Here is a 72,089-nt window from a genome sequence, read left to right as displayed (position 1 = left end):
GACATTGGTGTGAAAGGTTACGGGTTATTCGACAAGGTCATACGCAAGGTCTTCACTAGCCGTGACGTCAGATTCGATGAAAGCTCCTTATTTTGTAAGAATGATCAAAAGGAGCAAGAGAAACCAAGAAGGGTGATCGTAGACGTCCAGATTGATACAGATGATACGCAGGCAGAGACAGATGTAAAAACAGAGGTACAGGATCAGGTGGAGCAGCCACCTGTGAGAAGGAATCCACCGCGTGATTGCAGGTTACCGGCAAAATATAGGGATGACTCTAATATTGCATATGCCTTCATTATAAATAAGGGGGACCCGTCTACTATTTAGAAGGCGGCCATGGATGATGAGATGGACTCATTGCATAAAAATCACACATGGGAGCTAATGGAGCTTCCTGTGGGCCGAAAAGTGATTGGATGCAAGTGGTTATTTAAGAGGAAACATGATAGATACAAAGCAAGGTTGGTAGCGAAGGGTTATGCTTAGAGAGAAGGGATCGACTTCACAGAGATATTCATACCGGTGGTTAGGCAGGTATCTATCAAATTCGTGTTGGCGCTAGTTGCCTAATACAATCTCGAGCTGGAACAGATGGATGTGAAAACTGCATTCCTGCATGGGGAATTGGAAGATCAGATCTACATGAAGCAATCAGAGGGCTACGAAGTTAAAAGAGCAGAGAAAAATGTTTGCAGGTTAATGAGGTCGTTGTACGACCTGAAACAGTCGCCTAGGTAGTGGTATAAAAAATTTGATTCTTTCATGGTGAGTCAAAAATTTACTCGGAGTGAATACGATCACTGTGTTTATTACAAGACACTGAGTGATGAAAAATTTATCATTCTAGTACTGTATGTTGATGATATGTTGATCGCCTGTCATGATATGTCTGAAATCAACGTACTGAAAACTTAGTTATTAGGGACATTCGAGATGAAAGATTCGGGGGCTGCAAAAAGGGTTCTCGGCATAGATATTCATAGAGACAGGAGGAAGAGCAAGCTTTAGTTATCACAAGCTTTGAAAAGGTATTGATCAAGTATGAGATGGATCAAGTAAAGCCGGTGAGCGTTCCCCACGCGGCTTACTTCAAGCTTTCCTCAGAACAATTTTCTAAATCCAATAAGGAAAAGCAAGTTATGTCTCATGTGCCTTATTCGAATGCGGTTGGCAGTTTAATGTATGTCATGGTCTGTACAAGACAGAATATTTCACAAGCAGTCAGTGTTGTGAGCAGATACATGTCAAACCCCGGTAAGCAATATTGGAAAGCAGTGAAATGGCTACTTTGATACATTCAAGGTACGAAAGACTACGTCTTAACTTTTGAAAAGACAGGAACAAAGTTGGTAGGGTATGTAGATTTTGACTGCACAGGTAGTATAAATTCCAGGAAGTCTACTTCAGGATACTCGTTTGTACTAGCGGGTGGAGCAACAATTAGTTGGATTCAAAGCTTCAGTTCGTGGTGGCTCTTTCTACAATCGAAGCAGAATATATAGCAATGATGGAAGCGTTTAAAGAGGGTGTTTGGCTCAGAGGCATGATAAATTAGTTGGAACTTCAGCAGGAGGTCATGCCGGTTAACTATCATAGCGAGAGTGTTATCAATTTGGCTAAAAATTCTGTTTATTACTCACGTACTAAACACATTGATGTTCGTCACCACTTTATCAGATAGGTGCTTGAGGAAGGAGGCGTCACACTGGAAAATATTCACACCATCGTGAATCCAGTAGACATGCTCACCAAGGTTGTTCCTGCAGAGAAATTTAAGTTCTGTGCAACTTCTCTAAGCTTGGCGATGGCGTAAAAGAATGACGGAGTATGCACGAGAAGCGTTGATTAAAGCTATGATGCAATGAAAAGATAAGGGAAGAGGTCAAGGAGCTACACGGTTCAAGATTGAAGACTTGGTGGAGATTGTTGTTAAAATTCTTAAATCTGACTTTGGGTTACTCGACCAGTCGTGGGTCAGCCACGACCGGTCGTGGGAGCCGCTCGACTCAAAGTCCAGCGACTTGGGATTTTTGGTGTCCGGGTTGCTCGACCGGTCGTGGGGTTGTCTCGACCGGTCATAGGGGTTCTACGACCAGTCGTAGCCTCGTCTCGACTAGTCATAGTTACGCAGATTCTTTTCCGAATCTAATGCGGGTTACAGAAATTTGAGTCAGTCTTTCGCAAGGTGCGAAAGGAAATTGCCTAAACTATAAATAGGGATCCCTAGGGCTTTTCTAGGTATGATGAGAAATAATTTTAAAGATTTCTAAAGGGGTCCTAGGGTTATCAAAGGGTGTAGAAAGGGTGAGATTCGAGGTTGTTCGAATTGGGTAAGTCCTCTCTCGTGTAATTTTCTCTTCATAGTAGATTTCTGTCGCTTTGTGCCGTAGTTTTTTCCTGCAAGAGTTTTCTATGTTAAAACTTGGTGTTCTTCTGTGATTGCTTGTTACTATTGAATTGCTATCCTAGTTCTAGATCTGTGTACCGCACACCAACTATGTAGCTAGTATATTGACGTCAGTAAGTTCCGTGGGTCCCATCACGAGGTATGTGTTATATCTGGCGAGCTCATCTTAATGCTTGAGCCAAAAAATGCAAAAGGAAGTGGGGGATTGAATGTCTACCATTGAAATCCTTTTGGGGGTTACAGCACTTTCGAATCAATATGAAATTTATTTTTCCTCTTCATTCATGTATTTGTGACCCTATTAACAGATTGGATGGAAAATAACCGTTATGGTGGGCCTTACATATTTTGGTGCTATTTTTGGTGTGGTCCATTTAACCTTTGGATATGATTTATTTTTTGTCTAATGCTCTAAAATGATCTCAAAAAATGGATGAACAGTGTGGATATAATAAATACATCAATGTGGGGCCCATGTAACTTTGATCTCCTTTGAACCACAACTCGGATCTGAGCGTATGCGCTCGTCTTCGCACTACACGCATCTACACCAGATACATAGCAGGGTCTGTGGTACACCCGCCAATCCGCTTCACCAATTGCAACCCTCTTATTTTTCCTATCAAATTTGACTGATAGACCTTTTTTTCATCTCTCTAGTTGAGACTTGAGAGTCACCAGTAGAATGGTCAGATCCTCTTGGCCGTATTCATAGCTAGTATTAGATGGTCGGCATTTATTTAAATTTGCGAATTAGCACCAGAATTTCATTGGAACAGTGATGGGTTATCCCGACTTAAATACTAGTAAAGGCGGTCCATTAATTTAATTTGATTATAAATCCGTACGACATGTTTACCAAAGGAAAATAGCTGCAGGGATGCGGATTGAATACTAACAGGTTATGTAGCAAGAGTCACTACTAAAGTGACGGTCATGTGAGCCCACCATGATGTATGTGTTGTATCCACACCATACATTTGGAGAGACCATTCCAGGGCATGGTTCAAAGAATGAGGTAGGCTGGTGTGGATCCTACCACAGAAAACGGTGGGGAGAGTGATGCCCCCCATTGAAGCGTTCCAAAAGTCGACCATGATGCTTATTTGAAATTTAAATTGTTCATGTGTTAACGTGGACATGGAAAAACGGAAACCTTCCAAAAGTCGACCGTCATGTGCTAATAATCGAGAACTTTTGTGGCCCTTATAACTTTTTAATGGTGAGTGTCACTCTCCCTAATATTTCCTGTGGTGCAATTCTCTCTAGCATTGAATCTAACTCATTATTTGTATCATGTCCTACTAAGATCTCTCCAAATGGATGGACGGTGTGGATACAAAACATACATCATGATGGGGCCCACATAACTTGGTGACGTCACTTCAGTACTCAACCTGTCCGTAGCTAATCCGCCTCCGTAGCGGCAGTGCCCATCTTTCAACCCATTGGTCCGTGATGCTTTGTCCTGGAATATCCTTGCCTTGAGATCGCTGTCTTCTTCGACGCGGTGGAATCCCTGAACGTGTCGGCTAACGTGATGCATGTTCCTTACATCCAAGCCGTCTATCCGTTTTGAAAATTCATTTTATGGCCTGATCTAAAAAATAAGAAGATCCGAACCTCAGGCGGATCAAAATACAGGAAACGGTGGTAATCGACCATTAAAAACCTCTCGTGGGCCATAAAAGTTTTGGATCAAGCTGATATTTGGGTGGTCTCTTCATCTAGGCCGTCTCCGTGATCTTATCAACAGGTTGGATGGAAAATAAACATTCCGGTCGCCCCCATGAAGTTTTTAACGATGGGGATTCAATCAGGACTTTTTCCTGTGGTATGGTCCACCTAATATTTGGATCTGCTTTATTTTTCATTTATAGAAACATCGACTAAAATGAGCTGTCAAAATGGATGGACGGTATGGATGTAAGGCACATGCATCAAAGTGGGCCCCACAGTTAAGGATCCACCAACCTGGGTGTGGATCCAGGGATTTCTCATCGTTATTAGCGTAATCTTTTACCCAGGTGGTTGAGATCTCCTTGCGTCATCTTCTGCCGTTGATCCATCATTTATCCGATGAAGAAGGAATGATATATCCACATTTAACAGGCCCGATCGGATGTTTAGATTCACTCGTGAGGAAGATTCTCAGGGTATCTTCCATTCAACTTCGGGCAGAAGATACGAATGATTTCTACGACCAACCGAAGGTCCCCACAAACACAGCTCGTTGGGCCCAGTAACTCATCCATCCAGCATTATGTTCGCACTCCTACGTCAACACGTCTCCTTTCCTCGCATTTAATTGGTCCTCTGTCCCACCAGATATTCAGCTCACGTAAGGACGTCATCCAAAAATCAGAGGCCGATCCACAATGAAGAAGACAATAGGAACCCAACACCATTAAAACCTGCTTGGGACCACTGAAGTTTCGGATCAGTTTATATTTTAATTTTTCCTTCGTCCTGAATGTCCTGAACTTATAAACATTACAGTGGGACCCAAAAAGATTCTAATAGTAAGCACCTACATCCATATCGTGTGGCCCACTTGATTTTATCTCGAACTCGTAATCTAATATGGCCTAGCATATTTAATGGAATAAAGTGGATTTCATAAAAATATCATGGCAGGCTTTACATCAGCTCTTTGGGGCCTGCCATGATTTTTGTGTTATATGTACATTGTCTGTTGGTTGCGCAACTCAAGACGTGATATAAAAAATCAGCGGATCCATTCATCTGCTCATAACTACCCTAGACATGCAAAGGCCCAAAAATCAATTTCCTTCACTCATCATGGGTGCCACACTGCCACGTGCATGAGAAAATTAGATGGTAGAATAAAAAAGGCAGGCGATGATCTGCATTAACTGTACATATATGGAACAGCTGATGAATGAAACTTATTTGGGCCAGGTTACATTAAAATGGCTCCTCGCTGGTAAGCGTCTTCAGATCTCCACACGTGCAGCTCTAAGGCTCAGAGATTCATACATTTCAGGTTAGAGTGCGGATCCTCTGCCTCCGGGAGGGACGCGGATTTCCTGCGAAAGCCTTTTGCAGGAAGTTCCTGCGCAAGGATGCTGGGTGGGGCCCACTGAAATGTTTTTGACAAATCCAATCCGTCCATCCGTTTTTCGAGATCATTTAAGGACTTGAGATAAAAAATTAGATGTATATAGAACTAAAATGGGACACACGAGAGGAAACAGTGATCATTCAGTGAGCACCGTTGAAGCATTTTTATGCCCAAAAAATTATTGTATCAGTCTATATTTTTGGTTTTTCACTTAATACCATTGACAATGACCTTATAAACGGTTTAGATAACATATAAACATCAAGGTGGAGACTGGGAAGATTTCAACGGTGGAAATTTCTTTCCCCAATTTTCCCTCTCGTGTGATCCACTTGAGTTTTTTATCCGCCTCATTTTTTGTCACACCCCCTAAAATAAGATCTCAAAACGGATGGACGGAATGGATTTCTAACATACATTGTAGTGGGCCCCACCCAGCATCCTTGCGCAGGAACTTCCTGCGAAAGGCTTTCGCAGGAAATCCGCGTCCCTCCGGGAGGTAGGAACTCCCTGCCTCCAGTGTTTTCATTGGTCAACGTCACTATAAGTGCCACGTCATCAATTTTTTAAATATATTAAAAAAAAGTACATTTAATAAGAAGTATAACGGAGAAGCGGTTTGCGTGCTGGGTAAATCAGTATGGTAAGCGCACTGAGTAAAGTCTGTGGAGCCCACCGTCATTCGTGCATTGTATCAACTCCATCCATCTCTTTTATCATCTAATTTTAGGGTTTTACAACAAAAAGTAATCAAATACAAAGATCAACTGGACCACAACACCTGAAATAGTGTGAATTGAATTCTACCGTTGAAAAGTTGTTGGGGGCCCACAGAAGTTTTATATCAAGATGATATTTGTTTTTTCCCATTCATCCATGTCTTTGTGATCTTATGAACAGTTTGGATGAAAAATAAACATCATTGAGGGCTTAGAAACATTTCAATGGTGAAAATCAATACTTCCACTGTTTCCTTTGGTATGGTCTACTTGAGCTTTTAATGTACTTCAGTTTTGGACTCAACCCCTAAAATGATCTAAAAAAAATGGATGGACGGCGTGGATAAACCACATGAATTCATAATGGGCCCAATAGAGTTTACTCAGTACGATAAGACTCGGTACGCAATCTGATTTCATGTGTCTAACGGGGACGCAGATTTCCTGCCAAAGCCTTTTGCAGTAAGATCCTGCGCAAGGATTCCGGATGGGCCCACTGCGACGTTTGTGATTAATCCTGCGCAAGATCAAAACTCTCTGCAAAGGAAATTGAGTTGGGTGGATGTCTGAGTAGAATGCTGCTTTGGAAACTTAGTGTAAAATTCCATGTCATTGATACTATAGTTCAAAAATTCAAAATACTTCCACTCAACTTAGGTGATTTGATTCATGAGAATTGAATTGACTCAACCAAATTTTACCCAGATTCACAGAAACTTGATGGCACACATGAACGGTTCAGATTTTAGGCCCACATCACGTGTGATGAGTTCCGAAAAAGTTCTCACAAGTTCTCCTTGTAACTGGTGCGCAGGTGAGCATTCCTCTGTGTGTGTGTGTGTGTGTGTGTGTGTGTGTAATCTTAAATATATTACTAAAAAAAAAAGGTCAAGAAATATTGATTCGAGTTGTCCAGGAACTCATTCGAGTTTCCAAGTTGACTCAATTCAACTAGTTTTCAAGTCAAGTTTTCCTATTTTTAAACTACATTGATAAAGAGAATTAAGTCATGGGTTGATAATGAAAATAAGACTGGACTCAATGTTCAACTAGGTTGGATCAACTTGAAGACTCGACTGACTCATTACCTAACTTGACTTGGTATTTAATAATTAAATAAAAAATATTTAGTCCTTGTTTGGTTGCCATTTAAAAATAAGTTCAACTGATTTTAGTTAATTTTTCTACTGCAACATCGTCACTTTGTCTACTGTACCCCATCACTTTGTGCTACAACCTCGTCACTTTGTCTACTGTACCCCATCATTTTGTGCTACAACCTCGTCACTTAGTACAAAGTGACGTGGTTCAGTAGACAAAGTGACAGGGTTGCAGTACAAAGTGACGGGGTTCAGTAGACAAAGTGACGAGATTGTAGTACAAAGTGATGAGGTTCACTAAATAAAGTGACGAGGTTGCAACACAAAGTGACAGGGTTCAATAGATAAAGTGACGGGGTTGCAGTACAAATTGATGGGGTTCAGTAGACAAAGTGACGAGGTTTGAATTGGATTCAGTCGTAATAAATGGTAGGCGTAACTCTCTCCACTATTTTCTATGATGGAGTCTACTCAAGTTTTGAATCTGATTCATTCTTTGGCTCATGCCCTATAATGATCTCTCCAAATGGATGGACGGTTGGATACAAAACATACATCATAGGGACCCATATAAATAGGTGACATCACTTCAATGATGAGTCTCACTGCTCAATGTAGCACTGAATCCTAAATGGAAATGAAAGCGGATTGGCTACTCCCCCCACCACCAGCCCGGTGGTGGTGGTGGTGGTCAGTACTATGTGGACCCCACCATGATGTATGTGTTTCATCCATTCCATTAATCTATTTTTACATATAATTTTAGGGGTTGATCTCAAAAATGAGAGGGATATAAATCTCATATGGACCACACCACAAGAAAACAATGGTGATTGGATATCCATCATTAAAGTCCTCTTAAGGCCCACCGTACTGTTTATTTGACATCCAATCTGTTGGTTTGGTCATAAAGACCCAGATGAACGGAAAAAACAAAGATCAACTTGATCCAAAACTTTTATGGCCCCCAAAAAGTTTTTAATGGTCAACATTCATTCAACACTGTTTTATGTAATGTGGTCCACTTGAGACTGGGTTATACCTCATTTTTGGTCTCAGACCATAAAATGATCTAGAAAAATAAATGGACAGCATGGGTGAAACACATACATCATGGTGGGCCCACATAGTATCATGTGGCAGGGGAGTTGCCAGTTCGTTTCCAATGAAACCGTGGATGCGGATTCACCGGGGAAAGCCTTTTGCATGAAGTTCCAGCGCTGGGATGTATGGTGGGGTCCACCATGATGTTTATAAGAATTCCAATCCATTCATCCATTTTTAGAGCTCATTTTAAGACATGTAACCAAAAATTAGGATGATCAAAAACTCAGCTGGGCCATACAAGATGAAACAGTGGAGAAAGAAATTCCTACGGTTGAAACCTTCCTAGGCATCTTGATGTTTATATGCCATCCAAACTGCTTATAAGATCATTTTTACTAGGATGAAGTGAAAACACCAAAATATTAGACCGATGCAAAACTTTGGTGGCCATATAAATATTTCAACGGTGGACACTAAATCCCCATTGTTTCCTCTCGTGTGGCCCATTTGAGTTTTGTATACACCTTAGTTTTGGTATTATGTCCTAAAATGATATCTAAAAATGGATGAACAGGTTGGATTTATCACAAATGTTGCAATGGGCCCATTCGAAATCCTTGCACAGATTGTAACGCCCTGAAAATTGGAGGTCGAGCAAAGCTCAACTCCCGAGTTCCAACGCATTACTTATGCAACATAGATTATGATGATTATTATGAGTGCATTCAAACATGAGTGAGATTATACTAAAATAGCATATCATACTCCAGGGATAACTAAATTAAGCAAGCGGAAGACTGTGATAGATATATAAAGTATCTATGTGGTTTTAAATCTCCTGAGTATGAATATGTAACAGGGCTGAATATATACATGTTTTGTGTCAAATTATACAAAATACCAAAATGTAAATGTCCAACTAATCTGTAAACCCCTGTAATCCCGTCAAATAGCACGAGGTCTACGTAGACCCGCATGAGAGCTGAACGTTGGAGAATTCTTCCTCCTCATCCATGAAGTCCATTTCAGCTGCATAGACTCCGTCATTACTTGCATATAAACTAAGGTCTGGGTGGCGTTTTAAAACACCATCCCAAGTGGGAATGAGTAGCTAATTCAGTAGAACTATAAAGCAAAGGTTAACATGTTATCAATTCAGTCAAGCAGTACAACAATCATGTCCTAAGTACTCTTGTTAATGCAAGAATGAAATGCGATAATGATGTATGGCCTCGCCTACACTCCCTGTGTGACATCATCTCACGATCGCGGCATGTAATACTCCTGCTGTGCTCAACTCCAATGCCAAAAGCACATGCAATGCGGTGCATATGCGTGATTAGTTAAGTTCTTAGTTAAGCATATTCATACAGCAGGTTTGGGAAGCTAAGGTACCTCCCTTTATATCATTTACCCAAACAATGATCCATCTAGGGTCGTCAATCCTAGTTAATCACATACGATGACAGTTCTAAGTCGCTATAGAGAGGCTCGTCACCGTCAACGTAGGCCTAGTTATACTCAAGGTCACTACAGAAAGGCTCGTCACCTTACCGTAGTCCTAGTGTATACTCGAAGTCACTCCACCAACGCCCTACTAACTGACAGTTTATTTTCGAAGGCTCGTCACCAACCTGACTGGGGACCACAACCAAGTTGCGCCAGTGTAGGCCGACAGCTCGAATATATTATCTCATACCACCGTATTCGGCTCACGAGTTTGTGTTACTCACTGGTCATTACGGGGAGGCTCGTCGCCCTAGCATAAGCCGACAACTCGACCACGGTGTCCCATACCACCATGCCCAGCTCATGAGTCTTAGCAGATTGAGATACAAATGTTAGATGGGCTTTTCACTGGTAAGTTTGGTACCTTAGGTTCAAGCAGTAGCGTCCATACATAGTGAACATACATTGGGCCAATTGGGTTACTTAACAAGCTCGACTAGTATAAGCGTACGTTGACTTAGTCAACATGGAGCGCGTAAGCACTCCGTGTAGCCTAACCACTGTCGACAATCAATGTACGACTCGGATTCGTCGAACGTATCCAGTGTGATAAAACTAGTTCGGCCACTTAAAAGGGAACCATTACCAATTGCCTGGACTAGGTGGTAGTCCCAAACATACTCAATTGCAGTACATAAACACATGTGATTATCACAATAGCATTTGACAACCAATTTAAATAAGATAATCATTTGAGCATTTTATCAAAACACATAGAACATGTTATCATACATAGGCATGTTGTACATGAATCATATAGTGATGATTTACAATACATGAAGGAAAATTATTCATATGACTAAGGACTTAGAAGTCCTGTCTTAATACACTTAATAAATACAATCCACAACCAAAAACTCATTTAGGCATTTTTACAAACACTTAGACTACACATTTCCAAATATGTAGACTAGGCTTGTTACGACATGAATTGCGACAATTCATTTCACGACAATTGTTATAAAGTATATAACATACAAGTATCTAAGATTAGAAAACATATTAAATACAAATCAAAAATTTTCATTCATTCAATCATTTCAACAAACACAGAATGCATTTGCATTCACATAGTTCACACACATATATAACTCATATAATACATCGTAACTAAGGTCATATGGTAGTAATCAAGTCAGACATAAATCATTCCTAACATTGAAAGCCTTGAAAACCATAACCTAAGCGTTTATAGTCCGCACCTTTCATCGATAAACCCGTACCGAGCTTAATTTGAACACTACGTCTTTTTCTACGGCACAACGGCTACCTGAATCATGAAATAGGTTAGCTATTTCGCTGATCTACCTATTTGGATACCTAAAACAGATTAGGGTTAAGATTTCTTACACATAAATGGATTCGGATTCGTCGATGTAGCGACACGGGAGAAGGGATTCAGCCCGTGGAGTCGCAGGAACAAATTCCGGCATCTATCCCTCACTCTCTCTCACTTCTCCTCACATTTTTGTCCTCTTCTCTCTCTCTTCTCTCTCCTAGGGTTTGGAAAAATTCGTATGGGAGAGAGAGATGGGTTTAGGCCCTTATATAGGCCCAGAATTGATGGCAATGGCCCCAGGGCCATGGTATACTTAAGTTATAGTCAAAAGGCATCTGTTTCGAGCCAACGGAGCTCATCTAGAGGTCCTTTACCTACACACGGTCAGGGGCAAGTTTCCTGATATCGGATCTAGGTCAAGTTAAGATTTCGGTCCGATCGGATCAGCGGATCGATCGTGGGGGACCAGTTTCAGTTTAACGGCTATCGTCGCTCGATCAGGGCCACAAGTACACTGACCTGTGTTGGAAATTTTTCCTGATCCGAGGGTGAAGTTGGGTTAGAATCTGATGGTCTGAAACCTTAAATTTGGCCTGCAAGCGAATGACTTAAATCACTTAAGTTTAAGTTGATTTTCTAAAGATATTCGTGTTTCTCACACACTTCACTCCAGGCTCAAGTTATGCGTTTTGAGATACTATTTGGACTTGATTTTCAAGATAGTTGTCAAGCCCAATAAGGCGGTCATAACCGTATAGTTTCGTGGTCGTCGAACTCTCGATGCGTGATCCAGGTCCGATACAGATTTCCAATGTGCTCCCGTGAGCAACTAGGTTTTGAGATTACCCATAGGTTTTTAAGTAATATTGGGTTAGTAATTTTAATGGTTTTGGGTCTTCTATTTTGTATAGAAAGTGGTTCAAGTTAATTCTACTGATTCTTCAGTTTAGTACTTAACTAAATTATGCCCTAATTACGACAGAATATGGTCTTAGGGCAATTCTACGCCCCTTTCTGGCACTTTTAGTTAGTATATTATTTTAATTATTTTTTAACAGTTCCTCATCAAGTTTGCTTCATCTCTACTAAATTTTATTAGATTTCGTATTTGTAGAAAAATTCTAAAAATTCTAGAAGCAGTAGCTGTCCAAACTAATGATTTTCAGATAGTTGTCACAACAATCTATATTTAACTATATTAAAATTTTTATTATATTTTTTACTTATTTTTATATAAAATTAGACTTATCAAGCTTCAATCTAACTTTTGAATCACCTAAATCGAAGTTATAACGAGGGAGATATGACTTTTCAAAGTTAGATGAAAAAAATTATAAAAAACGGCAGGAAACGGCCCCCTCGGCATGCTCGGCCCGCTGGACGGCTAGGCCTCACCGTCACGGCGATGCCATTGCCGACTCACTGTCCTGTCTGGTTGTAGTTTCACCACCTGATATTTGAAACGTATGTATTTTGCAAACTGGAATGAGTTATTTGACGTGCAATATATGATTTTGGGGTAAGAGAAGCTGATCTATCCAAATAGCCTAGTTATTTCATGAGATTCCAAAAGGTTCATGGTCAAAAATCTATTTTATTTATTTATTCACTATTTATAATAAATTTTAATTTCATTATTGTTCTTTATCATTTAAACTTTAGGATTACTGTCTAATATGAAAGTACTTAGAAAAATTTGAAGAATAGAGTGGTGAAAGGTGAGATTTTGAAGGAAATGGGTTAAAAAGGGAATTTGAGACTTTGGGATTGGGTTCTGAGAAGTTAATAAGGTGTCAAGATCAACCCATTGCTTAAGGACGCCTAACTCTAAGTTAACAAAAATCCAGGGTGTTACAAGGATCTTACTGCAAAAGGCTTTAGCAGGAAATCCGTGTCCCCATTAGACACATGAAATCGGATTGCGTACCGAGTCTTATCGTACTGAGTAAACTCTATTGGGCCCACTGTGAATTCATGTGGTTTATCCATGCCGTCCATCCATTTTTTCAGATCATTTTAAGGGTTGAGCCCAAAACCGAAGCACATCAAAAGCTCAAGTAGACCATACCAAAGGAAACAGTGGAAGTATTGATTTTCACCATTAAAACGTTTCTAAGCCCCCAATGATGTTTATTTTTCATCCAAACTGTTCATAAGATCACAAAGACATGGATGAATGGAAGAAAAAATATCATCTTGATATAAAACTTCTATGGGCCCTCAACAATTTTTCAACGGTAGAATTCAATTCACACTGTTTGAGGTGGTGTGGTCCACTTGATCCTTTGATATGATTAATTTTTGTTGTAAAACCCTAAAATTAGATGATAAAAGAGATGGATGGAGTTGATACAATGCATGAATGACAGTGGGCTCCACAGACTTTACTCAGTACGTTTACCATATTGATTTACTTAGCACGCAAACCGCTTCCGTTTAACGTCTCCGTTATACTTCTTATTAAATGTACTTTTTTTAATATATTTAAAAAATCTGATGACGTGGCACTTATAGTGACGTTGAACAATGAAAACGCTAGAGTGGAGTTGGGCATCGGTCCTGATCGGATCGGATCAGGTATAACTGGATCAGATCCGAATTTTCAATGGTTAGACCTGAACTCGATCCGATCCAAGACCAAATCTGGGTCACCTGATTCGGACAGACCCGATGCTTGGTTGACCTTACCCGAACCTAGTCCGCCTCGGTCAAGAAAATCGAGACGGATCGGATTAGATACGATTCGAACAGTATGAATTGAATCAAATTATTTCATATGGTGTGGTCTAAGTTAAGCTTTAATATATCTCCTTTTTGTGCCCAATGACTAAAATAATATTTTAAAATAGATAAACGGCTTAGATGAAATATATACATCAAGGTGGGCCCCACATGGCTCTAAAAGAACTTTCAGTCTCTGTGTATACATTTTTATTTAACTTTTAAAGTTTACTTGCTCTTCACGAAACTATTTACTTGCTTTTCACGCAAGCACGGCCTGTGCAAGGTGAATTCGAATTGTGTATCCACGTTAGCGAGTTCTATGGATCTAATCAGGGGGTAGTTGTTATATCCAAACCGTTCATCCATTTGGCAAGCTCATCTTAAGGCTTGAGACGAAAAATAAGACAAATCAACTATCAAGTGGACCACACGAATGGTTTAACAGTGAAAATCATTCTTTGCTGATATTTGTGGTGTGGTCCAGATGATCTTTGGATATTATTCATTTTTTGAATAATGCGTTATAATGATCTATAAAAATATATGAACGATGTAGATATAATAAATACATCACTGTGGGGGCCATATAACTTTGATCTCCTTTGAACCGTTCGTACAACTCGGAGCTCGAGGAGCGCCTGGAGTACGAGGATGCCAGGAAATCGGATTGCGTACTGAGTTACTCAGTACGCTCTTATTGTACTAAGTAAACTCAGTTGGGCCCACCACGAATGCATGTGGTTTATCCACGCCATCCATCGTTTTTCCATATCATTTTATGAGTTCATCCCAAAATTTATGCATATAGAAAGCTCAAGTGAACCATACCACTGGAAAAAGTGAAAATATTGATTTCAACCGTTGAAAATTTTCGAAGGCCCCCTGTTCACTCCCCAAGTATAGGGTTGTGATGTAGTAATAAACTCGGTAAGACCGAGGTCGAATCCACAAGGACTGATACCTGTACGTTATCTGAAACCAAGTAGAACTAGAACTAGACTAAGATGTGATCTAAACCAAATAGAATTTAAAGAGTAATTGTGGAATAATTATCTAATCACTTAAGGAATTCAGAGGAAAGAAACTAGGGATTCAGAGGATCCACTTGTAGGGATCAGGGAGATCTTATGCCTGCATTAAGATTCATGGAAATCAAGCTGAACCTACTTGATTTAGTCTTCATGTGATGAAAGGAATATGAATCAGAATGGATTCTATCATCAAACCATGCCCAGGAGACAGAGCAAACAACAGAATTAAACCAATTACCAACCAATCAGATGATTGTGAAGGTTAGGAAGGATACCGCCATCCAGCTATACCCAGGAGACGATGGCGAACAACAGGGCTTCCTGACGTCACAATCAAAATACGGAAAAGGAAATACTCAAAGCCATTGCAAACCCATTGCAATGTCAGTCACAACAGGCCATTAAAGACTACAAATATTCTCATAATTAAATCAAATTTTAATTCAGTCTAAATAAAAGGCATAATAACAGTCTCCCATCACGCTACAGGCTTCACCTCTTAGCCCTAGCTAAGAGGTTTAGCCAGACATGAATGACTTGAACTCAAAGCAAATAAAAAGAAAAAGAAAACGAAAAATATAAGAAAATTAAGAAAAACTTCTTATCTTTTCTCTCTCATCTTTTCTCTCTCTCTCGTTTTCAACAGAAAGTCAAGCTCCCTGTCTTCTCCTTGTGCAGCCGTCCAAGCCCAACTCCTCCTGTCCCTCCAAAACTCTACAGCAGCACTCTCTTCACAGCTCAGCAGCCCTGCTCCGTTTTCCTCTCCCGTTCAAGCCATTGCTGCTCCTGTCCCTCTTTTGCTTATAAAGTCTGCTAGTAGTAGTGGAGAGGCCTGGCTGGAGTCGGATTGTATGCTCCGCACCCCTCTGAAACTCCTTGCGCAAGTCTGTTTACGCAGCCACGAAAACAGCAGCGCCCGGGCTCTGCTTGGACACACGGCCTGCGCTGGGATGATGGTGGGCCCATTTCTTGGATCTTCTCGCGAGATTGGGTCCATTCATTGGACTGTACACGGAAAACCGGTCGTACATGGCCATTTTTCGTCTGTTTTGGTGTGGCCCACCTGAGCTTTTTAGACCGCCGTCCGAGTTGCGTTTAAACGATGAAGAACTGATCATGCAGCTCTCTTCAAATTCGCTCTCCTAGGTGTGCATGAGCTGGGTCGTTGGAGACTTCTGAACGGTTCAGATCATTAAACCGTTCCTTGCCACGAATGCAAAATGGCCCCGATCTTCCAGTCACGAGCGAACAGAGCGTTCGCTCTTCGTGCGCTGAGATGATGGTGGGCCCCAATTAGACATCTTTTTGAGAAATCCACTCCATCCATTATGATCCTTTCAAAAATCCATTAGGGAATGGATGGTTTTGAATTGTTTTATGCATGGCCCACAAGAGTTTTCTCACTGTCGTCCATCTTTCATTTTGACGGTTGAAATCTGATATATGCCATCTCCTAAAATTCTGTCACCTAGGTGTTGGTAATACAGCCTTTGAAATCTTAATGGACGGCCTGGATCTGCTAATCACATGATGAGTGGGGCCCACTAAGCAAACCGACAGCGGGACAGCGTTACGCTGTTGCGTAATTGAAGAATTTGAGTTTGTGTCGGTCAGCGCCTGCTAACCGACTTTGAGTGCACGGGTGCACGACTGGTGCACTTGCAGACTATACACATGCAATGCACATGGGGTCCATCATGGTGTGTGTACAAAATCTCCTCCGTCCATCTGGTTCTTCACATGATTTAAGGCGTCGAGACCGAAGATGAGGCGTATCCAGAGATCAGCTGGGCCCCAGATCAGTAAATTGTGGGTGAAAATGTCCGTTGGGCCACTTCTACAGCGATCCAATGGATGAAATTATACATGTACGGTTCATTTATGGTCCTCAGGCCACATATGAAGTTTCGAGCCGAGTGGATGGTGGAAACCCTAAGATCTTGCATTCTGACTAACTTTCAGGCCACTTAAGCTTCAGTTTCTCAATTTTCTCGGATCTCTGGCATGTATATCCATCGATCTCGGTCCCCTGGAGTCCATTCCTTGCTCTGGTGACTTCGGAGCGTTAAATCCATGCTTTTAATACTCTTTTCCAGCCAAAGCTCCTTATTATATCCTGCAACAAAAAACACGATTAAATTATAATATTAGGCATTATCGTGTACGTAAAATCAGGCAGTAATCGGGGTCTGATATGCAATATTCGACTCTCAAAACAACCCCCAACCAGCATCTTGCTAGTCCCGAGCAAAGTATGCGAAAAATAAGTTGAGAATTACAGGACAATTTCTACAAACTCAAGAGATTTATGAAAACAATTCAGATACTCGAATTCTAAGATTCATGAATGTTGACATTACTTTCTCCTGAAATCAAGCTCATGGTAAACTTCATAATCAAGCTCTAATATTAATCCATTAATTAGAACGATTCTAAATATTGAGTTCTATGAGTGTATAGTGTAGTCTCGGCTTAACATTATTAAACTTCATTTCTCTATTTCAGGATATCATTGGTAACCACAAGAGAATTCGTGATAACCAACACCTAAACCAAAGCTTGATTCATTCTTCCAACTTTTGATGATTTTCACACTATGTCAACTTTTTAAAAGTACAGCCAAGGAGGAGAATCGAATCTACACCTATAGGGAGCAAACCTATGGTAAAGACCGGTCGCCAAAAAGTTCATGGATGTCAACCTTAGGGAGTCGAATCTACACCTGTAGGGAGCAAACCTATGGTGAAAATCATTCGCCCAATCTTTTTAATTTCTCAGGTTGGTTCCTTTCAAGCTTAGTGATCACCAAATTAATCCTTCAATATCGAATGATTCCTTAATGTGTAAGTGAGATGTGACATGTAAAATTATGATTCAATCAATGTTTAAAACTTCTAATCATGGATTAATAGTTCTAACTTAACTGTGAAATCTAACAAATAGTTGAATCCAAGAGTCATCAATTCCAACATCACTTATCTTGTAATTCTAAATCCAAGATAACCGTCAAAATCGCTTTGAATTCATACAAAATTCTAGAAAAATCTAAAAATTTTCACAATTTCTGCTCAAGACTTAAGAAGATACTGATTAGGAAACCTAATCTCCCCAACCCCCAACCTAAAATCTACATTGTCCTCAATGTAAAAGAAATAAGCATGCAATGCATATGGGACAAAATGAGTAAATGAGAAGTGATGGGAAGATAGTACCTGGATGATGAATCGAGAGACGCTTTCCAAGAAATCGCAGCATGGGCGTCGGTCAGCACGAGAGAAAAGGCATCAAAAATAAAATCCTACCTATACCACTTTCATAGGTGCTCTCGATTGCATTTAGCGTATGCAACAAGCCTTTAAACCCCTAGGTTGCCCCTAATGGACGAGTTATAGTCTCGTGAGGGTTTGCAGTAATGTTACCCACAAACATTAAACTAACTAATGATAAAAATGACATGAAATGAAGAACTGGGTTGCCTCCCAGGAGCGCTAAGTTTACCGTCTTCAGCCAGACAAATAAAGCAACTACCCTAGTCCTAAGAAAACAGGAAACCTACCTATACCTCCATCAGACTAGGAGATCAATCCTGGTAAACAGGATCAGTCAGAGGCATGGACATGTCCTCTGAATCAAATTTCTCGACAAATGGTTTCAATCGATGTCCATTGAATTTAAACTCCTTGTCATTGTCGAGATCTCTTATCTCAACGGCCCCATAAGGAAAAATAGTAACAATAATGTAAGGGCCGGTCCAACGAGATCGAAGCTTACCCGGAAAGAGATGTAATCGAGAATTGTACAAAAGGACCTTCTGACCAGGCGTGAATGATTTTCACAAAATGTGTTGGTCATGAAATGCTTTCATCTTGTCCTTGTAAATTCTCGAATTATCGTACGCATCATTCCGGATTTCCTCAAGTTCATTCAATTGAAGTTTGCGTAACGAGCTAGCGTTGTCCAGATTGAAATTAAGATTTTTGATCGCCCAGTACACTTTATGTTCCAGCTCCACAGGCAAGTGACAAGCTTTCCCATAGACAAGTCTAAAGGGAGACATTCCAATAGGGATTTTAAAGGCAGTACGGTATGCCCATAAGGCATCGGTCAATCGGATTGACCAATCCTTACGATCAGGGTTAACCGTTTTCTCCAAAATGTGTTTAATTTCCCTATTAGAAATCTCGGCTTGCCCACTTGTCTGTGGGTGGTACGGGGTGCTCACCTTATGAGAGATACCATATTTCTTCATTAAGCTCTCAAATGGTTCATTACAAAAGTGTGAGCCCCCATCACTAATGATGGCTCGAGGCGTTCCGAATCGAGAAAGGATGTTTTCTTTTAGAAATTTAATGACCGTGCGATGGTCATTAGTTCGACACAGAATCGCTTCAATCCATTTAGTGACATAATCCATGGCGAGCAAAATGTATAGATTTCCAAACGATTGGGGGAATGGTCCCATGAAATCGATGCTCCAGCAATCAAATGCTTCAATAATAAGGATGGGATTCAAAGGCATCATATTTCGACGGGACAATGCTCTCAATTTCTGACAACGCTCACAAGCTTTGCAAAACTCATGAGTGTCCCTAAACATAGTGGGCCAGTAAAAGCCACACTGCAGAATCTTGGCCGTGGTCTTTTTAGCAGAAAAGTGACCACCACAGGCCTGTGAGTGACAGAAGGAGATGACGCTCTGATGCTCATCGTCTGGTACACATCTCCTTAGGATTTAGTTTGGGCAATATTTAAATAAATAAGGATCATCCCAGAAAAAGTTGCGCACCTCGGTGAAGAATTTCTTCTTATCTTGCGCAGTCCACTATGTCGGTATGGCACCTGTAGCAAGATAATTAGCAATATCAGCGAACCAAGGTGAATGGGAGACTCTGAACAGTTGTTCATCAGGAAACATGTCGTTGATATGGGTCGTCTCAAGGGGATCAGAGGTATTAAGGCGAGAAAGGTGATCGGCCACAACGTTTTTTACTCCCTTTTTATCTTTAATTTCCAAATCAAATTCTTGGAGTAGAAGAATCCATCGTATCAAGCGGGGCTTAGAATCATTCTTAGAAAGAAGATACTTCAGTGCCGCATGATCTGTATAGATATCTTGGATCCGATCAGGTAGGACCTAAATTTGTCCAAGGCGAACACTACGGCTAAGAGTTCCTTTTCTGTAGTCGAGTAGTTCACTTGGGCAGGATTTAGAGTCCTACTCGCGTAAGGAATGACGTAGGGCCTCTTATCTTTTCTCTGGCTTAGGACCGCCCTAAGAGCATAATCAGAAGCATCGCACATAAGCTCAAAAGGAAGGCTCCAGTCGGGTGGCTGCATGATAGTTGCAGTGGTTAACGTGCCCTTAAGCTTGGTGAAAGCTTCCTGGCATTGCTCAGTCCACTCGTACGGAGCATCCTTTTGAAGAAGAGTACATAAAGGACGAGAGAGGAGACTAAAGTCCTTTATGAATCGCCTATAAAATCCTGCGTGTCCTAAGAAGGATCGCACGTCTCTGATGTTCTTGGGTGGAGGTAGGTTAGAGATAAGATCGATTTTTGCCTTATCTACCTCGATTCCCTTAGACGAGATGATATGCCTAAGGACAATTCCCTTCTGAACCATGAAATGGCACTTCTCCCAATTAAGTACCAAGTTCTTCTCTTCACATCTTTTCAGCACACATTTAAGACTTTCCAAGCATTTGCTGAAAGATGGACCGTAAACAGAGAAATCGTCCATGAAGACCTCTAGATATTGCCCCACCATATCAGAAAAGATACTAAGCATACATCGCTGAAAGGTGGCAGGGGCATTACATAGTCCGAATGGCATCCTTCGGTAGGCAAAGGTGCCGTATGGACATGTAAATGTGGTCTTTTTCTGGTCTTCAGGGGCTATCTCTATCTGGTTGTAGCCCGAATATCCGTCAAGGAAACTGTAATAGGAATGACCAGCTAACCTTTCCAGGATCTGATCAATGAATGGTAAAGGAAAGTGGTCTTTCCTTGTGACAGTATTCAACTTCCTGTAGTCAATGCACATTCTCCAACCAGTAGTGACTCTAGTTGGCACGAGTTTATTATTAGCATTGGCTACGATGGTGATTCCGGACTTCTTAGGGACCACTTGAGTTGGACTCACCCATTGACTATCAGATATAGGGTATATGATACCCACGTCCAATAGTTTAAGAACCTCGGCCTTAACCACTTCCTTCATGTTTGGATTTAGTCTACGTTGTGGTTGCCGAGCGGTTTTTGCATTATCCTCGAGATATATGCGGTGAGTACAAATCAAGGGATCGATTCCCTTGAGGTCCGCTATCGTCCATCCCAGGGCTCCTTTATGCTCAATGAGAGTAGATATGAGCATACTCTCCTATTCTTTCTCTAGGTGGGCAGAGATCACCACCGGGTATGTCTCATCTTGACCTAAATAGGCATATTTCAAGTCAGAGGGTAAAGGTTTTAGGTCAAGCTTTGGCGGCTTGAGGTTAGACGGTAGAGGCACTACATCGGTTTATGGCAATTCTTCAAATTGTGGCCTCCACCGGTTAACTTCAAGTACCGGTGCAGTATCAAGCAAGGCACACGTCTCCCTAATCATGTCATCATCAAAATCATGGGAGTGGGCCAGGCACGTCTCCAGATGATCGGAGGATAAGGTCAGCGGTGTCGTATCTTCCACGAAAGAGTCAATCATGTTAATGTCGTGAAAATCGTCATCATCCTCTGAGTTGCTGCCGTTATTGAAAAAATATTTGACTCTAATGTCAAATTTTCAAAAGACATAGTCATGACACCATTCCTGCAATTGATAATTGCATTTGACGTGGCAAGGAAAGGACGACCAAGAATGACGGGAATCTGAGTGCTCATGTTATTGATGGGTTCGGTGTCCAGGATGATAAAATCTACAAGGTAATAAAATCTATCGACCTGGACTAACACATCCTCAATTATCCCTCTTGGTACACGAGCAGAGTGATCAGCAAGTTGTAGTGTGGTTAGGGTGGGTTTTAATTCACCCAAACCTATCTGTTTGTATACCGAATAGGGAATCAGATTGACGCTCGCTCATAAGTTAAGAAGTGCATGATCAATTCGATGGTTCCCGATTACACATGATATGGTTGGGCTACCGGGATCCTTGAATTTCTGTGGCACGTCTCGCTTCAGGATGACACTCACTTTCTCAGTCAAGAAGATTTTCTTTTGAATAATTTTCCATCTTTTGGTCGTGCGTAAGTCTTTCAGAAATTTGGCATATGAAGGAATCTGTTTCATGACATCAAGTAGAGGAATGTTGACTTTCACTTGTTTCAACACCTCTAGGATATCCTGAGAGTTAGAAAGAGGTTTTGGTGAAACCAACCGTTGGGGGAACGGAGCAACTGGCTTCTCTAGAAGTTCCGGTTCTAATTTTTGTGGGGCATCACTAGCTCCATCATTGTTGTCCTCTTCTGGTTCTTGAGGTTTTTCGGGTCTAACCGGAAGAGTTTTATCAATGATCTTCCCACTCCTAAGAGTGGTGATGGATTTAGCATGCCCCATCTGATTTGAAGAGCTGGGATCATTAATCTCGTACTGCGGTTTAGGATTGAGGAGAGGTTGTGCAGGAAGCATCCCCTTTTCTATAACCGTCGTACGAGAATCTATCTTTTGCATAAAATCTGTAATTTTCCGCATTGCCTGAGCCAGCTCTTGTATGGAATTTTGAACCGGTTCCTCTTGAGGTTTCACTTGATTTGGATTTTGATTGAAGAAACCTAGAGGAGTAGCCGTTTGTCCATTCCTCCAACTAAAGTTTGGATGATTTTTCCAGCCAGGATTGTATGTATTGGAGTTAGGTCCAATAAAAGGTCTTTGATAGTTGTTTACGGCATTAGCTTGTTCATTCAACACTCCTCGAAAGGCAGGTATTGTAGGACAATTTTTAGTTGTATGAATGTTGCAATCACAGATGCCGCAAACAATTTCATTAACTTTATCCTTCTTTCCTTCCATGGCCTCAACTTTCCTTATGAGCGTAGTCACTTTACACTTGAGATCATCCTCTTCTTTCAAGAGATATAATCCACCTTTCTCCTTTAATTGAGTCGGCCTAGACGTGGTGTTTGACTTTGGGTAATAGTCCCAGGATTGTGTTTTTTCAGCAAGACTATCGAGGTAATCCCATACCTCGTCAACATCTTTATTAATGAACTCTCCATTACAAATTGTCTCGACCATTTGGCGCATGGAAGATGTCAGTCCATCGTAGAAAAAATTTGTAATGTGCCACGTTTCAAATCCGTGTTGTGGGCATGAACTGACCAAATCTTTGAACATTTCCCAACATTGGAAGAATGTTTCATCTTCCTTTTGGGCAAAGTTCATGATTGCTTTTCTGAGGGTAATCGTTTTATGATGTGGGAAGAATTTTTTTATGAATTCCCTCTGCATGTCGTTCCATGTGCTAATGGATCTAGGACGCAGTGAATGTAACCACATCTTAGCTTTCTCTTTTAAGGAAAAAGGAAAGAGTTTCAGCCTAATTGTATCCTCAGATACATTAGGAAAACATAATGTAGCTATAATCTCATCGAACTCTTTCAAATGAAAATATGGACTCTCTGATTCAAGTCCATGGAATTTGGGAAGGAGTTGGATAACTCCTGGCTTGATGTCCATTTGTCCTGTGTTTTCAGGGAAAATCATGCATGAGGGCGTACTCACTCCCGCCGGTTGTAGATAATCTCGTAAAGTATGAGGCGGGGGTGCCTGTTGCACCTCATTCTCATCTTGGGTATCCTCCACCCTGGGTGGAAGTAGAGGAGGTTGGTCTTCAGCCATAACTTTAGTTAACTCAGGGGATTTCGAGCGGTGTCTAGTCCTGTGATGGATAGTCAACCCCTCAACCAATCCTCCTTCAGTCAAGAGACGTCGAGTGTCGTCACGGGCCCACTTGGGCATGAAACACTCGCAGCCCTCAATCAAATTCGAACGAAAAGAAAATCTAGAAAGAAGGAGAGAGAGAGTTGGAAAGGAGTTACCAAATTGGAGGCCCTAAGTTGAAGACCTGCAAAATAAAATAAAATAAGTTAGATTCTAAAAAGAGAAGAACAATCCTTTAAAAGAAAGATAGAAGTGAACTAGCTTCTAAAAGAAGAGAGCCCTAAACTAGAAAGTAAATTAAAAAGAGAACTGAAAAATAGAAAGTAGAGAAGGAGCTTACTGAATTAGAAATTTCTATCTTAAAGCCTACAAAATAGGAAGGTTAGTTTCTAAACTAAAATTCTACAATTAGAAAGTAACTAAAAATAGAAATAGAAAGTTAATTTCTAAAAAGGGGAATAACTAACCAAGTTTCTAAAAACAAAAGAGGAAGATTTCTAAAAATAAACTATTTCCTACAAATAGGAAAATACTAGAATTAGAAAAATTTAAACCCTAACTTTAAAAGAGGAAAAGTAGAGAATTTATGAAGGAATTACCAATTTAGGAACTTATGTCAGGATCCTACAAAATATGGAAACAAGTTAGTTTAAAAATAAAATAAAATATAAACCTTTAGCCTAAAGTTAGTAAAATCCTAATCCTAAACTAATTCTAAAACTAATTAATTTCAGAAAAACGTAACTGTCAGTCCCCGGCAACGGCGCCAAAAACTTGTTCACTCCCCAAGTATAGGGTTGTGATGTAGTAATAAACTCGGTAAGACCGAGGTCGAATCCACAGGGACTGATACCTGTACGTTATCTGAAACCAAGTAGAACTAGAACTAGACTAAGATGTGATCTAAACCAAATAGAATTTAAAGAGTAATTGTAGAATAATTATCTAATCACTTAAGGAATTCAGAGGAAAGAAACTAGGGATTCAGAGGATCCACTTGTAGGGATCAGGGAGATCTTATGCCTGCATTAAGATTCATGGAAATCAAGCTGAACCTACTTGATTTAGTCTTCATGTGATGAAAGGAATATGAATCAGAATGGATTCTATCATCAAACCATGCCCAGGAGACAGAGCAAACAACAAAATTAAACCAATTACCAACCAATCAGATGATTGTGAAGGTTAGGAAGGATACCGCCATCCAGCCATGCCCAGGAGACGATGGCGAACAACAGGGCTTCCTGACGTCACAATCAAAATACGGAAAAGGAAATACTCAAAGCCATTGCAAACCTATTGTAATGTCAGTCACAACAGGCCATTAAAGACTAAAAATATTCTCATAATTAAATCAAAATTTAATTCAGTCTAAATAAAAGGCATAATAACAGTCTCCCATCACGCTACAGGCTTCACCTCTTAGCCCTAGCTAAGAGGTTCAGCCAGACATGAATGGCTTGAACTCAAAGCAAATAAAAAGAAAAAGAAAACGAAAAATAAAAGAAAAATAAGAAAAACTTCTTATCTTTTCTCTCTCATCTTTTCTCTCTCTCTCGTCTTCAGCAGAAAGTCAAGCTCCCTGTCTTCTCCTTGTGCAGCCGTCCAAGCCCAACTCCTCCTGTCCCTCCAAAACTCTACAGCAGCACTCTCTTCACGGCTCAGCAACCCTGCTCCGTTTTCCTCTCCCGTTCAAGCCGTTGCTGCTCCTGTCCCTCTTTTGCTTATAAAGTCTGCTAGTAGTAGCGGAGAGGCCTGGCTGGAGTCAGATTGTATGCTCCGCACCCCTCTGAAACTCCTTGCGCAAGTCTGTTTACGCAGCCACAGAAACAGCAGCGCCCGGGCTCTACTTGGACACACGGCCTGCGCTGGGATGATGGTGGGCCCATTTCTTGGATCTTCTCGCGAGATCGGGTCCATTCATTGGACTGTACACGGAAAACCGGTCGTACATGGCCATTTTTCGTCTGTTTTGGTGTGGCCCACCTGAGCTTTTTAGATCGTCGTCCGAGTTGCGTTTAAACGATGAAGAACTGATCATGCAGCTCTCTTCAAATTCGCTCTCCTAGGTGTGCATGAGCTGGATCGTTGGAGACTTCTGAACGGTTCAGATCATTGAACAGTTCCTTGCCACAAATGGAAAATGGCCCCGATCTTCCGATCACGAGCGAACAGAGCGTTCGCTCTTCGTGCGCTGAGATGATGGTGGGCCCCAATTAGACATCTTTTTGAAAAATCCACTCCGTCCATTATGATCCTTTCAAAAATCCATTAGGGAATGGATAGTTTTGAATTGTTTTATGCGTGGCCCACAAGAGTTTTCTCACTGCCGTCCATCTTCCATTTTGACAGTTGAAATCTGATATATGCCATCTCCTAAAATTCTGTCACCTAGGCGTTGGTAATACAGCCTTTGAAATCTTAATGGACGGCCTGGATCTGCTAATTACATGATGAGTGGGGCCCACTAAGCAAACCGACAGCTGGACAGCGTTACGCTGTTGCGTAATTGAAGAATTTGAGTTTGTGTCGGTCAGCGCCTGCTGACCGACTTTGAGTTGCAGACTGTACACATGCAATGCACATGGGGTCCATCATGGTGTGTGTACAAAATCTCCTCCGTCCATCTGGTTCTTCACATGATTTAAGGCGTCGAGACCGAAGATGAGGCGTATCCAGAGATCAGGTGAGCCCCAGATCAGTAAATTGTGGGCGAAAATGTCCGTTGGGCCACTTCCACAGCGATCCAATGGATGAAATTATACATGTACGGTTCATTTATGGTCCTCAGGCCACGTATGAAGTTTCGAGCCGAGTGGATGGTGGAAACCCTATGATCTTGCATTCTGACTAACTTTCAGGCCACTTAAGCTTCAGTTTCTCAATTTTCTCGGATCTCTGGTATGTATATCTATCGATCTCGGTCCCCTGGAGTCCATTCCTTGCTCTGGTGACTTCGGAGCGTTAAATCTATGCTTTTAATACTCTTTTCCAGCCAAAGCTCCTTATTACATCCTGCAACAAAAAACACGATTAAATTATAATATTAGGCATTATCGTGTATGTAAAATCAGGCAGTAATCGGGGTCTGATATGCAATATTCGACCCTCAACAATGGGTTAATGGTAGGCCTAACCGTCATATGAGTGGCGTGAATACTTGAAGGTGAAACACAAATATCAGCTTGATCTAAAACTTCGACTGTCCCCAAGAATTTTTCAACGGTAAATGTTCAATTCACATTGTTTCTGGTGGTGTGGTCCATTTGAGCTTTGGATATACTCCATTTTTGAGATAAATCTCTAAAATTATGTGTTAAAAGAGATAGACGGAGTGGATACAATGTATGAATGAAATTGGGGCCCACGGAGTTTACTCAGTATGCAATCCGCTGCCAAACGCGTCACACACCAGTACAGCTGTAGCGCTGTACTGGAAACGGACGGGCTACTCCATTGCCACCAGTCATCGCTCTGTGGACCCCACCATGATGTATGTGTTTCATCCATGCCCTCCATCTATTTTTATAGATCATTTTATGTTATTAGAAAAAAAATGAGGTATATCGAAATCTCAAGTGGACCACATTATAGGAAACAGTATTGAATGAACATTGACCATTAAAAACGTTTTGGAGGCTATAAAAGTTTTTGATCAAGCTGATATTTGTTGTTTCCCTTCATCTGAGTCCTTATGACCTAATCAACAGATTAGATGTCAAATAAATAGTACAGTGGGCCTTAGGAGGATTATAATGGTGGATATCCAATCATCATTGTTTTCCTGTGGTGTGGTCCACCTTGGATTTATATCCCTATCTTTTTTTTATATAAAGCCCTAAAATGATCTATAAAATGGATGAACAGAATGTATGAAACACCTACATCATGGTGGGGTCCACAGAGCACCGACCATCAGCCACGGGCTGGAGTCAAGGGGAGTAGCCAATCCTTCTTCCAAGTTCTCTATTTTTTGAGCTGAATAGATGGGATTTTGAAGCGTTGCGGTGTTCACAGCAACTTGGGAGAGAGGATCCTGAGATACCATTTACGGGAATTCGAAGTTGGGTTTTGTACCTGACGTGGGTCTTAAGATGTCGAGGAATCGTTGGGGTATGATGGTGCTTACAGACGCCATTGCTGATGAATCTGTGTGTGTGTGTGTGTGTGTGAGAGAGAGAGAGAGAGAGAGAGAGAGAGAGAGATGGGTTGGGTGGGTTTTTTTTTTACTAGTAACTACACCGGTGCGGTCCGAATCAAATCAGGTCAGATCCAAATGGATCGGATTTCGGTTCGGTTTGATCGGATTTGCTACATACCCTAATCCGATACGATTGTCGTTCGAATCTGACCAATCCTACCCTAACCTAACCGATTCAAGCCATTGGTTCTGTTCGAATTGAGGTGGATCGGGTCGGATCCGCCGGACCGGGTTCATTTTGCCCACCTTTACGCTGGAGGCAGGGAGTTCCTGCCTCCGGGACGCAGAGGATCTGCACTCTTTAGGTTAAAATGTTATTGGACTTTTCATTTATCATAAAACTTGAAATGTGCAGAGCCAGGTCCCTACTTTCTAGTGGAGTACGCATTACAACGTGCCACATGCATTCGGATCACACGTGCTAGATCAGGGACGTTCATCGGGTAGGCCCTGTAGTGGATGCATTTTAGGCCAAAAATCAAGCTGGCCCACTAATCTAGTGGGCGAAACGTGCGTGTGAATGTGTACCATTGGTTGTCCATTTTCTTCTGTAGCATTTTCCCTTCTGCACGTTTGTCCCCCGCTCCCACCTTATTAATTGCGGAAGGGAGTTCCTCCTAAGGAATATTTGCCAGCCCACTGGTTCATGAAAAGGACTGAAATCTCAAATGATTTCCACATCAGCGTATCATCGAACGACATAATTGCGTACTTTCCTACTGTGCGGGGCAGGATTTGATTAGTAGGTAGGTAGAGATGGCCCATTTGATTGGTAGTGTAAGTTCTAACATGCTTTGTATGAGATTATACCTGACAGCCCCCTGCCTTTGGTCCGAGCATCCATCGTCCATGGTAGTTGTTTGCCTACAGCTAGGGCTGAAAATCCGGCGGGTTGGGCCGGGTTAACCCAAGGTTCCTGTAACTCAACCCTAATCCAATCCAACCCAACCCAACCTCGGATTAGAAATTCTCAACCCAATCCCAACCTAAGCGGGCTCGGTCGGGTTAATCAGGTTAGTCAAGTGGATACATGCTAATACTTTCGTTATTACATTAGTCTATTATATTACAATACATGTTTTCTTTTTTGTACCTATGATTTTATTAATTATATATGTTGTTATTTATGATAAATAACTTCATTTTTTCTAAACAAACAAGCTAAAATATAGGTCTACTCATTTAAAAGTCATGTTGTGCAGTACATAATCTATTTGAGAGAGAAATCTAGCATATCTTGTTAGCTTAAGTCATCAGAAATGGTGTGGACCAATAAGACCTGACGGCACTAGAATTTCCTATTGCCTTCAACACAGACGACCCATACTCAATTATCATTTATAACTTATATAACAATCGGGTTCAAGTTGGGTCGGTCAACCCGATCCCTCAACCCAAGCCTAACCCAACCTTTATTAGGTCGGTATTTATATAGCCCAAGCTTGAGACCAAACCCAACACATCCCATCTGAGCCCAACCCAATGTCGGCCGGTCACGGGTCAGTCGGGTTGAACCCGCCCGACTTTCAGCCCTACATACAGCACACAGTAATCTCCGTGGGTCCACCCTGTTGCATGTATACGTTATATCGACTCTCATAATCTGTTTTTAAGTTTATTTTAGTACACGAGCACAAATATCAGACAGTTAAAAAGCTCATGCGACCTCCAGGGGAAACAATGGAGATAAAGACGGCAGGGATTGGGTACTACCCTCACCAGGGCCTAGCTAGAGACCGACAGTCCTGTTAAGGGCTCTGTGGGTCCCACCGTGATGTAAGTGTTTTATCCATGCCGTCCATCCGTTTTCAAAAATTATTTTATATAGTGAAACCAAAAATGAGGATGATCGAATGCTCAACTGGGCCACACCACAGGAAACAGTGGGTTTGAATGCCTACCGCTAAAAACCTCTGGGGCCACTGAAGTTTAGGATCACGCTGATATTTATGTTTTCCCTTCGTCCACGTATACGTGACCTTATGAACAGGTTGGATAGAAAATAAACATTACAGTTGGCCCTACGAAGATTTCAACTGTGATCTACTTGAGCCTTTTATCCTTTTATGGCTCATGGCTTGAAGTGAGAAGGAGAAAGGGATGAAAGGTGCGGGTATAACACATACATTAAAAGTGGGACCCACAGAGCCTCCGCTGCAGGTAATCAGTGTCCACATCCGTTGTACACGTGTTAGACCTGCAGGCTAAAGTGTGACTGACCATAGGGAACAGTAGGGATGGAGATGCTCACCGTTGAAACCACCTCCTGGCCCACTGAGATGTCCGGAGGCCCACTAAGATGTTACATGAGATCCAACCCATCTATAAGTATAGTCTTACCAAGACGAATTGAAAAACCAAATACAAGCTTGAAAAGTTTGAATTGCCCCAAAAATACTCAACAATAACGCCCCAATATCACTTTCCTCTTTCCCCTGTTGTGTGACCCACGTTAGTTTTGGATCAATCTTATTTTTTGGACTCACGTTCTGACATGATTTGCCACAAAGGATGGATAGAGTGGATGCCACGTACACATCACAGTGGGGTCAGATCGGCTGGCGAGTCAACTGGCCCGACACACTTCTGAGGCGGGTTTGGATCATGCTAAAATGGGGAGTGGTATGGGCTTTGGGTTAGACAATGAGCCCATTTAAGTATATGGGTCTGGTATGTACCAAACCCAAACCAAACCCAAACCAATCAAACCATCCCATATAGCTTATCAATGGGCCGAGCTAAATGAGGCTACTTTCTCTGGCCCAAAACCCAAAACAAATTCATGGATCCATATGCAAAATGTATATTATATATGCGTCCACTAAATAGACAGAGTTTTGCATACCTTTAGGACCATATTCATGTTGAAACTGAGTATTGTCACAGGGAATCAAGTTACTGATCAAACCCTACCCAACGACAATTCAATGGGTCAGGTCAGTCAGGATTGGTCTTGATTAATTTTAAGTGGGTTGGGTTGGGCAATGGAGTCAGTTTTGGGCCAACTGATTTAGGCCCATTTGGACACATCCTCAGAAGGGAGCGTTTGAAGATTAAACGCTGTTTTGAGGCAAACCACAGTGTATTGCATGTTTGGATGAACTTTCGCAGTGGGCCTGGGGATGTGCCCAATCAATCTTATTACATGTTTGGGGCTATACCCATGTTTATTAGGGCCCACTGTTTGAACGATCATATTTAGATTACACGTACGCCACACGCAGAATATAGCTGTATGCATGTTTGTCTATGGGCTATCATACCATGTGAGTCTAACGAATGGCACCCAACGTTATTTGGGGCGCCTTCATGTATGAATTCTATATCCACATAGTCCATCCGATTTGCCAGATCATTTTAAGGCTTGAGGCCAAAAATAATGAAGATCCAAACCTTAGTTGGGCCATCCTATAGGAAACCGTGGTGATGGAACATCCTACCATTAAAAACTTCTTAGGGTCCACCGTAATGTTTCTGTAATGTTTATTTGCCATCCAACCTGTTGATAAGGTCACATAAACTTGGATGAAGGGAAAAAAACAAAAATCAATTTGCTCCAAAACTTTGGTGGTGCATTAATCTTCAATCACCACTACTTCCTGTTGTACGGTCCACCGAGAATTGGATCTACTTCATTTTTGGATGGATGTCCTAAATGATCTGGAAAAACGGATGAATGGCATGGATATAGACTACATACATCAAGGTGGGTTCCCACAGTAAGGGCCGCACCATCTTGGGTGAGGTCGGCCGCCCTTAGAGGGTGTAAGATTACATCATTGGGTTTAGGTTTTTGATTCCCATCTCCGATGCACTGTGTGATCCTTTCAAGGGAATGGTGATGGCTACAGGCATTAAACTCATATGGAGAGAGATGATGAGCTACACTTATAGAGTAGGTGGACATAGTAAAGAAATAGTGATGACTACAGGCATTAAAAATAATAATAATAATAATAATAATAATAAGACAGCTGAAATCGTCACCACTGGTAATGGAGTATTTAGCCATAGGTTTATCAGCACGTAGAATTTTTAATTGACATAAATATCCTCACCCATGTTCAATATCGCTCCTATGCTGTTTTAAATCTCAAAGTTTTTTAACTCTCAAGCTACTTGTGTTATACATGGAAGACATCTGGCAGCTAATCATCATGGTGCAATGCATACACACAATAAGATGGCCCACACTGACTATACCTTTCTACCCACAGGCAAATAAAGGATGTGAATTGCTTGTCCCTCTCATCTCTTGAAATGTTCTCGCAAGCGGAAGTCGTGTAGGGCAGCCATAATGTCTATGTGACATCCACTCGGTTCAGCAGTTGTGATTGCTCATTTTAAGTCATGATTCAAAATAAAACAAAATGAGGTAGATCCAAAATTCAAGTTGGGCACACCATTGGAAGTAGTTGGGATTTACCGCACCATTGAAATCTCAAGGGACAACAGAAGTTTTCAATCAGGCTAATATATATAGTCTCTCTTTCTTTCTTTCTTTTTTTCCTTTTTTATTCTTTTTTAAAAGGTTTTTTCCAGTTTGTCACAATAAGAATAACCTTATGAATAGTTTGCATAGCATATAAACATCATTATAGGCCTTGAGAAGGTTGCAAACGTGGGTGTTCTATTGTTCACTCCCTAAGTATAGGGTTGTGATGTAGTAATAAACTCGGTGAAACCGAGGTCAAATCCCAAAGGATCGAAACCTGTACGTAGTCTGAAATTAAATAGAACTAGAACTAGATTAAAATGAAATCTAAATTGTATATAGTTGAGGGAATAATGATTAAATATTTATCTAAAACTTAGAGAATTCAAAGGAAGGAAACTAGGGCGTCAAGGATCCACTTGTAGTAATTGGGAAGCTACCTTGCATAATTCAAAGACACAATTGAAATCAGAGCCCTGTCTTTTCCAGTTAGTAAGAAGAGATTTGTCAAATGTCTAAACTTCTCATGGATCTAATCATCAACAGATAAAATTAGTGAAGATTTGGAAGTGATTCCGTCATCTAACCATGTCAGGAGATGATGGCAAATAATTACTAATCTCACAGCCAATAATAAGAGAATTGTAAATGTTAGGAAGGATTTCGTCACCCTACCATGCCCATGAGACAATGGTGAACAACAAGTCTTACTAATTTCACAATCTCAATAATGGAGAGAACATACTTAAAGCTATCGCAGATCCATTGTAATTTAAGTCACAACAAACCATTAAAAACTAAAAGTATGCCTTTATAGTCAAACTAGAATCCAAAAGAGTTCAATAAACATGAATCAAAGCAAAGCAATCATCCTAATCACACTATAAGCTTTACCTCTTACTCCTAGCTAAGAGGTTTAGGCAAGTGCACCAGACGCCTCCACCAGACGCTCCCTGCGAATTTCTTGCGCTGAGATGCTCGATGGGCCCCATGGTGATGTTTTCGGCAAAATCCACCCCGTTCATTGGATTTTTGGTGAAATTGCAGTTAGGATGGAGTGGTTTTTATCAAGTTTTGGTGCGGTCCACTGTATAAAATTAACTTACCGTTCATCCTGTATTTTTCGATGATCCACGTGCATACAAGTCTATGGGGCCAAAAGGCTACCTAGACGAGGGCCCACAATAAAAAACTGGACAGCGTGTGTTAGGCATTGTTGCATCTTTGAAATTTCTTTGAGAAATCCTCGGTCAGCGCTTGCTGACTGAGTTCTTGAAAACCAGTGTGCGGCTGGAGCACCACACTATACACGTGCAACGCACATGTGGGTCCCATGGTGATTATATGAAAAATTCAAGCCATCCATTTATTTTATCACCTCATTTAATGGATTTAAAAAGAATTTGAAGCCTATCCAAATATTAGGCGGGCCCCAAATCAGGATTTAAGGGTATGATCTATCCTTTGGACCACTTTCACAAGGATCCAGTGGTTGAAATTTTATTTTTATGGTTAATTTATAGTTCTCAAACCATATATGAAGTCTCGAGCCGAACGGATAGTGGGAACCCTGTGATCTCGTATTTTGGATGATTTTAGGGCCCGTTTTACGTGAGTGGCCTGATTTTCTCGGATCTCTGGCATGTAATTTGTTTGATCTCAGTCTTTTGGGGTCCGTCCCTTGCCTTGGTGGCTTAAGAGCATCAAATCCGCGCTTTTAGTACCAATTTTCAGTCTAGGCTCCTAAATACACTCTGCATCATAAACATGATTAAAATAGGGCCGTTAAACAGTACCATGTTTATAAATCCAAGCAATAACTAGGGTCTAATATGCAATATTTGACCCTCAACATCTATCTAAGCTATTTCCTGTTATGTGACCCACTTTGGTCTTGGATTTTTCTCAGTTTTGGACATGTCCTAATGTGAATGGGCAAAACTGATGGATGGAGGGGGGAGAGAGAGAGAGAGAGAGAGAGAGAGAGAGAGAGATTTGGGTTAGGTGCATCATTGCTAATTTGGGTTTGAGCGTTGATGGCATTAAAAGAAAATTACAAATTTACCCTTCTAACAGCGTAAAAAACATGATGCATAAAATATATGAAACCTTTGACCCGACCAATGGACAGGTTTTTGGAGGTCCACTTTGTGGTCCATAATATAGATGGTTTGCATCCTTTGTAAGGTTAATGAGCTTGCGTTCACATGCCATTTGTACTCATAGTACTTTGTAGCTCTATTCACCGTAAAACTTGCAGTGGCTTTATGGAAAATGCAACTTTAGAAATGGCTGCATGCAGTTTCACCAAGGATTGCAATACAATGGTTTTACTAATCACTTGCAATGGTGTCATGGTTCGAGAACTCTTTGTGATGCGAGTGTACAAGAGTGAATTAGGTGGGTATGTGTGTGAGGTTGTGAGTGTGTGGGGGAGAAGTGTGTGTGAAAAAATAAATAATCTTATGTGACACATCGAAGTCAACTCAGACTCAGTAGCACCCCATCTGGTTCAACACCATGAGTCACCCACAACTGAGGCGAGGCCAGGTTCTACCCAGGACAAAGCAAGTGGGTCTAAGCTGCGAAGTCTTTTAACCATGGGCTTAATATGATTTATACTGTTGTAAATTGGTGTACGGAATGCAATAATTATGGTTTGACCCATCTTTATTAGAGAGGTTGGATATTCTACATATGTATCCGATCATTTCTCAATAGAAAAATCGAGAAGGGTAACCCTGACCAAAGAATGAAGAAGATGCTCCGTACGATAAATTAGTTGTAATTGATTGATGCCAGTAGAATTATTGATGGGTCGCCACTTTGGATGCTTCCTAGGAATTTTCTCTAGGCATGCCAAACGTGGGACAAGGATTTCGATGGAATACAACTACTGCAGAGGTCGTAATTCACGGACGCGGCTTGGGTGGATCCTCAGATCCACCGAGGTGGGTGGGACGCCTGACTGTGGGGATCACATTGATGTATGTGCCTTAAATCCACACTGTCCAATCATTTTGAGAACTCATTTTATCGTAAGAAACCAATAATTAATCTGATCCATATCTTAGTGGACTACATCAAAGGAAACATTCATGATAGAATCCCCACCATTAAAAACTTCATGGATTCTACCAGAATGTTTATTTCGCATCCAACCTGTGGATAAGGTCACAAAGGCCTGGATCAAGCGACCATAAAAATATCATCTTAATCCAAATCTTTTGTGGCCCACAAGAAGTTTTTAATGGTCAATTACGACAGTTTGTGTAATACGGTCCATCTTAGATTTGGTTCTAGTCCATTTTTTTGGATCATGCCCTAAACTGAGCTTTCAATACGGATGGAAGGTGTGGATGCAGTCACATACATCACGGTGGGCTGGTCCAACCCACCCTAGTGGATCCGGGGATCCGCCGAAGCCGTGCCCGTAATTCACACCGTCAGGTAGCAAAATGTGGCCGACGTCCTGGCCAATAAATGGAATTTTCCCGTCCATCTCAAGGGTGTACACGAGTCGATTCAAGTTTAGCCTCAATTTGGTCTGGACCGGTCACTGTAACCCAGCCCGGCCCGGTCACCAGGCCAACATGTCTAGCCCGAACTTGGTCCAATTAGCAATCGGGTGAGTTTGGACCAATTCCAGACCTTACAACAAGTACATGAGAAGGGTTTTGGCAGGTAATTCGCATCTCAGTTTCAAGCTGATTTAGGATTTTTTTAAATATTACACACACACACACACCATAAAGGCCGAGTCAAGCTTTTTCGATCTGGGTCAAGCGAGTTAACTGGCCTAGCCTGGTTCGTGTACAGCCCTAATCTCACATTGGAGGGCTCTCGAAACCTAGTCAACCGGTGTGGGCCACGTTCAAACTGCCCTAACAATCACTATCTTGAATTTTTATTTCTTAAACTTATCACCCAAGAAATTAACCTCCACTTTCTTATTATTTAACATGTAAGCTCTCTAAAATATTCAAAAGTCTACAACACCTTAGCTAGATTTGAAAATAACCATGCTTGCGTACCTAGCCAGGTACCTCGCGCATCAGTAGACACGTCGGCGGAATATTCTGGAGATCCATCGAGTCCACCAGGTATGCAACTTTATGTACACCTTGCAACCCAGAAATCATGAACATTGAGAACCAGGTAGGCCACACCTAGGAAAAAGCTGGAATGGGGACGCCCACCATTAGTTTTGTGTAGGGACCACCGTGTTGTTTATATTCCATCCAATCCATTCATCTGATATGCCTCAATGGGATATAAGAATTATTTAGAATTTGTGGTATTCCAAATCAGGTGGCCCACTACACATGAATTTAAAGATTTTAGGCATAATTATATGGGGCAGTCCACCTGACTGTTGAATCAACTTGATTATTTGGGATCAATGATAAAAAAAAAAAAAAAAAAAAAAGAGGGGTGATGCACATGATGGACGGGCTGGATTTAATGCTTGTTAAGTCCTTTTCCACACATTAAAGAGAATGACTAGCTCGTAACTGCCCACTCCAGATACACAAGAATTCTCCATTTAATAATGGTTGCATTGGGGACCACACACAGACCTTTTGTAACATTTATTTTGCAAGTCATAAACAGTATTAACTACTACTAAATCAAATAAGAAAGGTACATGACCTAGACTTTTGATGGAATAGATCCGGATGTATTGCAATAATTGTAGGCCGGTCTGTGGGCCATCTTACAATGATCCAAACCGTTTTTATTAAATGTCTCAGTTTGTACGGTGGAAAACAATAAATAAAAGCTATCAGTTTGATTATTTTAACCATTTAATAATTTGGCTCTTTTGCTCTGTACATGACCATAGCCTTTACATAATTGATGGGATGAAATACTCACATTCCCATCCAAACTAAGATTCTATCAAATAAACGGTTTTTTCATTCAGTAAAGCCCAAATCCAACTGCCAGTGACTCATTTGTCTGGTTAATGGAAAATGGATATAAAAAATAATAATAATAAATAAAAAGCAAAAAAAAAAAACTGCCAGTGACTCGATGGATCTTTTTCCATTACATCGAGATGCACTAGAGCAAACCTCCATTAGCTAGGGATTTTTCCCATAAGCGGCCTCTGTTTCGGTCTACGGATCGAAAAACTATTACTGTTGAACTATTTTTTTAAAAAACAACCATATATTTGCACCGTTAGCCCCAAAATCGCTCGCCGTGAGTCTGCTGTACACGAATGTACTACTCTCTCTCTCTCTCTCTCTCTCTCACAAGAGAATTACTTTTCTTTTAACTACTTTAAAAATCTAGGAAATGAGATGGGCTGACTTTCGTGACACGTGTTGAAAATCTGAGCCATCCATCACTTTAACCATTCTCATTTTAGGGTGAGTACTCAAAATTCTGGGGAATCCAGTGCACATGTGGGTCCCACAACAGGAAAAAGTGGGTCAATGCTTACTATAAATGAAACTATCAACGGCTGCTTTAAGGCCATTCAAAACATTGAAATAGCATTCCTAACCTTTTAGAAGGTCACTCCCTTTTAGAATGTCATTCCTAGTGGTTGGACCGTAAACACCAATTTTTGCTCAGATCTAAAATTTTGTGGCACCTGAAGGCTTGAAAGGCCTAAGCTCAATGCACACTGTTATCTGCCATGTGACCCACATGAGCTTCTAATTTGGATCACTTTTTGGCCCAAGGCCTGAAATCATAGGAGAAAAATGGTGGACAGCTTCGATCTTTTGCAAAGAACACAATGAGGCAAGACCATCTCACACCCATAACGGACAGAAGTCTCTTATAAGTGATGTTTTCATGCAGCCATTAATTTTTGTGGGGCCACCACAGTAATGTTTGTCGTAAATCCAAACCATTCATCATTTTCACCATCTAATTTTAGGTCATGGGTCCAAAACCCCAAGTAAATTCATTGTAAAGGTAGTTCCCATAACCTGAAAATATGGGTACACGGCTTACTACCGTTAAAGCTATGAATGATCTAGTTTTAATATTTTTAGGTTATCCAAACCATTAAAATGACATTTTCAACCATTCAAAATGTCATTGCTTGTGAGCTAAACGTAACTACTGGTATTTGCAGCTGATCTGAATTTTCATGGCCCATGACGACTTGAAGGGCATGACTTCAACCTGTACTCTTACCTACCGTGTGGCCCACCTGAGCTTCGATCTGGATAATTTTTAGAGTCTAAGTCCTAAAATCATATGAGAAAATGGTGGACCGCTCAAACATTTCGTAAATAACACACTGGGCCAACTGTCAAGAATACCATCCACCAGTACACCCTGTCACATACATAACTTCTTCATGCAACCTTAATTTTAGTTGACCTCACTTTCCTGATACTTAAAGCAAATCTAAAGCGTCCACCATTTTCGCCATCTCCTTTTAGGGAATGCGTGTGCGGCTAAAATCTAAGTTGATCCAACGCAGAAGTGAATCCCATGACAAGAAAAAGTAGGTCAGTGGCTTATCACCGTTGAAACTATTAATGATTCAGTTTTAAAAATTTTAAGCCATTCAAATTGTTAAAATGACATTTTCATCCATTCAAAATGTCATTCTTAGATTAATGGGCTACCTGGTTCAATATGCACTGCCTTGTGGGTTACCTGAGCTTTAGATATGTATTATTTTTGGGCTAAAATCATAAATTCATATGGGAAAAATGGTGGATGACTCAGATTTTTTAGAAAGAACACAGTAGCCCCACGATCATGGCCTCCCCACTAATTCAACTATGGACTGGTAAACATGTTATTGCGTCACACATCTTTCGCTGAGCCGGGTGAACAGATAGATGGTTTGGATCTAGTCCAATTATGCCTTGACACATATTACCAAACATTGCACGTGCAGACGCAAAGGACAAAAAATACATTTAAAACAATGGATCTTTAACATAGAATAAGATACAAGAATGGTTATTTACTTGTAAAGAGGGCAGATTTGTTATTTTCCCACCTAGCGTAACCTTTCTATTTGTCAAAAGTTATCCAAGCGAATGGAAAAATGTGTCAAAATAGGAGGTGGTTTTAAAGAAATAGTTTTAAGGTAATAGCTTTTAGGTACATATACCAAGGCGGCTTACCGGAAAAATCCCTATACAAAAGAGTCGTGACTTTCGCGGAAGCTTCATATATTACTCACGCGCTTTCCTTGTGCCTAAATTCGAAAGAAATTCATGCAGCCTAGGTTTTCCAGTGCAACACGCTCCTTCACAAGCACAGAACACGTGTCAATCTGGGAGACGTGTGGAACATCCAGACAGTATCTAAGGTGGGTCGCGATTTGAAGATAACTATACGTAAAAATCAGGCGGTCTACAATGTTGGCAATTAAAATATAAATAAATAAATAAATAATAAAAATCAGGCGGTCTACACACCATATGGGCTACCACTGTACAGAAAGAAAGGACGGCTATGAAAAACTAGCCAAGGGTCCACATTCAAGTAATAAGTGTGAGCCACCTGATCAGAAAAGAAATCTGATTTCTTCGTACGTTCATCTACAGAGTGTATTCAGGCCCGCCCATATTTCTGATACGCCTGCAAAATTGACACATGTGCTGCGTGCAAGTTACGTGTAGCCAATGTCTATGCACCTTATAAACTGACTATTCAACCCTTAGGTTATCATGGAAGATTCCAAAATTGACAAATTGAAATGGTCCCTTCTTTGAAGAAGAATGATGTGAACGCGTTATCCTTATAGCTCTGTATATAACTCGTATATGTGGTCGCGAAACACTCAAATACCAGGCTATCAACTCCATACATCATTTGAATTTTCAGCTGTTTCAAGAGTTAATATTAAGATTTAATGAGGATGTCTACGATAAGAACCATCACTTCTAGCATCCATGGCCTTAATCTCCATCCTCGCCATCCATCATATCCCAGCGTCCATAATTCTTGTCGAAGTATAGAGATATCGAAATTAAAGCATAGATATTTTTTCACTGAAACTCAAAGGGCACAACCAGGCAGTATCCGCCGTAGAATCGGAAGCGAACTCCATGCAATAATGTAATTTTCATTGGATCTCTCTCTCTCTCTCTCTCTCTCTCTCTCTCTCTCTCTCTCTCACATTTTATTTGAATGTTTTGATTTTGATACAGAAAAGATAACCTTTCGTCAGGAGCTCCACAACCTCCACCCAACTTACCAACCTGGTAATGATCTAATGATATTCGGGTTGATAATTCAATTCTCTTCTTTTTTTTCTTTTTTATTTTTTTGGTCCCCTATTCTCTTCTTTTTCCATCTGTGCTAAAATACACCGAAAATACAGGGCAGGTTGGGTTTTGGGATCGATATTCACAGTAATCATACCGCTTTTGACGCTAAAAGGTGGATTCTTACAAAAAATAGGAAGTAAGCATCTGCAATCAACATGTTTTTCTTTTTGTTTTTGGACCACATGCAAGCATTGCATGCGCACCATGCTTATTTTAGTATTAGATGCTGAGTTTTTACTCTTGTATTGGACTTTGGATGGTTAGGTAAGGTAGAACAAGTTGTAGATGTTGTAGAGGACATAGTTGAGGCTGTAGAAGATGTAGCTGAGGTCGTGGAAGATGTCGCCGAGGCAGTAGAGAAGGTATCGTCGGACGTGGCCGATAATCTTCCTCAGGGTGGGATACTTAAGGATGCAGCCTTGTGGATTGAGAACGCATCAAAAGAAGTGAGGGAGGATGCCCAGGAGACATTAGACTTCATCGATAAGGTCTGATCTCTATCGATTTTACTTTTGAGGAATTCCTTCATGTAAGCCGGCTACACTGAGTTTCGATGCGAGGTGACTTGATAACCATCCGATCACCTGATTGCGATGATCAGCACCAGAAATCTCTTCGATCAATATTGGGCTGATGAAATTGATTCACACTGATGCTTGGTGTAGTTTGAAAATGGTTTTCAAGCATCAATTCATTCTCAATTTGGATCCTTTGTTTGCCACAAGCAAAGATTCCCTGCATTTAATCAGAAGTGCTGACAATCTTAAGTAATGATGTGGACCGATTAGAATGCAGGGATCCCTGCCTGGCAAGTAGAAGATCTGGATTCATTCTTTGTAATGTTTAAGGATCCGGATTCCAATTCTTATATTTGTTAAGAAGTAATGATAAATTACAGCGGTGAATATCAAAGATTATGATGAAATGTCATGTTCTCCTTGGCATTCCATCGAAGGCTGCCCTATGGCCATATGGTTGGATGATCCAGACCGCTAATCTGTCTGTTCCTACTGAATAAGGTTTACCCAAAAAAAAACGAAACCAGTGAGAGAATCCTAATCATCCAACTTTCCCTGTTGAGCATGGTTGTTAACCTTTTAGTTCTTGACCGTAACCTTGAAGGTCGCCAATTGGTGAGTTGGGACTGTTCATCCATGGGAGAGGCAATCATATGAACGGTACAGATCATGAAAAGTCTATCCATGTGGGGCCTATCGTGAGTGGGAGATTATATCGGTTTATCATCTCTTGATGCATGGTGTAAATGGGCGTGCAGGTGGAGGACTTGAAGGAAGAACTGGAGAAAGATGTGGACGAATTTGTGGATTCCTTGGAAGAGGATGAAGGAGAGGCCAAACAAAAAGAAGTCAAGGTGGAGGAACGGAAGGAGAAGGTGGAGACAGTGGTGGACCAGCCCCTAACAGAACAAGTAGAGGTTGTGGAAAAGGCAGCACCAGTTAAACCAGAAGCAGAGGGGAGACGGTCATGACAGCACGTCGGCGGTCGTGGCTCGAAGTGGACCTTTCATTTCTCAAATGCACGAGAGCCACTCGAGAAAGATATTAGCCTAGAAACGATCACCACCATCTGTTGATATCGCGGCCCATGATCTGTGTACACCATGTAGCATATAAATATATATAATTTATTTTTTCCATTCTCATTAGGCAAGAAATTCATTGGACGTTATAATTTGTATGATATTTTTTAAACTGATATGAAAAAGGATTATATGCCCTCAAAGGAGAAGACTGTTAGATGGAGATTTGTAGCCCACACGGACTTGACATGCCACTCGCGGCACGTGTGTAGGACATTTGTGACATACATGAGATGGGACGCACCGGGAATACAAAAGATCATGTCCCTGCATGCATGGAAACGATCGATGGTTTAAAAGACTTGCCAAGGGTCCACTTCAACATACACACGTGTTCCATTAGATGAGTGGTCCACCTATTCCACACACGATGATCTTCACCGTCGAATCCTCATTACCCAAGGATCAGATGTCTCACACTGGCATGAGTGTGAGACAGTATGATATATCATACTTATACACGGCGGTTGAAACCAAGCGTGCAAATGCCTAATAATCAGATGGTTTGGATCGTCCCATTCTTATAATTTCGGAATAATACTACAATAATACAATACAACAATATAACAATACCACACGTTGGTCATAATTCAAATGTCTTTGATTGAATTAGATGCATGCCACGCTCGTGAGGATTGACTGAGTAAGCAATGCGGATTGTCTTTGTTGAAGGGACAGCGAATCCCTGCATGATCGCCTCCGTTTATTTAGTCCATGGTCATGACGTCAGATGAGGTAAGCTGAGGTCAGCTGAAAAACTTAAAAATTAAAAATAAAAATACATACCTATTTAGGCTTTGGTTATGTATGTATTTTAACATTCAGTGTCCTTTCTTGGATTCCTATTGTATATAAGGTAGCAACCCAATCGTTGACATAACGAACTCCTATGGTAGGCAGAATCCTAAAAACGATGGAGATATAAAGCTCCAGTGGATTGGGTTCTTATCCTTGCTACGGTGGTAGATTCCTAGGAATTTTAACACCAGGCGTAGGGTTCGATACCCATAGGCGGCGAAATCCCACTACGGCGTGTGTGGGAGGTGCGTGTCTGAAAAAAAAAAAAAAAACGCTCAAGTGGACAACTTCACATAAAGCAATGGACAATGATGCCAACTGTTGAAATCTTCTTAGGGCTAACCATGATATTTACTTACAAACCAACCTCTTCATACGGTCATAAAGATCCAAAACTTCCGTGGCCTCAAAAAAATTTCAATGTATGCATTCAATTCTTACTTTATGTGGTGTGGTCCTCTTGAACTTTATATATCCTTCAATTTTGGGATCATGTGCTAAAATGTGTTAGCAAAATGGATGGACGGCATGGATAATACATATACACCACAGTGGGTCTCACAAAGTCCTGGCACCATGTGGTCACTGTGGATCCACAAAGTCCTTGCACCACAGTCAATCCCGGAGAGTCCTTACACCACCAAAATGGAAGACGCTGTTTGGCTGTTGACCCAACACCTGCAAGCTAGCAGGTGTCAAAGCTTTGTGGGCCTGTGTAGGTGTCTCATCCACTGTTCATCCATTTTTTGAGCTCATTTAAGTGCATGAGTCCAAAAATAATGTAGCTGAAAGGCTCCAATGAGCTACACTGCAGGAGAGCGTGGGGATCGAATTCTAAATGCTGCAACGCCACACAAGATTTGGATCTATGTTTCAGTTTTCCCTTCATACAGGGTTACGTGACGTAATCAACAGTTAGGATTGCAAATAAATTCAATCAACGCTGTTTCCGGCTGGTGTGGTCTACCTGAGATTTATATCTTTCTCATTTTGTTGGGAAATTGACCGTATTGGCCTCGATATATGGTTAAATTCCCTAAAAAAAATCAACCTTTCAAATGTTCTGATGGTTACCTTCTGACAACCTCCGAAAATTACTTGGACTAAAATATCATTGGTCCTTGGGTCAGTAGTTGTACAGTTTTTCAATTAATGACATGCACATAACCCTTTTTTGGGCGTGGGCAAGGCCCAACTCGTGGGGCCCACACTGATGTATGTGTATAATCAATGCCGCCCATCTTTCTTGTCATGTCATTTTAGGGCCTGTTTGGCCAGGCAGATCCCACGGTATTAAGAGGGATGGGATCGGCAATATCCTAGGATAGGCATGACAAGCCAAACAGATCAGGTGAACTTGTCCTAGGATATGAGCAATCCCATGGATCTTAAGACAATCCACTGACATCACCATTATTACCTTAAAATTGATCCTATCCCTTGGTTGGATGGATTGAAAGGTAAAATCCCGGGATATGCACGGAGTGCCAAACAGACCGAGTGAACAGATCCCGGGATATGAGCAATCCCATGGATCTTAAGACAATCCATTGACACCACCATCATTACCTTCAAAATTGATCCCATCCCTCCTAATACCATGGGATCTGCCCAGCCAAACAGGCCCTTAGGGTTAGAGCCCAAATATCAACCTAATCCAGTGCTCGTGTGGCCCACATAATAGAAAATAATGGTGCCTGTTGAAACTTTCCAGGCTTACTATAATGTTTGTTAGAAGTGGACACTGCAAAAGTCATGACTTTTTGAGCCGACGGTAAGCTAGCCGACAAGGTGGATGGATTGGATCACCCCATCGTGGGCCTTAGGACATAGTACTAATGGCTAGGTAATAAAGAAAGTAAACACATTGAAAACAACGATCCATCCATACAACATGACAACCACGACCCATATAACATGACAACTACGACCCATGCAAACCACAACCCATATGGGCCCACGTTGATGTATGTGTATAATCCATGCCGCCCATCCTTTTTGTTGTGCAATTTTAGGGGTAGGGCCCAAATATCAGCCTAATCCAACACTCATGTGGGCCAACAAATAGAAAATAATGGTAACTGTTGAAACCTTTGGAGCTTACTGTGATGTTTGTTAGAAGTGGACACTGCCTAAGACAAGACTTTTTAGGGCCACGGCAAGTTGGCAGACAAGGTGGATGGATCGAATCATCCAATTGTGGGCCTTAGGATATGGTACTAATGGATTGGTAGAAAAGGAAGTGAACACGTTGAAAACCACGGTCCATTCAACATGACAACCACGACCCATATAACATGGCAACAACAAACCCATGCAAACCACGACCCAAATGGGCCTACATTAATATATGTGTATAATCCATACCGCCCATCCTTTTTGCTATGTCATTTTAGGGGTAAGGCCCAAATATTTGCCTGATCCAGTGCTCGTGTAGGCTACAAAATAGAAAATAATGGTAACTGTTGAAACTTTCCAAACTCACTGTGATGTTTTTTAGAAGTGGACATTGGCCAAGCTAGGAGTTTTTAGGCCCACGGCAAGCTGGCCAACAAGGTGGATGGATCAGATCATCCCATTGTGTGTCTTAAGTTATGGTACCAATGGCTTATTAAAAAAGGAAGTGAACAAGTTAAAAACTACGATCCATGTAACATGACAACCACAACCCATATAATATGGCAACTATAACCCACACAAACCATGACCCAAATGGGCCCACATTGATGTATGTGTATAATCTATGATGCCTATCCTTTTTACCGTGTCATTTTAGGGGTAAGGCCCAAATATCAGCCTGATCCAGCGCTCATGTGGGCCACAAAATATAAAATAATGGTGATTGTTGAAACTTTCTAGGGTCATTGTGATGTTTGTTAGAAGTGGACATTACCCAAGACAAGACTTTTTGGGCCACGACAAGTTGGCTGATAAGGTGGATGGATCGGACCATCCCATTATGGACCTTAGAATATGATACCAATGACTAGGTAGTAGAGGAAGTGAACACGTTGAAAACCACGATCCATACAACATGACAATCACGACCCATATAACATGGTAACTACGACCCATATAAACCATGACCCATATGGGCCCACATTAATGTATGTGTATAATCCATGCTACTTGTCCTTTTTGTCGTGTCATTTTATGGGTAAGGCCCAAATATCAGCCTGATCCAGCACTCGTGTGGGCCACAAAATAGAAAATAATGGTGACTGTTGAAACTTTTCAAGCTCATTGTGAAGTTTGTTAGAAGTGGACACTGCCCAAGTCAATACTTTTTGAGCCCACGGCAAGCTGGCCGACAAGGTGGATAGATCAGATCACTTATTGTAGGCCTTAAGCTATGGTGCTAATGGTTTGGTAGAAAAGGAAGTGATCACGTTGAAAACCACGGTCAATACAACATAACAACCACGACCCATATTACATTGCAACTACGGCCCATGCAAACCACGACCCAAATGGGCCCACATTAATGTATGTGTATAATTCATGCCACCCATCCTTTTTGCCGTGTCATTTTAGGGGTATGGCCTAGATATCAGCCCGATCCATTGCTTGTGTGGCCCACAAAATAGAAAATAATAGTGACTGTTGAAACTTTTCAGGCTCATTGTGATATTTGTTAGAAGTGGACATTGCCCAAGTTAGGACTTTTTGGGCCCATGGCGAGCTAGCCAACAAGGTGGATGGATCATATCACCCCATTGTAAGCTTTAATCTATGGTACCGATGGTTTGGTAGAAAAAGAAGTGAACACGTTAAAAACCACGATCTATACAACACCACAACCATGACCCATATAACATGGCAATTACGACCCATGCAAATCACGACCCAAATGGGCCATGATTTTATTGGTCGTAGTTGTCATGTTATATGGGTCGCAGTTGTCCTGTTAAATGGGTTGCAGTTGTCCTATTATATGGGTCGCAGTTATCTTGTTATATGGGTCGCAGTTGTCCTATTATATGGGTCGCAATTGTCATGTTATATGGGATACAGTTGTCCTGTTATATGGGTCGCAGTTATCATGTTATATAGGTCGTGGTTGTCCTGTTATATGAGTCACAGTTGTCATGTTATATGGGTCGCAGTTGTTCTATTATATGAGTCACAATTGTCATGTTCTATGAGTCACAATTGTCTTGTTATATGGGTCGCAGTTGTATGGATCGCAGTTGTCCTCGCAATTATCCTGTTATATGGGTCGTGGTTATCATGTTCTATTGGTCGTGGTTATCATGTTATATGGATCATGGTTGTAATGTGATGTGTAAAGTTCATAAGGGTCAAGATTGTCATGTGATGTGGACCCCACCTTGATGTATATGTTTAATCCACGCTATCCACCACCTTTTCCATATTATTTTAGGCTGTGAGCCAAAAAATGAGAAACATCCGAGTCCCGAGTAGACTGCACCGAGGGAAATAAAGTCTCATTGTTGGAACTTTCTAAGGCCTACTGTTGTGTGTGTATGGGCCGTGGTTTGTATGGGTTGTAGTTGCCATATTATATGGGTCGTGGTTGTCATGTTGTATGGATCGTGATTTGCATAGGTCGTGGTTGTCATGTTTTATGGGTCGTGGTTGTCATGTTGCATGGATCATGGTTTTCTACATGTTCACTTCCTTTTTTACCAAGTCATTGGTACCATAGCTTAAGGCTCATAATGGGGTAATTCGATCCATCCACCTTGTCGGCCAGCTTACCGTGGGCCAAAAAAGTCCTAACTTAGGCAATGTTCACTTCTAACAAACATCACAATGAACTTAGAAAGTGTCAACAGTCACCATTATTTTCTATTTTATGGCCCACACGAGCATTGGATCAGGCTGATATTTGGGCCCTACCCCTAAAATGATACAGCAAAAAGGATAGGCGACATGAATTATACACATACATAAATGTAGGCCCATTTGAGTCGTGGTTTGCATGAGTCATAGTTGCCATGTTATATAGGTCGTGGTTATCATGTTGAATGGATCGTGGTTTTCAACATGTTCACTTATTTTTCTACCAAACCATTAGTACCATGGCTTAAGGCCCACAATGGGGTGATCCAATCTATCCACCTTGTCGACCAACTTGCCATGGGCCCAAAAAGTCCTGTCTTGGGCAGTGTCCACTTCTAAGAAACATCACAATGAGCCTATAAAATTTCAACAGTCACCATTATTTTCTATTTTGTAGCCCACGCGAGCGCTAGATCAGGCAATATTTGGGCCTTACCCCTAAAATGACACGGCAAAAAGGATGGGCAGCATGGATTATACACATACAACAATGTAGGCCCATTTGGGTCGTGGTTTGCATGGGTCGTATTTGCCATGTTATATGGGTGGCGGTTTTCATGTTGAATGGATCGTGATTTTCAATGTGTTCACTTTATTTTCTACCAAACCATTAATACCATATCTTAAGGCCCACAATGGGGTGATCTGATTCATCCACCTTGTCGGCTAGCTTGTCGTGGGCCCAAAAAGTATTGTCTTGGGCAGTGTCCACTTATAATGAACATCACAGTGAGCCAAGAAAGTTTCAACAGTCACCATTATTTTCTATTTTATGGCCCACACGAGTGCTGGATCAGGCTAATATTTGGGCCTACCCCTAAAATGACATGGCAAAAAGGATGAGCAGCATGGATTATACAAATACATCAATGTGGGCCCATATGAGTTGTGGTTTGCATGGGTAGTAGTTACCATGTTATATGGGTGGTGGTTGTTATGTTGAATGGATCGTGGTTTTCAACGTGTTCACTTTCTTTTCTACCAAACCATTGATATCATATCTTAAGGCCTACAATAGGGTAATCCGATCCATCCACCTTGTTGGCTAGCTTGTCGTTGGCCCAAAAAGTCCTGTCTTGGGCAATGTCCACTTCTAATGAACATCACAGTGACCCTAGAAAGTTTCAACAGTTATCATTATTTTCTATTTTGTAGCCCACACGAGCGTTGGATTAGGCTGATATTTGGGTTCTACCCCTAAAATGACACAGCAAAAAGGATGGGCGGCATGGATTATACACATATATCAATATCGGCCCATATGGGTCGTAGTTTGCATAGGTTGTAATTGTCATGCTATATGAGTCGTGGTTGTCATGTTGTACGTATCGTGATTTTCAACGAGCACTAGATCAGATTGATATTTGGGCCCTATTCCTAAAATGACATGGCAATAAGGATGGGCGGAATGGATTATACACATACATCAGTGTGGGCCCCACGAGTTGGTCCTTGCCAACTCTCAAAAAAGGATTTTGTACCCATCATTAAATACGATGTAATTTCTTATTCACTGAAAAACCCTACAAATATTGAACCGATAACAAAGGGCATTTTAGTTCAAGTAATTTTCAAAAGCTTGTCACAAAGCCACCCACGTAGTATTTGAATGGTTAAATCTCTTTAGGGAATTTGACCGTAGGCCAATAAAGACAACTTCCCAATGTTTTTCCCATGCCCTAAGATGAGGGGACAAGATATACGCGCACCATGAAGAAAATACATACATCATGGTGGGGCCACATAACTTCGACATCAGCTAGCTGGCTGAGGGTGGTGTCACGAGCCAAACCGCGTCCAAAACGATGTCCTGAAATTAAGTTGGCGGTACCCAATCCAATTCCAAGAAGAGAAGAGAATGCTCTGAAGTGTGGAACTTCAGTGGGTCCCACCATGATGTATGTGTTGGATCCACACGGTCCATTCACTTTTATACATCATTTTAAGGAAAATGAGACGAATCCAAAATGAAGTAGATGCACGGCTCAAGTGGACCACACCCCAGGAAGAAGTGGAAATTTGATGCTTACGGTTGAAAACTTCTTGGGGCCAATGAAGGCCCTGGTATCTGTGTTTTCTCTTAATCCAGGTCTATGTGACCTGACAAGGTGGACCCTAAAAAGGTTTCAACGACCGTCGTTCATTCCCCACTTCATTATGTGTTGTGGTCCACTTGAGCTTTGCATACACCTCATTTTTCGCTGCCCAGGAAAAATGAATGGCCGGTGTGGATCTAACACATTCATTATGGTGGGGCTCACAGAAGTTCCAGACGTTAAAACATTCCATGTTATGCAGTAATTCCGGAGAGAAAATCGGTTCCTACTGGAAATCCTCTTTCATTTTTTCTTTTTAGTTTTTTTAGGCTGATGTCAGCTGATGTTATCAGTGCTGACGCGGATTGCGTACTACCCCGCTTGGACAATAATCCTACCATATGGGGCCCTGTAGGGCCTACCACGATGAGGCAGATCCAACCTGAAACGGACCACACCAAAAAATAGTGAGTTTGGATTCAGTCATCTGTAGTGTGGTCCACTTGAGCGTTGGATCTATCTCATTTTTGGACTCATATCTTAAAAAGATCTAAGAAAATGTGTGAATGGCGTAGATAAACAGATATATTAAGGTGGCCCCAAAGTAGCCTCCGTATAGATAATTATTATCCGGCGGATCGTATGCAATCCGCTTGCCTAAGTTTATTATACGAAACTTTGGAAATAGGCCGCTACTAATTAAATGGGGTGACTTATCCACTTTGCCCGCTGCTACACGTAGAGTAATCTAAACGCTACAAATTAAAGGAACCATCAGGAGGTGGGGTTTTTTTTTTTTCTAAAGAAAGTAAGCTCAAGCCACTGAGATTTCATTGATACAAGAAAATTTAGAACCTTTCAGGTGGGTCTCAACAAAAAGATTTTGGACCGCACCTACCATATGAACACAACCTAGGGTAGACACTAAGATCGGGTGAAAGCATCCTGGAGGCCCTTCCCTCGAAAGCCATCAGGAGGCGGTTGTGAATGATTACTGGGGATATGTTCCATCCGCAATATGTTTCACAATTTGGATGGCCTGAATTCGTGTAAAAGTCGTCATTTGAACGGTGGTGAGGGACAACCATTTTGAAAACAATAGGAAACTATCGCGGTGGTCTGTCTCATTTTTCACTGGAGAGGGGCTGCTCGTGATATTTTTGTTTATCCACCTTGTACATTCCTCTTCGCATATCATTACATGATACAAGCTCAAAAATAAGGAAAATCCAGTGCCCGAGTAGGCCACACCAGTGTCATAAATTATACATGAGAAAGGGTAATCTTACCAAAGATTGAAGAATATGCTCCGTACAATAAATTTGAATGTTGTACTTGATTGATGTGGCTGAATTATTGTAAGGCTTCCCAAGTCGTTCACATGCTTGTATTGCTAGAGCGACCATCTCACGGATGGACGGTGTGGATATACAACAAATCATCAAGGTGGGCCCCAAGGTAAGGTAACACCTTAGCTGACCATGTGGGGCACACCTTGATGACTATGTTGCATATCTACGCCGTCCATCCTTTTTCTAGATCACTTTAAGACTTAATCCCAAAACTTAATCAGATCCAAATCTCAGGTGGACCAAACCACCGGAAACAATGGGAGCTGGAAAAACAAATGGATAGCGTCAACGGCAAGGGGAAAAACACCTAATCCGCTCCCCTTCCCTGGGTACTCTCCACTCTCCGGACTTGAGGCATGCCATTTGCCAAAGGTGCAACAGGGATTTCGATAGAATGCAGACTACTGTAAAGGTCGTAATTCACACCGTTGGATGGCGTATGTGGCAGAGAAGCGGGGATTTCATCATGTACTAAATGCTTCCAACAGCCCTGCACCAAAAATAACAACGCTTGTACGAAAAAATGAATATTTATGAAAAACAGTCATCTGTCACTTCAATGGACAAGTGAGGTTCTCTTGATGATTGTACTAGCATGATCTCTGTGCACACTACCTAATAGGTGGGCCTGATCTCAATCCAAGTGTGCCATCTGGCGGTAAGAACGAGGCCCTGCACTGTACCCATCATGCGGACTGGACGAAAGCCGAATTTGTATGGATTTTATCCAAAGAGGTTTGAATCCTGAGTGGCACGTTTGTAAAGCGAAACGCGCGAAAAGGGTGGAATTTTCCCATCGGTCTAACATCCCTAGTCAGCTGGTGTGGGCCACGATCAAACTAGCCTAAGCGTCACTGTCTTGAATTTTTATTTCTTAAACTTATCACCCAAGAAATTAACCTCCACTTTCCTAACTTTCAACACGTAAGCCCTAACATTCAACATGTAATCCGCGTAAAATATTCAAACGTCCGCCTCTTGCCTAGATTTGAAAATAGCCGAGCTAGCGTAACTAGCGCCGGTACCTCGCACACCAATAGACCCCGCGGTGGAATTTTCACGAGATCCACGCAACGCAGTCCACGAGGTATGCTGCCTTCTAGGGCTGGGACGGGACGACTGGACTTGTTTAGACCTGATTCAACCCGACCTGATTAGGTGAGTCGATCCGAACCAACTAGATTTCGTTCAATCTGAACTCAAACCGAGTCGAGTTCGGGTCACCCAGTAGCTCAACTCAACTTGATCCGAAATCCAGCTTGGTACTGACTCGACTTCATCCTACGGATATAAAAGAAAACTCCAAATTTAACGTTCCAGATCTAAGATGACGAGTAGCTGAAGGAGAGGCTGCAATTATAGCAGGTGCACCTTTCTGAATTGTGATTTAGACTGTGGATACCCGTTCTACTTGACTTGACTCGGTGTTGACTCGGCTTGACTCAGTACTTGTGATCAGATCAGACTCAGTCCAAATTAGTTTAGGCCAAACACAAACTCAAATCGGCCAGGCATGGTAGACTCAATACCAAGTTAAGCCAAGTTTGGGCAAGGTCTATTTCAAAATCGGGTTGAATCAGGTCAACCCTAACTCTAGTCGACTCGTCTCAATGCCCAACTCTACTGCCTTGTGAGGCTTGCAACCCAAAAATCATGACTATCCAAAACCAGGGTAGCTCACACCCGTAGCGGACGGCGTGGTGTGACTTGGGTGGCTAGTTGACATTACCAAGTTTAGTGGGCTCTTGATGATGAATGCATTATATCCAAATCATCCATCCATTTGGTGAGATTATTTTAAGGCATGAGCCCAAAACTAAATAAGATCCAAAGCTCAAGGGGACCACATCAGAGAAAGCAATGGAGATTTAACGCCTACCATTGAAAATTTGGAGCCACGAAAGTTATGGGATATGTATAAAAAGAGTGGTGGTGTACCTGATGGAGGACGCGGATTGCGTACTACCCACGCCCTTCCCTAGCTCGGAATGGGCAGTTCTATCGGTGGGCTCACCTTGATGTATCTGTACATCCAAGCCGTCTATCCCTTTTCACATATTATTTTAAGGCATCAAAACAAAAATGAAGCAGATCCAACGGTCAAATGGACCACGCCACTGATGACTCTTGCATTTAATGTAATTGACATTTAATGCTTTGTGCATTTTAATGCAACCAAGCTTAATATTTGGTGTGGTCCACTTGAGCGCTGGATCTTTTTGTGCTCATGCCTTAAAATAATATGAGAAAAGGGATCGGCGGCTTAGATGTACAGATACATCACAATGGGCCCACCCATAAAACTGCCCGTTCAGAGCTAGGGATGGGCAGGGGTAGTACGCAATCCGCGTCCCGTGATGGAGGGGTGGATTTTATGCATGTCAAGTCTTTTCCACAAGTTAGAGAGAATGGGAGCCGATTAGGAGTGACTCACCCAAGACAGTGAGGGCCATGCTATGGGCCCACCTTAATGTATTTATTCTATGCCCATGCCATTCATCCATTTATCTAGATCATTATAGGCACGATCCATAAAATGAAAGAAGATCCAAATCTTAGGTGGATCATACTTTACAAAACAGTGGTGATTGAATGTCCTACCATTAAAAACTTCTTAGGGTGCCTGATAAGGCTAGATTAAGGAGAAAAACAAATATTAGATTGATCCAAAACTTTTGTAGTGTATTAATGGTCAATCACCAGTGTTTCTTATGACACTGTCCACCTGAAAATTGGATTTGCATCTGGGAAAGAGGATGGACTGCGTGGATACAAAATAGATTCATCTAAGGTGGGCCCACGGTTAGGGCGGCACCGTCCTGGGTGAGTCCTCGGTCTCACCTAATCCTCTCCCGATGCGATGGCACCGTAAAGTGGCCACCCCACCCCAGGTACACACGAATTCTCCATTTGGGGCTACGAACATTGACTTTTTGTAACAAGTCATAATGATTATTAACTACTTCCAAATCAAATAAGAAAGGGACATGACCCAGACTTTTGATCCAATACAGCTAGATGTATCACAATATGGTATGTGGGGGATTTGGCCTCAGAATATGAGACAATCTTACACTGATCCAAACCGTTTATCTGACAAGACTCACTTTGTGATGTGGAAGACAACAAATAAAATCTATCAATTATATTATTTCAACCATTTAATAATTTAGTTTTTTGCTTTTAACATGACCATAACCTTTATATAATCAAAGGGTTGAAATATTTGTATTCCCATCCAAAGGGAGCTCTATCAAATAAACGGTTTTATCATTCAATAGGGCCCAAATCCAACTGATAGTCTCTCTATGCATATCATTTTAATACATCGAGATGCACTCGATCGAGCCAACCTCCGTGACCAATATCCGTAAAAAAACACGCTGGTCTACCAGCCATACGGGCTACCACTGTACGGAAAGAATGGACAGCTTTGAAAAACTAGCCAGGGGTCCACATTCAAGTAGTAATAAGTGTAGGCCACCTGATTAGAAAACCATTTTGATTTTTGCGCAAGTTCATCGACAGATTGTATTCAGAACCGCCCACATTTCTGATACGCTTGGAAAATTGGCACATGTGCTGCGTGTAGCCAACCTCCAAGCAGCTTATAAGCTGACTTTTCAACCATTAAGGTTATCAAGGAATTGTTTCCAAAATACAAATGGTCCCTTCCTTTGGGGCGTGTTTGATTTTCGGTGGCTGGCTGTGTAAATACCCATGAAATAAGTAATTACCACCATTTCACCCGTTTGAAAATCCTTCCATAAAATTTAGCATACTTTTTACTTCGGAAACCAGTTTAAAAGAGTTATTTAAAATTTTTAAACCTCTAGGTGATGTATATGATAAATCCATTTCGTCTAGTCATTTTAACACTATTTTAAGTGATAAGCTAAAATATGACGTAGATTGAATACTTAAATGGCCCACACCAAAAGAAACAGTGGGCCCGAGAGGTTTTTAATGATAAGTATTTGATTTCCTTTTTCTAGTGGCGTGGTCCACTTGAGCTTTCGATATGCCTCTTTTTTTTTTGGCTTATGCCATAAATTCATCAGACATAATAAAGTAACGGTGTGGATAAGCAATAAGCATCATAGTGGGACCCACAAATATGTTGTAGCGCTCTGAATTTTTGTATAAAAAATGCATGCACTCGAATCAAACATCAGAAAAAGTGAGGTAAATAAGGAGAAAATAATTTTTACATATTTTCAAAGTATTTCCATGTGAATTGATAAAGCAAATAAGCCCTAAGTAGAATGATATGAACGCGTTATTGATTATAGCTCTCAATATAAAGCTTGTCTATCTGGTAGCCAAACACTCAAATACCAGAGTTTCATTTTCATCAACTGATTTGGGTTACCTTGAAATCGTTGGTGATTTGAATTTTCAGCTAGAGATTTAATGAGCATGTCTATGATAAGAACCATCACTTCTAACGTCCATGGCCTCAATCTCCATCCTCGCCATCGATCACATCCCAGCATCCATAATTCTTCTCCAAGTTTAGAGATTTCCAAATTAAAACATGGATATTTGTTCGTGGCAAGTCGAGGGGCACAAACAGGCCGTATCCGCTGTGGAATGCAAAGCGAACTCCATGCAATAATGTAACTTTCGTTGGATCTCTCTCTCTCTCTCTCTCTCTCTCTCTCTCTCTCATTTTATTTGAATGTTTTGATTTTGATACAGGGACAATTACCTTCTATCAGGAGTTCCACAACCTCCACCCAACTTCCCAATCTGGTCTCTCTCTCTCTCTCTCTCTCTCTCTCTCTCTCTCTCTCTCTCTCTCTCTCTCATTTTATTTGAATGTTTTGATTTTGATACAGGGACAATTACCTTCTATCAGGAGTTCCACAACCTCCACCCAACTTCCCAATCTGGTAATGATCTAATGATATTTATGCTGATAATTCAATTCTCTCTTTTTTCCCCTCTATGCTAAAATACACCGAAAATACAGGGCATGTTGGGTTTTTGGATCGATACTCACAATAATCATACCGCTTTGGAAGCTAAAAGGTGGATTCTTACAAAAAGTAGGAAGTAAGCATCTAGAACCAACATGCTTTTCTTTTTGTTTTTGGTCCACATGCAAGCATTGCATGCGCACCATGCTTATTTTAGTGTTAGATGCTTAGGTTTTTACTCGTGTTGGATTTCGAATGGTTTAGGTAAGGTAGAACAGGTTGTAGATATTGTAGAGGATGTAGCTGAGGCCGTGGAAGATGTGGCTGAGGTCATGGAAGATGTCGCCGAGGCAGTAGAGAAGGTATCATCTGACGTGGCCGACAATCTTCCTAAGGGTGGGATACTTAGGGATGCGGCCTTGTGGATTGGGAACACGTCCAAAGAGGTTAGGGAGGATGCCCAGCAGACATTAGATTTCATTAACAAGGTCTGATCTCCATCTTATAACCATTGAGGAACTCCTTTTTGTAGGCAGGCTACACCGAGTTTGGTTGTGAGGTGACTTGATCACCATCCGATCGCTAGATTGCTATGATCAGAGACAGAAATCACTATGGCCTGGCTCCCAACTGGCCTAATTGATTGTGGTTTCCATATTCGACAGCCGTTCGATCAATATTCGGCTGAAATTGATTCACTCCAAAGCTTGGTGTGGTTTGAAAATGGATTTCAAGTATCAATTCTTTATTTTTCTCTTTATTTATTTATTTATTTATTTATTTTATTTATTATTTATTTTTAAAGAATTAACGATAAAATACTGCTGTGTTTATCAAAGATTATGCTGAATTGTCATGTTCTCTTTGGCCTTGTGCTTGGATGATCCAGACCGTCCATCTGTCCTGTCACATCGAATAAGTTGTACCCACAAAAAACGTCAAACCAGTGGGATAATCCCAATCATCCAATTTTCCCAGTTGAGCATGGATGTTTTGACCGTAACCTTGAAGGTAGCCAGTTGGAGAGTTGAGACTGCCCATCTATGGTAGGGCCAACCAAATGAACGGTCTAGATCATCAAAAGTGCATCCATTTGGGGCCATTATATTGGTTTGTCATCTCTTGATGCATGTTGTAAATGGGCGTGCAGGTCGATCACTTGACGGACGAAGTGGAGAAAAAGGTGGACGCGTTGATCGATTCCTTTACAGAGGATGGAGGAGAGGCCATACAAAAAGAAGCCAATGTGGACGAACGGACAGAGAAGATAGAGACAGTGGTGGGCCAGCCCCTCGCAGAACAAAGAGAGCAGGTCGAAAAGGCCGCACCATTTAAACAAGAAGCACAGGTGAGACAGTCATGACAGTACGTCGGCCGTCGTGTCTCGAAGTGGACCTTTGACTTCTCAAATGCACGAGAGCCATTCGAGAAAGATATTGGCCTAGAAACAATCACCACCATTAGTTGATAACGTGGCCCATGAACTGATCGAGCTGTTACAACCTGTAGCATTTTTTTTTTTTTCCTTTTTAATAATTTTCATTAGTCAAGCAATTTACAGGACGTTATAATAGATCATTTGACAAGCAATTTACTGGACGTTATAATTTGTATGATATTTTTAAAATTGATCTGAAAAGGGATTATATGCCGCCAAAGAGAAGGCTGTCAACGGGAGTTCTATGGCTCACAGAGACTTTGCATGCCACTCACGGCGCTAATATAATGTTGAAATTAGCTGTCTTTAATCTATGCAATTTTCGATAGGATCCACACCCTGATCGATTTGATAAAAAAAAATTTGGTTCTCCTCCTGTTACCTGTTGGCCTATTTTGATCCTGTTTGATTTGATCGAAGAGACTATCAATTTGAACGAGAAAATCCTAAAATACAAGTTTTCTTTCTGAATGGTTTTGGGCACTTTCTTTTCAATTGAAAGTATGGTTGATTCGATCGATGACCCTTGATGGGAGTCGATCCTATCGAAAGTCCTTTTGACCGTTTCCATAGTTTGGCATAATTGCATGGTTTTATTTCTAATTTTGGATCTGGGTTATATATACGGGTGTCATATAGAATTTGGGTATTCTAGGGTAATTAGAAACTCATTCTTGAGAAAGCCAGGGTTTGGAGAAAGGGGATATCGGGTTTTTCAATTTTAGGTCTTACATGTAAGTTAATTCCATCTTTTGTAATTTTGTTTTCAAAGTGGCCAGATTGCTTGTCACTTTGTACCGTAGTTTTTTCTCACAAAAAAAAAAAAAAAAAAAATTTCATGTAAATCGATGTGTTCTTATTTGAATTTTCTATCTTTGTGCTTATTTGATTCACGTCTGGGTCATGTCTGGGTGATGCTTCTGTGCACAACAAGTGGTATCAAAGCAATAAAGTTATCATGTTGGGGTTTCATATTGATTATGAAGACATGGCATCAAAGGGGACAAATGTTAAGTTTGAGATAAAGAATTTTACATGGAAAAATAATTTTGAATTGTAGAGGGTGAAGATAAAAAATCTTCTAATTTAGCAATGATTATAGTAGGTATTCCTTGGAAAAGTGAAGCATCTTGATACTACGAGTGATGAAGAGTAGAATGAACTAGATTGAAAGGTAATCAGCACAATTTAATTGTGTTTGGCTGATGAGGTCATCTATAATATCATTATTGAGACGACTACCATTAGATTGTGGGTAAAGTTGGAAAGTTTTTAGATGATAAGATCGTTTCAGAAAAAGTAGTTTTATAATTTGAAGATGGTGGAAGAGACAAATCTCAATGAACATATCAGCAACTTCAATAAAATACATTGTAAATTGATGAGCGTGGATGTAAAGGTCGATGAGAAAGACCTCTCTCCATTCTATCAACTAATCTTATTCTTGGATTTTTTTTATGTGATATTGAGAAAAGATCAAAGCCCTAGTCCTGTTGAATTCTCTACAAGAATCCTACGAGAATCTCATAGACACTCTATGCCACGGTAGGAGACCATTGATGTCGAAATCATTATCTCAGCCCTTCATTAAAATAAGTTAAGAAATAAGAACAGTGGCGAGGGTTTCTCTATGGATACGTTAGTTGCTAAGGGAAAAACTTCTTAGCGGAAGAAGAGAAATTCACGATCGAAATTGAAGTCTAAGGGCAATGGAAAAATAAAGTGTTGGAATCGTGGGGAGAGCAGACATATGAAGGACTGGTGGTCTTCTAAAAACTAGAAGAATGAGAACTCATATCATTCGCTAAATAGGCCAATTCAGTGGAATCTCATAAAGGTTCAAATAGTTGTATTGTATTGTTGGTGTCTAAAACGGGCTACTTCCATTAGGGGTGGATTTTAGATATGGGGGATTCATACCACATGACCTCTCACCGGAGTTGATTCACTGCATACATTGAGTATAATGGTGGTTTGGTTTTTATGGGCAATAATCATGCCTGTAAGATGATTGGAATTGGTTCTATTCGTATCAGAATGTTTGATGGAGTGGAACATACTATGACTAATGTGAGGCACGTTCCTGATTTGAAGAAGAATATAAATTCTTTAGATGCTCTAGATGCACTAGGATGCAAGTTCACCGGCTATGACGGTATTTGGAAAGTTTCAAAGGAGGCATTCATCATTATGAAGGCACGAAGGAGCCACAATCTTTACAGGTTGATCAAGAATATTGAATTGGGTGAAGCTACAATGTTTATAATGGAATCTACATCAACACATGTGTAGCATGTATGCCTAGGCCACATGATTGAGTATGGTATGAAGGTACTCTTAGTTCATGGTTAAATTTTTTCTTTCAAAAGTTTTGATTTAAATGTACGTGAGCATCGCGTATGTGATAAACAATCAAAATTATCATTTAAAACCGGAACATAGTAGTAAAGGACCATTGGATTATGTGCACTCTAACATGCATGTGAGGGTCGTCGCCATAGTTTCTAGATGAGGGTTGCCATTATTCGTAACAGTAATTGACAACTTCTAAAGAAAAGTGTGGGTTTATTTTATAAAGAATAAATTTGACTTATTTGCTACTTTCAAGTTTTAAAAGGTTGTGATTAAAAAACAATCAGGGTAATAGTTAAAAGTACTAAAGACGGACAATGGTGAAGAATTTACTTCAAAGGAATTCAATCAGTTTTGTAAAGATAATGAGAGTGTAAGGTACAACATAATTAAGCAAACACCAGAGCAGAATGATGTGGCAAACGTATGAATTAAACTCTTTTAGAGAGGGGCCGAAGTATATTAAGTAATGTTGCATTAGGTAAGGACTTATGGGCTGAGGTCATTAACACGACTTGCTATTTGATGAATCAATCTCCATCTATGACTATTGATTATAAGATTTCTGAAGAAATATGGAGTGGTAGAAAGTAAACTACTCGGGGCTGTGTATTTAGTTGTGATGTTGGCTCTCATGTGTCGTCTGTTGAGAGATATAAGATACACTAAAGGGCAAAGAAGTGCACATTTATTGGCTATAGTGATGGTGTAAAGGGACATAGGCTATATAACTGGGCTATAAAAAAAATCACAATGAGCCAAGATGTCAAGTTTAATGAGAATTCCTTATTCTATAAGGATGAACACAAGAAAATAGAAAAATTAACGGTGATTGATGTCAAAATCGGTGATGGTGAGACATTAAAAGAAGTAGAGCCATAGGAAGAGATATAAAAGTAGTGTAGTTGCCACCTGTAAGGAAAAATTCACCATGGATAGTAGGTTACCGTTAAGAAATATAGATAACTTAAATGTTACATTTTCCCTTATTACAGATGAAAGGACTCGTATACGTTTTGGGAGGCTCTTAATGATATATATGCAAATAAGTGGATAATAACAATGCAGGATGGGATGAATTCTTTGTATAAAAATAGAACATGAGAGTTGAAGGAGCTTTTCGCTAGATGAAAAGTGATCGGATACAAGCGAGTTTATCGTAAGAAACAGGATAGGTACAAAGCCATATTAATAGTGAAAGGTTATGCGTATGAGGAGGGTATCGACTTTAGTGAGATTTTCACACCCTACACTAAAATCATGAAATTGGAACGGCTAGGATTTTGGTTTAAAAACGGTTTTAAGCCGTTTCTAATTGTTCTACACCGTTTTCAAATTTGTTACTGTTTTAATGGCCAACATTGCTATGTCCACTTTTTTGTTGGTGTTTACCACTTGAGTTTTGGATATTCCTAATTTTTTAGATTTTATATTATTGTTACATTTTAAAATAGATAGATAGTGTGGATTTGATTAAGAGCTTCTCGGTGGACCCCACGCTGCCCTAACGGCTCACTAATATCTACCTACCCCAGCCTACGGAATCCATTTTCTCCCATTTATTGCGCTGAAAACGTCCTAACCCTCATGCGCTCTCTCTCTCTCTCTCTCTCTATCTCAGCTTCCATCTTGCCATCTCTCAACTTCTCTCTCTCTCAACTTCTATCTTGCCATCTCTCTCTCTCTCTCTCTCTCTCTCTCTCTCTCTCTCTCATTCTCTCTTTTCGGCTCTCTTTCTCGTGATCTACAGCCCTCCGGCAGTGGGATCCACCAACTTCGAAATTTCGTAGGTAATTCTCCTATTCCTCTCCCCTATCTTCTTCTTCTTAGGGATTAACCATTATAGTTTAATAATTTCAGAAAATTGTAAAAATCTATCTGGGGATTTGAAATTTCAAATCCCTAATTGGGGATTCTTGAAATTTCAATCCGCAATTGGGATTTTCGAAATTGGTTCTAATTGTGGATTTTTTAAATTTGAAATCCCTAATTGTGAATTTTTTGAAATTGTTAATCCCTAATTGCGTTGTGGATTTAGTATGAAATTGTTTAATCCAGAATTTCACAACACCTAATTGCTGCCTAGTTAGAATACTTGTTCCCTAATTGGATACGTTGAAAAATTTTGCTAAAAAAATTTCTAATCGTGTATTTGTCCATTGTTCTTCCCTAATCAGAAGTGGCAGCGATGGCGGTAGGATGGAATGATGCAATACCACCAAGCTTTCCAAACAGAGTAACCAACTCAAAAAACCCTTCACAGGAGGAACTGTAGGGTCCTGATGCATTACATGGGGCCCTGATACAATCATCCTGACCGTTGATGCAATGGGACCGATCAGCCCTGAAATGGACTACCTTAAAAGATCCGAACCCTTAGATCCCACCTAGGAAATGTTTAGGGGCATTCCCATATAGATCAACCACCTGGATCATCGAACCATGGGCCCCATAAGTAGCAACAAATTCAAACCTGGAAAACTTATGAGGCATCTCCATCCACGGTGGGTCCATTAGATTAACGGTTTGGATCATTGAATCATGGCTCCACGTGTACCAAATGAGCTCTTCCTGTCACTATTCATGTCCTGGTGCATCAGGACCTTAGAACTACACAGACGGACATGGAGATAAAGGGATTTACTTGATACTCTGGAGAATGTAAGGGTTGATACTCAGGCACTCTGAAATCGTATGAATCACATAGATTAACTCTGATCAAACCATCAAAATTTCGGGAAATACTGTACAAAATTCATCATATTGAAATCAGATTTGTTAAACAAACTTTTACTCTGATCTACAGATACTTGTTTGCTGAATTCTGACCAATGGATTGTTTCGTCTCAACCGTCCAATAAAGGTCCAAAAATCGGCTGGTTGGATAACCGAATGTGTATAGCATCTTAGTTTATGATCCATCGAAAGTGCGAAAAACCAATTGGACAGTTTAACTTTTTGTTAGTTGTCTGTAAAATGTACATTTATCAGGAAAGAGGATCCGGCACCATGACATTAGCGGTGCCATTGCCAATAGTTGATCACTGCTATGATAATACTCATGTTTTAACAAAGAACACTAGCATGGATTAATCATGAACAATGAACATGTCCCTTAACTAGATGATGCCTGGCCAACAAAGACTACTACAAATCGCACTGAAAGTCCAAATTTCCACTTAACTCAATGTTCAATCCTGATGAGAAACAGTAATAAACATACCACACACAACTGATGTCTGAAGAGATCCACTAACAGCAAAGCTGAAAGGTGAAGTCCAAACCACACAGGTGTAGCTACACTCAATCTGAATCTTTCATAAAGGAAAGAACCCTATGTTTGGATTAGGTTGGCAATGATGTTTGTTAAATAGACAACTCCACGATTTCTAGTGAAACTTTCACTGGCAATGCTCTCCTTAAATTGGGCTACACTTGAATTGGGATATTTCGAATGGTGTACATTATTTTTTATGGATCGGATCTGCCACATTTTTGGTTCATCTAATAATAATGTTGGTATGCATCTCTGTTGGACGGGTTGGATGTGAGACACACCATGCGGGCCCCGCAACTTTTGATTTTCCACTTTGTTGTAAAGAAAAAGGCAAAGGATAGCAGTAATGTAATTTCTCCTCTTGAAAAGCACTTCCCTAGAATATCGATTACTGGAGGCACTATTTGGTAAAATCCAATTCCTTTAGGAATTTTGCTTTGTCGGAAAAATCCCTTATTATTGAATAATATCGCCTTGTCTTATTCTAGTTAATTGAGAAATGGTGTGAAGCAATGGCTGGGGAGCTTCTGAAGGCGATCATAATAGACTAGGATCTGAAAATGACGAAAGCTTCGTGTTTCTAAATGCTTTTTATTAGTATTGTATTTGGCATATTTTGCTGCAGGTTCCTGAAAGGTAGTTCCTGTTGCTTTCAAAGATGAGTTTAATGAATTTCATGATCATATCAGCTGGGGCCACTAATTTGGCTTTGAATGATCCGGTGAAGAAAAGGGAGTCTTGCAGATTGACATTTTTTTCCTCTTCGTCTGATTACATTACTCCCTGTCTCTGTGTTTTTCTTTCATCTTTGTTTGTTTTAGGCTTTTCAAGAGCCCTTTGCAATTCACTTACTTGAGAAGGGAACACAGGTTAGTTTCTTCTTCTATATCACAGGATTGTACCAAAATAGGATAGGTGGATACTTGGGATTTGTTTAACTCTGAAATAGGAAGTTTTGGTTTGACAAGACTTATTTGCTAAATGGTTGGTGACATACTTTTACTGATTGTTGTTTAAAAAATGCTCCAGATAACCAAACTGCATCAAAATGTGATTAACCATTGCCTTGATAACCAGGTTGCATCAAAATGTGATGTGTCCATCTGTGCATGTGTTATATAACTACAACATGTGTTTTTCCTGACTTCATTGTGTTCAACACGCATGATCCTTGTTAGCATCACCCACCTGTAACCAAAAATAAAAACTCACATTGCTCTGTTTTCTCTGCTTCTCTTTCTTTCAAGCCCTCTAAAAATCCCAAAAACCATTTTCATTGCTTAAAATCTTCAACAACCAAAAAAAAAAAAAACCAGCTTTTTGTCTCTTATTCCTCTTTTCTTCTAAAAAAATAACAAAACGTTATAAGAACCAGAAACCAACATTCCAATAACGGCTAGAAAAAACCAGCAAAGAAATCCAAAAACAAAAAAAAATCCCAAACAGATGGAAAATACAAAATAAACAGCTTTTTTTCTGAAAAGAAACAGAGATCCCACATGAGAAAAAAAAGAAAAAGAAAAAGAAAGCAAATCCAACCCCAAAAAAAATTAGAGAAAAAGAAAAAGCAACCTGCACATATATGGTGTTTGGATGAGCAGTAGCTTTGAGAAGATAATCAGTATCCCAACGAATAGCTTCCTACAACAAATATCATCATACAGAAAAGTTATGCCCCAAAATTGAAGAACTAAAAATATAGAAAAAGATAAGGATGAGATGTCATAAAAGAGAGAGAGAGAGAGAGAGAGAGAGAGAGAGAGAGAGAGAGAGAGAGAGAGAATACTTCAAGAGCACATGCTCATCTTCTCAATTATAAACTCTGAAAAACCAAGCAAAATCTGCATTATCTAAAAACCAAATAAACATCCAACAATTCATGGGCTGAAGTGAATTCTTCCCTATACTTTTGTTCAGATATTAATCTTACCCGCTCTTTCTTTAGATCCATGGGTGCCTCAAACCTGTTGGACAGTCATGGCCTGAACAAAATGAACAATACATAGCCCCCAAAACAGATGGTATTCAATTATCAACTTTCTTTCAGAAAGTTTTAAATCTCAAGTTTGTAACATTGGAGTAAAATGCGAAATATTGCAGGGACATTTCAAACATGAGAATTGTCTTCAAATTCCCCCACATTATGATCCCAACCATTGAATGAGTGGGCCTTTCTAAAACTTGCTGTCCAACTATTTTTGGGCACTGAGAAACATCCAATCAGTAAGATATTACAATATGTGACCCATAGATTGGTAGATTTGGAGAAGCCAAACAAATACACCAAATGGACAGAAAAGATAGCTTATGTGTTCAATGTCTTGTGCATCTATTTTTATTTCATGTTGGGAAAACACTACTTTTGCAATTGGTGCAATATTTGAATGGAAAGTTCTGTTCTCGCACCTATGTTATATTGGTACGTGTGGCTGTATGTTGTTGCAGAAGGCTCTATCGGCTTAGCAAACTTCACCTAGAAAATATGCCCAGGTCCAAGAATCAGGTTGGTGTCAAACTAGGTAAGCTAAATGTGTGCTAAAGAAATGGACAGTAAACATTTAATCTATATATATGGCTTATCAAATGATAAGAGTTAAGACTGACCTGAATTTTGGGTAGGGAAGGCAGGATTGTGACCTGCACCTGCACCTGTTGGGCAGCTTTGATCATGGACCTATGTAAACTCCCTGGTGAAGCATTGTGGACCTCCTCCTGAGCCTACACTCTAAATAACTGTTTCACTTTGAATGAGCATATTACATCCAAACATAGATAAAGTATTGATACATCTCAAGCATTACATAAACAACTTATTGTATTGAACTACTGAACATTAGTAGCCAAACCAAACCACAAAAAAAAAAAAAAAAAAAAAAAAAACCACTCACCCACGAAGTATGCACATTGTCATACTACAGTTTGAAAAGATCATCCAAATATCCCACACCATTAATACATGAAGAAGCCAATGGAGATAACATAAAAGAGATATAAATTTTCATTCACAGCCATCCTCTACATCCCATCCAATCGCCTCCTGTGTGCCACTTAGTGTCTCCTGTAAAAGCAAGAAGAGCTCATATATCAAAAAAAAAAAAAAAAAAAAAAAAATCTTATTAAACTGTAGCTCCTCCTACAAGAGGAAGAGCTTGAATGTCAAAAAAATTCTAATTAAAATCTAAAAACAATGTGCCACTAATTTATGCTAAAACAACTCATGAGCAGATCAGAAGTACAGGGCTGTGCTGCATTGGGGCATGAAAACTGTCTTGGAGTTGCATACCCACAGTCATCAGCATAGGTGGTAATCTAGACCATTGATTTGACAGATGAGCCTACGTGCTTACATATTTGGATCATCCGAACAATCATTTTTCCAGGACCTATTATGAATGTCCATTGTTCAAAAATGGTGATGTTGACCATCTGATTAATGGTCTTCAAACAGAAAAAATGGTCCACTGTCCAAATTTAACAAGGAAAAGTCACTGATCAAGCGAATAAAGTTGTAAATTCAATGTGAATTTATACACTAGTCCACCAAATAATGAATTATGGATTCATGTGTCTAAGCCTCCAGAGAATGCATATATAAAGCAATTGTTTGATGTAAGTAAAATACGGATGCTTGAAAATGCCCGTAGTTGACTTTTTTAACTAATTATAGATGGATTTTTTTGCAGGGTTTCTCAAATGTTGCTGAAGAATTGGGAGTTAACATTGGAATAAAGCATAAAAGGGTGCTAATAGAAATCACAAATGAAATAACCATACAAGCATTTTTACAAATGGGACGGTAGAGGATGGAGGTGGGCCAAACCCCACCATTTACAAATTAGATCCTGAATTTGGACCCAACACTAGTTGGGTCCGGGTCTCAGTTGGATCTATTTTCAGTCATGATCATCTAAGCAGCCCTTATGAATCCTCTTCCACCCATCCCACACTAAGCATAAAAAATCCATCAAGGTAGGGTCCATTTGAGTATATGACACAGAATTTCAGTATTGACTCAAATGGGACACCTTAAAAAAAGAAAAGTGGACCACTATCAGGTCGGGTCAAAGCTGATTTTGAATGGGCAAGCCCAACCCATCTAGTAATCCAGGTCAAGCTTAGACCCGACCATTTTGAATGGGATAAGTCCTTGAGAATGAAGAAAAAAGGTGATATTTTTTCTGTTTGCAACAAGCAACATGATTATTTTTTCTGCACCTTTTCAGTTTATCATGCCTGCCATATTGTGATGGATGATAAGCAGGCACTGATAAATTGTACTTGGGGTCACACAAGTAAACTCAAATTGGCAGGCAGCCAGGCACTGATAAATTGTACTTGGGGCCACACGGAGATATAATTAATTGATTCAATTGATTTCTACAAATGATAGTGCTAGACATCTCCTATTCAACAACCAAATACAAATGTATCACACATGTCAATGTGGCACATGTGTGCTGGATCTAGAGCATTATCTAGCGCTTGTTGAATTTTCCTTAGACCAGAAATTCTAGTCCTTTCATCAAGAATACATTTGAGGATGCAGGGGATCCTTATAGAGATCAAATGGAAGATTGTATCAGTTTAATGATGGAAGAATTGAAATCTAGAGGAATTGCCAACAGTCACACTCTTACATACCAGGTAATTCATTTAAAATTTTAGCTTTTGGTTTCTAGGTTTGATTTCCAACTGCTCTATGCTTCTCAGTTCTTCAGTTTGTTTGCCACTTATGAGACATCTAAATCACCATCATCTAAGCCTTATCCCGACTAATTGGTGTTGGCTTCTGAGACATCTAAATAAACAGTGAAAATTACATATGCGCTACACCAACCAAGGCTTTAGAACTCGCCAAAACCAAGTGGACTTGGTTTTGCTAAGGAACAAATTGATAGGTCCCTTTGAAATATATATGTTTCAGGATGAGTTGCTGTGTGACAGGTGGCAGTTTTAACTAACAGAGCCACAAACTTACATATTCCTAACTACCCAAGTCTCCCATCTCAGTTGATGTGCCAGGTTCACAATGTTACACTACATGCATGTTTTAACTCATACTCAATCTTCCTTTAGTCTTTATGTTTCCCTTAGTAGATGCTCTCTAATACCTTTCTGGTTGCATATTTTGCTTGGAACTACAGGCAGAGAGAGCTGCTGATGAGATTTACACCCAAACGACTCTTCAGCCGGTGAACTCTGTAAGCAGAATTTGTTGTTAATGTTGACTGAATTATGTTTCCCCTTACAATCTTTGATCTTTGAAGCTCACAGCAATTTTCATTTGTGTAATGCTCGTGCCCTTGTTGGAAAACAATTCTCTGCACATTTCTCTGCACAGGGGTCATGAAATTCCCCTTGGATGGGAAGCAGATTTTACTTGTTTGTGATTCTTTTCTATGTGCTTGCTTTTTTACATGCCCAGCCAAGACTCGGTGAGTTTGGTATCCCTGATTCAGTGGTTTGTACAAGATTTCATATAGGTATTTAGCAAATTTGAGTTGACTCAGCATGTTTTCAACTGTGCTTGGGTCAGGAAGCTATTAGATTCTTTATGAATTTCTTGTGGTTTTCTAACTAGGGATTGGGCGCAGGACTGGCTATTGGCTTATATTCCGGCATCACGTATGGCCTACAAGAAGCTCGGGGAGCTCATGATTGGGTGACTCTCACATGCTTTTATTTGTCTGCTTTTTATCTTCAAGATTCGATTAGTTATATGTGTGGACCCATGCATGCATGTGGGAGGCATGATCTTCAGGTGGGGCCCATTTAGAAGTTAGGCAGGACCATCCATCAGCTGGGTCAGAGTACAAAAACCAATGAACAGGCCCAAGTCTTGTTAGCAAACCACCCTTTGTTTATTACACTGGTGTTGGCTTCTTACAGTGACCCACAAATCGCAGCAATTTCAAGTTACATGCAAGGACTAAAGGAGTGAATTTCCTGCAGAAAAACAGTGTGGTGGCAGGGGCATTGACAGGAGCAGCATTGGTGCTCACTTGCAAGGACGCCTCTCATGAGCAGGTTATTCATTGCGCCATCACTGGAGCAGCGCTCTCAACAGCTATGAATCTTCTCGCCGGGGTATTCTAGATCTTACTCATCTTTGTTTAGTCTCCTTTGAAATCTCTCTCTCTCTCTCTCTCTCTCTCTATATATATATATATATATGGGTTTTGGGTCCTTGGAGAGAAAGGAAGTTCTTCCTTCATATGAGGCATGTGATGTTTGGAACTTTGAACAATCTATCTTTTAAGAACTTGCATTTCCTTCATTTTGACCAGGTTTTGACTAACTGGGCATCTGAGTTTCTTTGGGAGAGGAGATATCTTCTAGCAAGATTCAGACAGCAGCATATTGTTTTAAATAAGCATCGTATAGTACAAATGAGAAAACACTGTTTGCTTAGATTGCAGATGGAATCTGATGCATGTTCTATCTTTTCTTTAAAATTCGTAGTATACTTGCATTATCACTTTCCTTGCTGGTGAAATGTACCTTTTCCGTTCTTAATGAATAGTAAGAACAGCTACCAATTCGTAATTTGTGCAAGCTTGCTGATTTCCTTGTTTGGAAGTTCTTTGCTCAACTAGATATGAGTTCTAGGCCAGTTCTTCACATTTTCATTGACGGCCACAACAAAACCGGTGAATTATAGTTTTCCTAGTTGCATCATGTAATTTGTACAGTTCAACAGAATGGTCTAAACTGTTCATTCAGTTTAGAACACATTTCAAGGGGTACCATGTAAAAATAAGACTGATTGGATGATACTAATCCACCTAGATTCAATTTTTTTTTAGCTTATGAAGGCCTCTCTAAACCAGCCCTTTGCATTGCAGGTATTGTCTATTTGTTTCAAAATATCTTTTTAAACAGTAGTTTCTCTTATTCTCTTCTCCATTTCCTTTTGCTCTTGATTTGCAGCCATGTCTTTCCGAATGGTAAGATTCTTCCAATCCTTAATTTGCTAGATATTTCCTTGTCGAGAAATTGTGATTCTTTTATATCTGACTTCTTTTAGTATCTGTATTAGTTTTTTTTTTTTTTTTTTTTCATGTTTCTGCAGTTGAAATATAATTCATGTTTATTTTTTTGATGTCCTTTATTTTTTAAATGTTCTTGTTTGACTTTTCCTTGTATACTAGTATTGTCCAAGAAACAAGTAGATTTTGTATCATTTATGGTTTGCTCTAACCTGAACTGAATTTTTTATCCACATGAAATTGAAAAGTCCTTCTGGATAGGGATCCTGCAGAATTAGGATTAAGCTCTAATCTCGATTTTGATGACCCAATCTGTTGGACCAAGCCCTACTCTTCTCTTTCTCCCATGCATTTATACCTTGTTTGGACAACTCATGCATCCTTTCACAGAAAAATTGTTCAACATTATAAGGATTTTCCTTTTCTCAGGGGTTGTGGATACATTTCACTTGAGAATCTATTATTTTTTGCCAGGACTTATCCGGTAAGCTAGACCAGATTTGTTCCTTCATCTTTGTAGTTGATTTCTTACTAGCATGTTACTTTTGTCATCATGTTATTTTATTGTAAGCTGACTTTGCTATCAGATTTTTGCATTGTTGATTTGTTACTAATTTTATGCAAACTCAAAATGAAGGTTTCTATTCAAAGGTAATTGTTCAAACTTGAAGGGAAGCGAGCCATGTGGAGGATCCTAACCATCCAGTTGGACACCAATTAGACGTGGACACACTTGTTCAAACTGTCCATTTCCATCAGATGGATCATCTGAGCCACTAGGGATGCCCCAGTGCACGATTTGGCCCATCAGATCAACATATTAGGTTACCAAAGGTGGGCCCCACCTTAGCATCTCTAGGTCAAACAAAAAATGCCATCTCTTTCAATTGATCTTCGCATAATACCTCAGTTCGTGATACTAATCTATCCTGATGACCACAGATGGGATCCAAGTTCAAGAAAGCTTTGATAGACTCACTTCATAGTTGGTGCAAAAGAGTAATAAAATCCAAGCGCGATGGAACCACGAGATCAGTCTGTTCAATCGAATCGACAATAGATGAGAGATGAAATAATTATGGTTGTATCAGGCACTTGTCTCAGCGCTCTTCCATAGCCACACAGATCATTCTCACTGAAGCAGCTTGATGAAGTTCATATAGGACCACAGGCAGTATATGAGATATCAGATAAGCCCGAACACAATGGGTCTTTGCAGCATCCATGCATGACATCTAGTTCATCCCGCACATGTCAGACTTGCCCCGCAGACTCTGAAAATGATGCAACCAATGAAGAAGATTGGCGAGTACAGTAGTATCTTCTCCATACATGACATCTAGTTCTTTCAATCTATTCACATGTTTTTGTTCTTATTTTTTATTGGTTGCTTGTTAGCTAGGTACATAAAAGGCCATCACATTGTGGAGCTCTTCATCTGCTTTACGGACTTTCATTGAATGTCTTTTTATTTTGAACTCTCTATTGCAGATTTTAGTTTTTACTGCCAGGTTTGCAAGTCAAATAATGTTTCAAATAACATCATGGTTGTTTTTAATATCTTTTGATTCTTAAATGAATGTGGCTTAAATATATTTGTTTCTTTTATTTATTTATTTATTTTAGTTTTTACAGCAGATTTTTGGTTTAAAATCGTTCCAAAATTAGAAAAAATACCGTCGTGAAATGACCGTTGGCACTAGAACGGTTTAAAACCGTTCCTAAAATTTCGTCTCTAAAATTTGAAACGGTACCCAAAACGGTTCTGAACCGTTCCTATTTTTTTGCGACGCCTCATTAGGAACGGTTTTAAACCGTTCTTGAAGCTTTTAGGAACACTTT

General features: G+C 40.4%; 2 protein-coding genes, 1 long non-coding RNA gene and 1 other non-coding gene across 5 annotated transcripts; all 4 read left to right on the top strand.

Moving 5' to 3' along the window:
- The first annotated feature begins 23,193 nt into the window (after nucleotides 1–23,193).
- LOC131238201 (small nucleolar RNA R71) lies at nucleotides 23,194–23,300 on the top strand. The gene has a single exon (XR_009167611.1). It is a non-coding gene; the product is annotated as a small nucleolar RNA R71 (small nucleolar RNA).
- Nucleotides 23,301–40,171: 16,871 nt separating this feature from the next.
- On the top strand, nucleotides 40,172–42,397 carry LOC131234623 (uncharacterized). Its single transcript, XM_058231554.1, has 5 exons — nucleotides 40,172–40,465; nucleotides 40,558–40,611; nucleotides 40,731–40,813; nucleotides 40,942–41,165; nucleotides 41,954–42,397. The coding sequence occupies exons 1-5, from the start codon at nucleotides 40,260–40,262 to the stop codon at nucleotides 42,164–42,166; spliced, it is 780 nt and encodes a 259-aa protein (XP_058087537.1). The 5' UTR covers nucleotides 40,172–40,259; the 3' UTR covers nucleotides 42,167–42,397.
- Nucleotides 42,398–55,678: 13,281 nt separating this feature from the next.
- On the top strand, nucleotides 55,679–57,936 carry LOC131234633 (uncharacterized). Of its 2 annotated transcripts, none has more exons than XM_058231568.1 (5): nucleotides 55,679–55,888; nucleotides 56,111–56,164; nucleotides 56,245–56,327; nucleotides 56,456–56,637; nucleotides 57,342–57,936. In XM_058231568.1, exons 1-5 carry the CDS (start codon nucleotides 55,683–55,685, stop codon nucleotides 57,552–57,554), a joined length of 738 nt encoding a protein of 245 aa, XP_058087551.1. In that variant the 5' UTR covers nucleotides 55,679–55,682; the 3' UTR covers nucleotides 57,555–57,936. The 2 variants fall into 2 exon arrangements, with proteins under 2 accessions (XP_058087551.1, XP_058087544.1); XM_058231561.1 differs by having other exon boundaries at nucleotides 56,456–56,679.
- Nucleotides 57,937–67,894: 9,958 nt separating this feature from the next.
- On the top strand, nucleotides 67,895–69,345 carry LOC131234656 (uncharacterized). Its single transcript, XR_009165741.1, has 3 exons — nucleotides 67,895–68,459; nucleotides 68,853–68,920; nucleotides 69,211–69,345. It is a non-coding gene; the product is annotated as an uncharacterized LOC131234656 (long non-coding RNA).
- Nucleotides 69,346–72,089: the final 2,744 nt, after the last annotated feature.

Source organism: Magnolia sinica, chromosome 2 (assembly GCF_029962835.1).
Source record: "Magnolia sinica isolate HGM2019 chromosome 2, MsV1, whole genome shotgun sequence".
NCBI classification, from domain to species: domain Eukaryota; kingdom Viridiplantae; phylum Streptophyta; class Magnoliopsida; order Magnoliales; family Magnoliaceae; genus Magnolia; species Magnolia sinica.
Note: the sequence above shows the minus strand (reverse complement) of the source record. Positions and strands in the feature narration are given on the sequence as shown.

Excerpts from the sequence above, each read along its gene's own strand:
- LOC131234623 (XM_058231554.1), top strand. The coding sequence starts at position 40,260 with ATGAGGATGTCTACGATAAGAACCATCACTTCTAGCATCCATGGCCTT. Across the intron at positions 40,466-40,557 it reads AGCGAACTCCATGCAATAAT|AAAAGATAACCTTTCGTCAG; the intron begins GTAATTTTCATT and ends ATTTTGATACAG. Across the intron at positions 40,814-40,941 it reads ATTCTTACAAAAAATAGGAA|GTAAGGTAGAACAAGTTGTA; the intron begins GTAAGCATCTGC and ends TTGGATGGTTAG.
- LOC131234633 (XM_058231561.1), top strand. The coding sequence starts at position 55,683 with ATGAGCATGTCTATGATAAGAACCATCACTTCTAACGTCCATGGCCTC. Across the intron at positions 56,328-56,455 it reads ATTCTTACAAAAAGTAGGAA|GTAAGGTAGAACAGGTTGTA; the intron begins GTAAGCATCTAG and ends CGAATGGTTTAG. Across the intron at positions 56,680-57,341 it reads CATTAGATTTCATTAACAAG|GTCGATCACTTGACGGACGA; the intron begins GTCTGATCTCCA and ends ATGGGCGTGCAG.